At 43.2% G+C, this 66032-nt stretch overlaps 6 protein-coding genes and 2 long non-coding RNA genes across 9 annotated transcripts in view; 3 read left to right on the top strand and 5 right to left on the bottom strand.

Annotated features, from left to right (window-relative positions):
- Positions 1-6147: 6147 nt before the first annotated feature.
- On the bottom strand, positions 6148-16073 carry ak7b (adenylate kinase 7b). Its single transcript, XM_037071986.1, has 18 exons — positions 15913-16073; positions 15574-15753; positions 15389-15497; positions 14370-14464; positions 12223-12333; positions 12054-12134; positions 11769-11857; positions 11470-11560; positions 11254-11331; positions 10399-10548; positions 10128-10256; positions 9920-10025; positions 9000-9128; positions 8824-8883; positions 7805-8002; positions 7481-7701; positions 6352-6510; positions 6148-6257 (listed from the first exon to the last, which is right to left on the bottom strand). Exons 1-18 carry the CDS (start codon positions 16003-16005, stop codon positions 6219-6221), a joined length of 2118 nt encoding a protein of 705 aa, XP_036927881.1. The 5' UTR covers positions 16006-16073; the 3' UTR covers positions 6148-6218.
- Positions 16074-16213: 140 nt separating this feature from the next.
- Positions 16214-17310, top strand: LOC119004784. The gene is made up of 2 exons (XR_005070307.1): positions 16214-16413; positions 16485-17310. It is a non-coding gene; the product is annotated as an uncharacterized LOC119004784 (long non-coding RNA).
- Positions 16981-26411, bottom strand: galcb (galactosylceramidase b). Of its 2 annotated transcripts, none has more exons than XM_037071988.1 (17): positions 26212-26411; positions 26034-26102; positions 25889-25952; positions 25394-25507; positions 24972-25111; positions 24173-24211; positions 23862-23989; positions 21911-22066; positions 21134-21258; positions 20050-20177; positions 19657-19746; positions 19483-19572; positions 19215-19359; positions 18327-18507; positions 18072-18235; positions 17842-17918; positions 16981-17465 (listed from the first exon to the last, which is right to left on the bottom strand). In XM_037071988.1, exons 1-17 carry the CDS (start codon positions 26350-26352, stop codon positions 17322-17324), a joined length of 1995 nt encoding a protein of 664 aa, XP_036927883.1. In that variant the 5' UTR covers positions 26353-26411; the 3' UTR covers positions 16981-17321. The 2 variants fall into 2 exon arrangements, with proteins under 2 accessions (XP_036927883.1, XP_036927882.1); XM_037071987.1 differs by lacking the exon at positions 23862-23989 and adding an exon at positions 22468-22598.
- A 357-nt stretch (positions 26412-26768) lies between these two features.
- Positions 26769-28379, bottom strand: LOC119034241 (GTPase IMAP family member 9-like). The gene has a single exon (XM_037125077.1). The coding sequence runs from the start codon at positions 28293-28295 to the stop codon at positions 27471-27473; it is 825 nt and encodes a 274-aa protein (XP_036980972.1). The 5' UTR covers positions 28296-28379; the 3' UTR covers positions 26769-27470.
- A 348-nt stretch (positions 28380-28727) lies between these two features.
- On the bottom strand, positions 28728-33208 carry LOC119034240 (GTPase IMAP family member 9-like). The gene is made up of 2 exons (XM_037125076.1): positions 33150-33208; positions 28728-30378 (listed from the first exon to the last, which is right to left on the bottom strand). Exons 1-2 carry the CDS (start codon positions 33163-33165, stop codon positions 29429-29431), a joined length of 966 nt encoding a protein of 321 aa, XP_036980971.1. The 5' UTR covers positions 33166-33208; the 3' UTR covers positions 28728-29428.
- Positions 33209-50082: 16874 nt separating this feature from the next.
- Positions 50083-51476, top strand: LOC119004323 (myelin-oligodendrocyte glycoprotein-like). Its single transcript, XM_037071129.1, has 2 exons — positions 50083-50774; positions 50860-51476. The coding sequence occupies exons 1-2, from the start codon at positions 50444-50446 to the stop codon at positions 51024-51026; spliced, it is 498 nt and encodes a 165-aa protein (XP_036927024.1). The 5' UTR covers positions 50083-50443; the 3' UTR covers positions 51027-51476.
- A 52-nt stretch (positions 51477-51528) lies between these two features.
- Positions 51529-63428, bottom strand: LOC119004319 (NACHT, LRR and PYD domains-containing protein 3-like). The gene is made up of 9 exons (XM_037071125.1): positions 62845-63428; positions 60980-61175; positions 58922-59000; positions 58548-58776; positions 56004-57777; positions 55736-55909; positions 54723-54893; positions 54225-54271; positions 51529-54089 (listed from the first exon to the last, which is right to left on the bottom strand). Exons 2-9 carry the CDS (start codon positions 61147-61149, stop codon positions 53506-53508), a joined length of 3228 nt encoding a protein of 1075 aa, XP_036927020.1. The 5' UTR covers positions 61150-61175; positions 62845-63428; the 3' UTR covers positions 51529-53505.
- A 652-nt stretch (positions 63429-64080) lies between these two features.
- The window catches only part of LOC119004326, a 2993-nt gene continuing 1041 nt past the window's right edge, over positions 64081-66032 (top strand). The window contains exons 1-3 of the long non-coding RNA XR_005070181.1: positions 64081-64191; positions 64785-64852; positions 64971-66032. The exon at positions 64971-66032 is cut by the window's right edge and continues 1041 nt beyond it. This is a non-coding gene — a long non-coding RNA (uncharacterized LOC119004326). The remainder of the gene's footprint in view (positions 64192-64784; positions 64853-64970) is intronic.

Here is a 66032-nt window from a genome sequence, read left to right as displayed (position 1 = left end):
ATGGACTTGAAACTGATCCATTTGGTCATAATCAAAGCTTTTCTACTGATATTCTGCAGAGAGAGACAGCACCAGAACATCTGTTTGGTTTGTGTGTTAGGCTCAGTTTACATGTTGTAAGCACGTTGTCATTGGTAGCTTAACAATGTCAAGTACAACCAGACTGAAACTGTTGAGCCCCATCAACAGTCCCCAGAGAGCACAACGGTTCATTATACCCTCAATAGTGCTGGATTGAACAACACTGTGATGTTTTTTGCTATAGACTTTGGTTCCAGGAGTATTTCAGCTGCACTGAGAAATCTTTTGGATAATTTAAACATACTACAGCTTCATGTTTTCACCATCAGTTCTACCTTTTCTTCTGTTTCTGACAAATATTTTTTTGGCGCTGTTGTTGTTGCTTTGGCAACGATCAAACCCAACTGGAGCCAACAACATTCAGCCAGATTAATGGCTCAGTAAACCACAACCACGCAGGAACTTCCGCAAAGAGTTTCAGCTTTACCAGCAGCAAGGCTAGCAATGTTTGAACAGGGGGTTGTTGAAAACACACAGGTTCATCCCCTTACAAACACAAATTTGCAATCAGTCACCAAAAATAAATGTGTTGAACAATATAAAGTTCTCTTAAAATAAACTGCGTATCGTTGTAACGCCATGATAGCTTGAGTAAGAGAGCCATGCTACTGACTTTGACTGTCGACCAATCAGAGGCTGTGTTAGCAGCTTTCACAGACTTCCATGTTACGAGAGGGAAGGCCTGAGTTGCATCACTCCCCTTGATACGCTGGTCATAAAGTCAAGGTGCAGCTCCTGAAGTGCGAGGGTTCATTTCTAATGATGACTAATGAAAACTCGATCGACAAAGTTTTTTTTCTAATTGACAAATGTTTTTTGGTCGACTATCAGTTGGCAGCCCTAGAATATACATCATGTTGTATAGACAAAGATGAATGTATCTCAGCCTGCGCTGACTGGTTGCTGAAGATATTCTCCTTTGATAAAAGCCAAGAGGCTGTTGGTACTGATTAGTGGAGAGGAGGAAGCAGACTGCTTCTCTTCCTCTCTCGAGTTGGCCTGCTTGTTGGAATGACACATGCCCATTCATTACTGGGGAAATAGGGAGTGAAGAGGAGGAGGGGATCGTTTCTGCAGGGCTCTTGTGGTTGTGCCAACTTTTGAGAAACAGATGACAGGAGTGGAAGCGGGGAGCAGGCGAGTTAAGGCTCCATGTATATTCCCAATGAAATCCAAATTTGGCTCGTTCACAAAGGCTGTTGAACTGCTGCTGAATGGGGAGATGTGAGCAAATGTCAGAGCACACAGTGAGACTCCAGGTCTGTTTGTTTAACGATGAGGGAGCTCAAGAGTCTTGACAGGAAGTGACGGAGCTGGAGGACATGACATAACTGGAAACATGACACTGATGAATAACTGCAAGAGCTAATATTTCGAGAGGATGTGAAGTGATTTTGGGAAAAAAAAAGGTTCGAACACAAAAGAAATGTTTACAAAAATGTTAAGCAGTAAACTTTGACAGGGCGTCACTGCAGGCTGGGCTGTAAGGGATACAACAAGTATGTTTGTACATTTACGTTACAACAGGGCTTGAAGGTGTGTTTGTAACAGATGACATGCTTGTCTTGTGTACTGGTCAGAAGAGCAGCTGTAGAAACTGTTTCATTACTGCTGCGCAAACAACTTCAGCCCAGGAGGAAAACACATGTCGCCTCACCTGACGACGGTCTGGACACAGAGCAGGAAAAGGCTCACACAAAGATTCAGGCTACAAAACTACCTGGAGCTGAGCACACAGAGACTTCTCCCTCAGGTTTCCTGCACAGACGATAGGAACTGGAGGGATGATGGTGGATCCAGGAAAAGGCTCAGGACCAGGAGGTCCATCAGCCAACCCTTTATAGAGAAGAGACGCTGGCCTGGTGGGGAAGAACAGAGTGTCGGCCGGGACCCCTGACACAGAGACTGGCAGGACTTTTGCCGGGGTGCTTTTTTTGAAGGCCATTTCGCATGCTTAGCAGGTGCTCTAGAAAGGCGACTCTTCAAAGGGGCTGGTCTCAAAGCCAGATAGCTGAGAAACAGTCCCTGGCTGACACAGGAGAGGAAGGGTGGATGACCAACCTAAGCCTAATGGAACAGGGTTGAGGTGCAGTCTGGAAGCTGGGTTTGGACTGGTAGCTGGATCCTCTCATATGGGAATAACTTGATAATTGACTCAACTTCAGAGTCTTGACGATAGATTAGAGGCTGGAACACTGTCCCAGTCTCTGCTGGGCCGCTGACTGGTCCAGTCATTCTGTTTCATTCATTCATTAAGTTTTATTAAATAACTGATTTATTACAGGTCATCTGAAAATGTGATGAAATCTGTTAGATCATAAATAAACATACAGCAAGTCTCATTCCATCACAGAAACATGAGCGCTGTAGAAATCATCAATGACATGAAGACTGCCATAATGAACATGTTCTATACAAGTGGATAGAAACTTTTGAACATAACTGTACTTTGATTATTAACACTTCACAACTGGAACATCTCGTACTTACACTGTGGCCTCAGAGTCTGGAGATCTTGACCTGGTCTGAAGGAGTGTGTGTGTAAATGCACAGGTCCGTCCAGGTCTGTGCAGTAGCAGCAGCATATTTTCAGACGAAGGCTCTCAAACAACCATACATTCATTTTAACTTAATTACCATCTTCGTCCTGTCCGCGGGCTGCTACCAAAGAAGAGAAGCAAAGCGCTGCTGCTCCTAACCTTGACACCTGCCATGGCATCGTGCAGCCATTTTGATAAATTTACATTAAAAGAGGCGAGGTGTGTGGTGGGCGGGGGGGGTGGGGGTCTGCCTTCCACTGCCTTTAATCAATGAAAACGTTTTCGTGGGCCTCCGGAGATTGAGTGGAGCCCAAGATAAATATTGGCAGAAAAGAAAAATGTGTCGTCCTCTCCGATCGAGGGGGACATAATGATATTCAAAAGGAGACCCCCTGCCGAGATGCAAGGCAAACTGTTCCTAAGCAACAAAACACATTTTCCCTCTCCGAGTGCTCAGAACAAGGATGGTGGTGGGGTTTTCGGGGAGGTGTGTGTGTGTGTGTGTGTGTGTGTGTGTGTGTGTGTGTGTGTGCCCGTGTCCCCCGATGACTTACACCGGTAGTTGAGTGTGTGAGCCGTTCTGTCCGTCTCCCATACACTAAGTGAGTATTTATCTATTCAGCTATGAATTGTGGTTTTAAGTCTGTGTCAGTATGTGCTGTCAGTTATCAGTTCTGTATGTGTGAGACTGCATGCGACTACTTGATTCTGTGTGTGTGTGTGTGTGTGTCTGTATGTGTGTGTGTGTGTCTGGAAAAGTGTGTGTGTGTGTGTGTGTGTGTGTGTGTGTGTGTGTGTGTGTGTGTGTGTGTGTGTCATCCCTCCATGGATTAAGGGGTTTTAGGAAACAGTGACCAGCATCAGTGAGAGTGGATTCAGTCCAGATGCTGCCACACACTAGACATACATGGCTTACTGCAGATGATGGCTCGTATTAGGGACGATGGAGGAACATATATCATCTGACGGCAAATGTTAAAGGTCGTCACTGCCACGGGATTCGGTGCAGTCATACGATACCGGCAACAAGTCGGTTCATTAAAAAACATAAGACCGCCACACAATCCCATATTCAACCAAAGTTGCTCTGTAGTAATAACTGAGTTCGGGAGTAAAGCTGCTGAATTTAATTTCGCAGAATAGATGTTGGCGACGCACGTTAATGTTCTGGCAGCTGTGTCGCCTGTGAGTCCGGCGCCGTCCCCTCCTCCTCCTCATATGAAGGTCAGCTCATAAACATGTGTGTGAATGTGATTTGACAGATATGGTAGAACTGTGGATGTGTATGTAGACCGATGGCACGTACGAATGTACACCAAATCTGGGGTTTGCATAAATGTTACCTTCTCACATTTAATCTCGGGGACTGGGCTGTAAATCTTCACCTCTGTCAAACACTGGCTTTCTCTCATGTGTGTCTTTTCTCAAGGTCCAAGCCGAGGTGACGTCTTTCAGTGGCATCATCAGGGTTATTTTCCGAGACTTAACAAAGCTCCAGAGCCACAGAAGACATTCTATACAAATATATGTGGAAAACCTTGGGGGGGGGGGGCTCAGAGAGGTTATCTTCTGGGCCATGCACAGACAACAAAGCATTTCAAGCTTTGTTAAAGACATGCTGATAATGTGTGTGGCTACTTAATGTAACACGGGGCTGCAGTCTGTCCTCAGCTGCAGGAGGTCCTTTACTTTATGTTTCTATAGAACGATGTATGGAATAAGTTGTCCGCCTTGTCCTCACGACTAGAGGGACAAAGAGAAGAACCTGAAGAAACCTCATAATTTGTAAAGAAAAAACAAACAAACAAACAAAAAAAAAACATTCACAAGACCAAAAGTTTCAGTTGACTTTTGTTCTTTCGCAGCGGTCAGCATTCACTGATGGTGGATGGCTGCTGTTAATAAAAAGCAATAAAAACTCCTCATCGCAGATGGAATCATCACCTTTTCAGTGTGTGACTCACTACTGACAGCTAATAGACGATCTAAGACTGCCACCTAGTGGTGCAACAGGGGTAGTAAAACCTTGGACACTGAGGCCGCTCTGCCTTCAGATGAGACGAGTATCCGCACAAGTAGCCTAGACAGGAGCTTTGCTTAAGTGTAGCATAAAGGTCAAAGGTCGTCAGTGACTGATCTTCCACTCTCACCCCCAGCTCGTCAAAGACTGCCGATCTTGGATCGTAGGACGGTCCGGCTGCCATCCCAAAATGTGTGATGAGCTGAGAGTGAAACTCAAAAATCTTTTTTTCTTACAAACAGCACCTTTAAATCTCTCATACCTGAAAACATATGAAACACATGAAAAATACATGAATACTGTGATATTGTATTATCTACAAATTGTGCTGCTTTTTGGATACATTCAGTAATTTACTACATTTGACACATTTCAAATTATGTGCAGATATGTATGTATGTATACACAAACTGTATGCATGGACCCACACTTCACTAACAAACAGGCTCTGTGTGTTGTGTGTCCATTCGCAGCCATTTATCACACTACAACTATTTACTCGAGTACAGTTTTTGAGGACACGTACTGAATTCCCACCACTGATCACACAAACTGATCCACTGCGGATGAGGTTAATGGTTTGGCTGACCCCTGCTGGACGTACAGAGCAACACAGGCCCATTAACAGAAGTGCAGCAGTAGCCTCGGTTTGTTCCGTAAGATGAAGGCCGCGACTGTGACACGGTGCTCTCTGTCGTCAGCACACTAACTGTTTGCAGCACTGACTCACTACTAAATACGCTGTAGCAGGCAGCCGTGCACTCAGTTCTGTTTGACCGGCAGACAGGACGCAGCAGTCTCGTGCCTCGTCCTGCTGTGGCTTGTACAGGATCTCTTTCCCAGACGTCCGGCAGCAGCCGGACCTTCAGTATCGTATGCCCTCTGTCTCCAACACAGATCTGTTGTCAGCAGCAGCCTTTGTTGTGACACGCTGGTGCAGAGCTTCTTGGCTGAGAAGTCTTCTGTGTGAGAATGTTTCCCAAATAAGCGCAACTAATTTCCCCATGTGGTAATTAAGTATGTACAATGAAATAATTTGGTATTCAGTCGCAACCAATTATGTACAGTTTGGAGATGTGAGTAGCGACATGAGAGAGACACAAATTACCTTCCATTTGTAACATTTATCCTTCCTGGATATCAGAAGCCACAACAAAGCAATTATGGCCCGAGAATGCCCACTTTGGAGTTTACCAAGTTCATTACGCAAATTAACAACTTAATTAGCTTTTGGCTTCATATGCACTTTCATCCGCTTTTCTAGGGTGCTTTTAAGTAATGGCCGGCACACAAGAGCCCAAACAAAGCAGTGTGTAAATACTACCGGCGCAGGAGAATGGGCCACTTACACATCAGACCTAATCAAAATCCCAGCATGAACTGTGTTGGCTCCAACACTGTGACTACTTATACTGGGAGTCGAAACGACTCTGGGAGGTTTGCTACTAATAGAAATGCTGCCGGTAATTGACTTACATCTCTAACATACCGAAGAGCTCAGGAAAATGAGGGGAAAAAAGGATTTTATTTCAGTTTGTATCATTGGCAACCACAAAAATGACCTTCTCTTTCTCTTCTCAGTAGTTGAAGGGGTTGTTCTTTAACAAGAACTCCGCCTGGAAGGAGACAAACCAAAAGACATGATCATGATCCAAACCCAGTGACGTCTGATGGGAAGAATTATGCAATGACGGTCGCTGGGTAGATTACCAGGAAGTCCACGGGGTCCTGTGGTCTGGCTGTGCAGCATTCGATCAGACCCTGGGTCAGTGTGGGCATGACATGCTCCATCAGGTAGTTCCTCATCGGGACTGTCTGGACCTCCAACAGCTCCTCCTCCTGCTGCCTCGCCTCCTCCAAGCCCTTGGTCTGAAAAACACACACACACACACACACACACACACACACACACACCAGATCAACTCGCCTACAATATTTTACACTCTTTACACTAACCCTAACCCTACACTCATCATTCTGTTTTGGTGCAACATGGGCATGGCTTTTCATTTCTATCGGTAACAACATTGTAACCACTGCAGTAACAGCTACGACCTGCAAACACAGTGACATCACTAAAACAAGGTCAGATGGATCAAGACCAACCCGCAGACAGGTTGAGTGATTGAAGTGCCACTGGAGCTGGAGCAGGAAGCTGGTCCACAAGCTTTTATTATTATGGTATCATTTAAGAGTTCAGCTTTTCTAACAAGTGTCATCTACGGCAGAAATACAACCATGTATACATCCTCTGTGTCCTCAGAGAGACTGAAGTAGGAGGTGGTCTCTCCTCTATTCCACCACGAGGCGAGGGCGGACAACCTTTATCAGAAAATGCTCCCAGAAAATGACGTGAAAGCAGTTCAGTTTGCAGCCCGTTCCAACCTCCTGCTCCGTAGATGACGTGATGTTGGTGACTTACATGAATCCAACACTCGACAATGAAGCAGCGCCCCTTGGTAAGCAAGCTGACGTGCATGTCATGCTTCCGTCGTGTGTTGTACTGTAAGTTTAGCATGGGTCAGTCATGGCTGGTGGACTGGGTGTTTTAAAAGGGGCATAATGCCACGACACAAGGGTACACAGCTTCTGATTTGATTTCATGTTGATGCCCCCTGGCTGCAGTCGAGCTCTGTGTGGTATGAGATGTTACATCCAGCTCACACTTCTCTTTGTGTTAACTGTAGACACTGCACAGGGGGACGGCCATTAGAGAGAGTTTTATCTCTGGTGGACCTCAGTGAACACAGCAGATGTGCTTGATAGTGATTTGAAGGGGAAGCACCAACTATCCTACTCCAAACAACATCCAAATCCCAGCTTTCCTCCCAGTACGTACCCACTCCTCCCAGCGTGCAGCCCTTCGCCTGGCCTCCTCTGCTTCCCTGCTCTCCTCCTCAGCCTGCTGCATGGCCTCTCTCTTCATCCTCACCTCAGCCCTCCTCCTCTGCTCTCTCTCCATCTCCTGGATGTTGGGTCCGTAGTTCCTGGGCTGGCCCACCGTGTGGAAGATCTTCTGTATCAGCAGCAGGCAGTCAGGTTCACTGCTGCTGGTGATCTCTGGCAGGGTGGGAGGATAGGGTTAGGGTGCTGAATGCTGAACATACAAGTCAACTAATGAGCCCCTCCCACACACAGGATGTAGTCCTGCTTCAGGGGTTACCCAGGTAAAGAGGGCTGATGTCCAGCTCCTCAAAGTAGTTGATGACAGTGTTATCTTCCATGTTGCTCTCTCTGTATGTGGCCAGCCGTCGCAGGAAGTGCTCCTGATCGTAGTTGTGTTCCTGGACCTGCCTCTCAGGCAGGTTCATCACCCGATCCTTCAGGAAGGCATCTGACGCGTCCAGGCACAGCACGAACTCTGTGGCACACGAGTAAACATCACAGATACCTCAACACAGCGCAGTGAAGGCTCTGGTTTTGTACATGGTGATTTGTGGTTATTCGTTTTTCATTGTCCTGGGTACAAAAAGTCTATTACAAGCTCAAGAAGTAGCAAACAATTGATAGATATCATAGATATCAGGAAGACGAGTGGCAAAATGGCTTGATAGCATGTTGACAAAACTCTGCTAAGGCAGCCCTCACAGTACATTTGGCCCAGATTCATGTGGTCTGGTTGGTACATTTTAGTGTCTTGCTGTCATGAGCTAAACCCAAGACAAAGTGGAATTTCAGTGCATTACTTTCTCCACTTGCAGCCATTGTACTTTAATAAAGTCTTTCTCAGGAATTGTATTGAAATGACTGCAGAAGTGCAATCTGAAGATCTTTGTTAGTTGTGCAGAGTTTTAAAGTTTTCATTGAACTTCATGTCTTCGTGATTCACCAGGAAACAGGACGTTTTTGTAACTCAAACACATATTAACTAATCAGCTCTAAACTTCACATGGTGATTTGATTCACATGACATTTTCATGGTGTTGTCTATACTTGATAAAGGAGCACTCTTGGATCATAAGTGTGTTTCTCATGTGCAACATAAAGGACACAGGAAGTGACCCTGAGCTCCTTCCTGCAGTATCCAGACATGGTCAACAGGCAGTTTTAAAGTCCCTCTGCTGGCAGTAATTAAACCCCTGAACACTCTCTGTTCCTCAGAATGAAATATCTAAAGCTTGTTTCCATGAAGAAATCACTGCGTGGCTTTAACATGTCATGGAAGATAACAGTGACAGAGACCTGGAGTAATTCTCTTGCTGTATGTCAGGGTCGTTCCATCTTCTGAATCATGTTCCTCCACTGAAAGACAAAGCAAACACACAGCTGTGCATGTGTATGTCCACCTTATATTAAGCGAATGTACATGTATGTAATTCTGACCCCACTGCTGGAGGAGCCATGTTGCAGTGTCTCACCATAGAACAGCTCTTTAGCTTGTTCATATGTTTTGGGAAAGCTGTCCAGGACGAAACCCTGGTTCCTGCACGGGTTAGACATCAGCTTATCCTTCAACACCTTCACCAGCTGCTGCTCGTCCAAGATACCTAATGGACAGAAATGTTGACGTAACAGTAATGTGAATGTCATTTTGCTATGTTATTACAGACAGGTACGCAGTTATTAATAATAAAGAGTAAGATTACATGATTTCCCTGCAAGACGGGAGGAGACACAAAATCAGTTGTGTGTGTGAATAGTCAGAATGTTTCAGGTTGTGTCCAGGACGGGGCAGCAGAAGCCCAGCACGCCTTCAGCTGGTGCCGTCGCACAGGGAGGCGGACGCTCTCAGTTGATTTTAATTGGTATTATGAAGCTGCGTTTCCACCAAAGTGCTTTCAGTTCAGTTCCCTTCGACTGTAAATGCCAGATCAGCTCTGTGTTTCCACTGCAGACAGGAGTCGAGGTGGACTGAGTTTTTTTAGCCCAGACGTTATCCCGAAAGGCAGCAGCCGGTCCCTGTACAAGCTCCTTCCTCTCGCTTGGCCACGCATTCTCCACACACATGTGGTTACTTATTACGACAACAAAACAAGATTTACTTGAGAAACGGCTGCAGGTTGTGCTACATCAGAGCAGAGAGGACGGGATGACTCTGGCTGTTCTAAGGGACCTCTCGGTACCAAACCATCCACAACGTTCAAACAGTGGTAATACAGAGTGCAACAAACCAGGCTAAAGAGAACCGGACTGCTTGGTGGAAACGTGTCTAGCTTTAGCTTCCAGGACAGGGAACTTTTGACAGCTTGCTGATGTGAGGATCTAGGAGCAGCAGCTCTGTAGTGTTCAGCTGGTGCAGCAGAGTGAGTGTTAGTGGACCAGCAGGTGAAGCCCGTACCTCCATTCCTCTCCATACTGGCCTTCAGGCTGCTGAGCTGCTCCTGGGCCTCTGCTGCAGAGTCGTCGTTGTCTGCATCTGGATCGGCATTCTGCGCAGTTTTTTCCTAAAAATGGGGATTCAAGTGTAACTGTCATGTCAGACACGTACAGGAAATGTTTTGTCTCCGCTACCGCATGTGTGCTCGTGTGCCTGAGGAGAAGCTCACCAGCTGAGCGATGGTTTCAGCGATGGTGTCTATCAGTGTGATGTGATGGAGTCCGTAGTGTTCGCAGATCTGTTTGCACACTGTGCTCTTCCCCACTGCAGGAGGGCCCAGGACACACAGACGGAGGGGCTGGAGGGAACACTCTGGCATGGATTATCTAGTACACCTTGCCTTGATTTACAACTTAAAAAATTCCATATTCCATATTCCACTGATGTACTCTTTGGACAGGTACACATGATACATGTCTACTCTCTGCTGTAGCACCTACCAGCAGGCCCCTGGTCTGCCGGTACTCCTCCACCACCAGCGCCATGTTCTCCACCAGCCCAGACTCACAGGACCAGTTCACAGGGAACGGAGTCTTGAGATGGACGCCCTCCATACGAAGGTTGACCAGCAGGGAATCAATCTCCATCGCCTGCCAGGAGACGATAGCACGTCAGAGGACACGTGACTTCTTTGCGTTATATTTCGTATCACACATGCATCGGTCACTGATCCACTGTCTTTACAAACCAGTTTAAACTCCTTGTTTCTAAACAGCTTTAGATAACTAAACAGATAACTAGAGTAGCCTTCATCTCCTCGTGTTAAGTAACTGGTAGCTCGCAGAGTTCTGTTTTCAAAGTGGCTTCCCCAACATGAGATATCAGTCTTAGGTCTGTATATCCATTTAGATTAGCAAAAGACTTAAAGCAGAAAATTGGGTCTATTTCAGCTAACAAACATGGTGATGTCAAGACTCCAGGAGGCTGGACACACTCGCTGTACCCAGCTGATACACTGTCTACAGATATTACAGATGACTCAAAGCAGATATGATGTATAATTATTATCTATAGAGTTAGGATTAGAGCCAGGTTGTCTGTTTCCCCTGCCTCTCGTCTTCACACTGAGATAAGCTAACCCAGGGTTTTTATTCCCGCTTCATTCACATGCAGACGTCTCCATCCTCTCACCTCGCTCAGCGAACCAGGACACTTCTAAAGAACAATCTTCGACTTCTTGAGGCTTTGTAAAAATGTGAGCTGCGAAGAAGAGGCTTTAATTCCTATTTTGCACTAACAAAGTCAGACAGCGCTAGCCGTGATGGAGTAACCGTACTGAAACAGGTACAACATACACTCCAGTCCTGCACGAGGAAGGCTTCCTCAAATGGCTTCTTCTGGATCTCCCCTGGTCCGAGCGCCGAGGCAATGGTCTGGTGAGGAAACAGCTCATATCATTTTACCATCATGTGTTTATATGAACACATGAGAACAGCAGGAATACAAACATGTGGTAGTACACTGTGTCATTAACACCTGACACAATACAGTTCTGGTTTGGTCCAACGCACCTTCACAATGTCCTCCATGGTACTGTTGGAATCGTCCACAGCCAGCAGGTAACGAGGCTTGGGCTGGAGTTCGATCACGTTCTGAATCACACTTTAACACACAGAGCTTTCACTGCTCATAGCATGTACATGCTGAGTAAGCCAGTTCTGTATTTATATGATATTTACTAAAGTCAGATCACTGCGCATCTACAGCCTCATATCAAGCAAGCTAATGAGAGAGAAATACGTATTGTTTGTGTGTGTGTGTGTGTGTGTGTGTGTGTGTGTGTGTGTGTGTGTGTGTGTGTGTGTCCAACCTTGCCAGGTCATTGATGTGAATCATGGGAACAATGTTGTTGCCGTCTCCAAAGACAGGTATTTCTTGTTCTTGTCCCAGCCACGACGTCTAACACAGATGATTTAAACGAGTTACTCCGGAGAAACAAACACACACTCGGTTCTGTTTATGGTGATGTTCAGGCTCAGGTCACTTGTCTGTACCTGCAGCCAGGGGCTCAGCCTTCTTAGATCTCCAATTCTGACTTTTACTTTCAGTGATTAATGGAGACACTCTTTTGTTCAATCCAGGCTTGAAATCCTACCTTGAAAAAGTAGTGCAGGATCTGCTCTCCCATCCCGTACTGAAGTCCAGACGCGACCACGTACGTCAGGAAGTTCTTGTTCTGAAAGCAAGAACCATGTGTCAGGGTGAGGCGCATCAAGTCGCTAGTGTGTCCAACACGAGATGTTACTCAGGGACTAGGAACTGACAGTTTTGCCCATTTTGACCACCCTCTTCTCCAGCTCGATGTGCTGCTTGAAGTTGGGATGTGCTCGTCTTCTCCTGAACATCTCATCAGTGAAAGGAAGATCCGGATCCTCCTGTTACACAACGAAGAGACAGAGTGACTGAAGACACTCAAAGTAACTAAATAGGGTTTCAGTCGTAACAACATGGAGTACATTGATGGATAATTATGAGTTTATTCCTACTTAAAGGCAAATACTTCGACATGTTACTAAAATGTGTGAAGTTAAAAAAAGTTAATTAACTTGAAATAAAGAATAATCATGACCAACATTACTTACAGATAATTAATTATACACATAAACAGACACTTTTCTCATCAACTGACTGCTCAAAGTGCTTCATCCACCTGGGCCACATTCACCTGTTCATATACACTGAGGCTGTACTGCATCAACACACTGCTGTCTGTCCACAGCCACAACTGCACAACCTAACAATTTAGTGTGATATGTTATGGACTTCTTATATCATGTAACGACCGGAGAGAAAAACCTACATTTTAATCATCAGGAATAACGCTGCATGAACGCACAACTAGGTTCCAGACCAGGAACCTACAGCAGGGGGTCCAAATCTCAGTGTCATGGCTCCAGATTGCATTCCTTTGTGTCGTGTCTTGTGTGTTATGTTTTGATTTTCCATGCCCTCTTGTGTCCTATAAGTTCTCCTGTGTATTCCTCTTGTTGCAGTTTGTCTCCCTCTGTCTGTCAGTGTCGTCTCCTCTGTGCTCCCCCCTCGTTACCTCACCTGGCCTCCTCCCTCCTCTCTCTCCTCACCTGCTCCTCGTCTCATCGTTAGTGTCTGTGTTTTAAGTCTCTGCTCTGCCTCTTGTCTTTGTCCGTTCATTGCTTCTGTCTGTGTGATGTCCTCCCAGAGTTCCTTCTGTCTCTAGTTACCTAGTTCCCCAGCGGTATATGTATGTTTTTTTGGGGTGATTGTGAGCTCTGGTTTCCCCATGTTTGATTTGTACTTTGCCTTTTTCTTTGCACTTTGTTGAGCTGTTTTATTTTGCTACTTTGTCTTGCTGTTTCTTTGTTACTCTGTTCTTGGTCTTTGGACTTTCATGCTCCTTGCTTTTTTTTTTTTTTTTTTTGTTCTCCCTCAATCCTGCCTCTTGTCCTGTGAGTAAGTGCATTTGGGTCCACCTCCTGTCTCCTTAGCTTTCCCCTTTTAAACCCCAGCGTGACACTCGGACTACACTGAACATCTCTAATGCTGTCATATGGAAAAGGGCCTTTGTCAGCATCAGAACATGGTGAGACCAAAGGTTTCCTGGGGGGCAGTGCATGGAAGTCCAAAAATGTTCAGCTGAGCTGGATCAGTTGTATTTAAAGCACAATCAGACAGACCCAAAGTGAGCACACCACCAGATGATCCATACATTCTGATGAATCTACTGTGAGAGAGAACAGCAACTTGATCACAGATACAGACTTTTCTATATAAAGAACAGCCAGCAGTTGTCCTGACAGAGGAAGCTGTCCTGAGCTAACCTCTTCTCAGTATGGACACCTGGATCAACACCTGAGGTGGGCTGAGAAATACCAGACTCTCATGGTGATGATCAAATCCAATCTCCTGATGAAGCACCACCCAGTTCCTCAGACAAAATACTCAAAGCTTCGACACAACTACTGAAGACCACAGAGCACAGAGTAGTCCCGACTGTCCCCCACAGTCACCTGACCTCAACCACATTCAGCATTCATGGGGGCACTTGAAGACTGAGAAAGACCATCAGTTTGTGACAACAAGAAGCTTTGTGGACACCGTCAGATCATGCTGGGATGAGTCAGCAGGTTTTACACTAACTTGTGGAGTCTATGCAGCTGGTGTGCACACTGTCATTAAATCAAAATGAGGACAAACCAAAGACAAAGACGTTCTTACATTCATCAATATTTTCCATCCAAAATTCAACTTGTCACTCAAACTGTTAAGGTGATACTGTCATTTGTATTTTTTTTTACATGCAGAGGTACAGGTATGTTGACAGGTGGTCTCAGACTTTTGGAGCCTGGTGCACATTATAATTTGTGATAAGAAAAAACAGGGACCTGTGTTGCACAAAGACATAACGTGTCACGCCGTCCACGTGTCCACTCACAGGGTCGACTGACTTGCTGCAGGCCCAGGTCATCACAGTGGAGATGAGGATGAACATCTTCGGTCCAGAAAAATGGCTTATATTATCATGGAGGGCTAAACACAGAACACAGAAGGAGTCCTGATTCATTCATTACATTATTATTATTATTATTATTATTATTATTATTATTATTATTTCTCCACCGCTCAGCCAGTGTCAGCTGGATCAGCTCCAGGAGAAGCGGTTCCAGATCATTTTCTACCAGTCCAGTCCTTCACGTGTGGCCAAAAAATCCTGCTTAAATAGAAATGAAGACATCTAGATGTGCTCACTTAACGGAACACTTTCCTATGTTTTTGGAATATTTTACGTTTTACAGCACTGAAAAATGAGGTTACATAATGTGTTTGAAGGAGCCTTCAGAAGGAGGCAACCTTTAGAGGATGCAGCCCTGAACTGAGACACAGCGGCAGCTGAAAAGTTGAATATTCTTTTCAAACACAGAGAGACGAACTACAGATCACAGCAAAAGGCGTCAGATATTATACTACAGCAAGCACCTCTGAAGATGAGAGCAGTTTAGGTGTCTCAGACTTCAGTTAGAGCCACACAAATCCAAAATCAGACTCAGATGAGGTTGATGGGACTGGTGATTGGTGTTAGTTCTGAAAACAGATGTGTGGCTCTGAGAGGAGGCCGTTCCTTGTTTCTGGTTAGTAAATAGTAAACTCAGACCACAACATGAAGACATAAAAACAGGTCCACAGCCCAGAGAACATTACATAAAGTTCATTAAACTGGACCTTTGTAGATTTAACAACATTGATGGTGGGATATGCAGATTGAAAACATGCATGCAAGAATGATCTCCTTGGTATATATGTGTTAATACCTAACTGCATGAAGGAGTTACACACACTCTCAGTTTATCAGGCAGCTGTGTTGTGATGTGGCGAACACATCACTTCAAACTTGATGAAAACACAACAGACTATGGTCAGCCCGTCAGACAGCCAGCAGAAAGGACCAGTGCTCACCTGAAACCGCCCAGGAGGCCTCTTCTACCTGATCCACATGCTGGGTCACGTTGTAGATCACAACGTCACAGTCCATCAGTCTCGACAGCAGCTCATCCCTGCTCAGGTTCTAGGACACAAGCGGACCTGTCAGCAGTGACGTCAGTGACCTCCAGACAGCACAGCTACTGTCAGTGTGTGCTCACCCTGTACTGCTCCAGCACAGACACTCTGTCCTCCTCAGGTGGGTCCGAGGCGGTTCCGACCAGCTGAAAGGCTCCTTCTGCTCTCTGGTTCTGGTGTGGAACCTCTCTGTCCTCCTCATCCTCAGTCTTCGTCTGTCCCTCTGGACCAGCAGGTGGTCTGAGCTCACATTCAGACAGAAACTGCAGACAACATGTTACTAACATGAGCCTCTGATTCAACTGGTCCACGGTCCAGTCAGCAGCGTGTCTCACAGAGGCTGGCTGACCGGGTCGTTATGTTCTGGCTACAACCCGTCCAACACTCGGCTCTGACCCACATGAACCCTGACGGATCTTTACCTTGGCGATGTGCTGGGAAGCGTATGAGTCCGTGTTGTTGATGAAAACTCTTTTAGGTGTGTGTCCACCTCTCTCCATCCTCGGCTCCGCCATGTTGTCTACGCTACAGCTGATGTCGTTGTTGTTCCGTTGCCATAGAGACGCAGCGACGCGGGCGGCTTCGCGCGACGCGGTGCGGCGCGGCGCGGCAACCCTGACCGGACCGATGAGCAGGTCATGACGCACACAGACGCACCGCAGCCTCCTCCTCCTTAAATCCATAGAGCTCACGGACGGTCTTTAACATGAAACAGCAATCACACAATATGATAAGAAGATCGCATCAGCATGGCAGCTTCTGTCATCACAGTGTGAATGTGAAGTGTTGTTGAACACTTTGAGGGTCAGTAGACTGCAGCACCACACAACGACAAGGTCTAACAGAAGATAATCTACAGGAGCTTTTACCTACCATACAGTACTGTGCTTGATCAGCGTGGCCGGCTCTTCTCTACTGATCGGGTGATTTAAGTTCTAACTCACCAGTTGTCACTTGTGTTTGGAGGACTAACATTCATACTGCACTTTTCTAGTGTGCAGGCTACTCAAGGCACCAGCACATTAGATGGATGTGGATTTCTGCTGAACTTTTCCATCATCATCATCATCAGGAGGTATTTGGGGTTCAGTCGCTTGCTCAAGAACACTTCGACATGCAGCCAGGGGAGCCGAGGTGCTGAACCAGCAACCCTCTGATTTCCGGACGATCCGCTGTGCTTCCTCACCAGATTCACCTGAGTGTTCTCTGAACGCAGAGGCTGCTCTGTGGGGTGCCAACCTGTTCATCTGGACGGGTGCAGTGTCATCAGAGTGAGAAGGTTAAAGCTGGAGCGCAGGGAATCTGCACAAGCAACATCTCTACTGATGGCAAACGTACAGTAGAAGCCGAAGCAGAGCAAACCACACACAGTGTGTCCAAACATCCAAAAGTGAAATCAGTGAGTCGAACTCTCAGATTAACAGAGTTCAGTCTTGAATAAGGATAATAGATGTTAGGAGTCTGTAATTACAAGAAACGGACACTAACGGTCATCTTTATTTGATTTATCTGAAACACATCACATGTAGATTAAAGCCAAGCTGTTCTTTCAAACAACAAAAAAAGTTTAACAAATCATTTATTCCATAAAAAAAACACATATTTCAAAATCATTTACAAAATGCATCAGATAGAATCATCACGGCTGCAGTGTTTTTATTTCATCATGTGCGTCTTCTTCCCTTTAGTCTCGAGTCAGACACCTTCAATCTTCACTAAGAGAACATTTCATCACATCTGTTCTCTGCATACTGAAGTGTGAAATCAAGTCAATAAATTAATCACAATATTCACAGCATAGTGTAAATTAGTAACCCACAGTTAAAAACCATCACTCTGCCACCACAGCAAAGTTATCAAACTGGGCCAGTTCAAACGAATGCGTGCCGATGGCAGCCCAGCCGTTCTTTGGCGTCAGCACCACAGCGTTCTTCCACAGCGGGTATCCGTTCAGCTGCACGGACGCATACTGACCCTGCAGGAGAGACGAGGGGCAGGAAAAGCTCTCATGAAATACACTGATCCACTTTATCAGATACAGGATGACTCTCTGCTCTCACACTGACAGTGAGTATTGAAATGTTTCCATCACCTAATCGACTGATAGATGAAGCGGTTTGGCTCTATTCTCGAGATGATATCAGAAACTGATCCTGCTTTATTTTAATGAGGTTTTTTTTTACGTACTGCCGCTTTATTTTAATCAGAAGCAGGTATGTGTTTAGCAGCGACAGGCAGAACACAGCAGAAAGAATACAGAGATCAGCATCAGAGTGTGATTTTTTCGGCCTGCAGAATGTGTCTGCATCCGTTGGTTCAGTCCAGGATGTAAAGAATAAACCTTTACTTACTTCCACAGTGAGCGATAAGGTTTGCCACACATACGCTCTGGTACCAGACTTTCCTTCCGCCAGTACCGTCTCTCCAGCTGTCGGCCAAAGACAAGAAGAAACACACACACTGATGAGAAGTTCAGCTGAGGCAGCTGTTTCACCTCGACTTCGGCTGGTTGGTACAATGGTTTCTTTAAAATAAGCTGTTCATGAAAAAGAGTGATGAAGCAGAGGGTGAGCGTACTGACCCAGATCATTGGTAATTTTGTACGTGCCATCTGCAAACACCCAGAAGAACACTCCGTTAGCGCTGCGGACCAAATCGCCTCCTTTATCCACCCTGGCTGCTATGAACACACCACCGGTCTTTACGCTCTCCAAGAAGACGTCACAAGTGACTGTGAGGTTCTGCCTGGAACATACAGTGTTAGTGTTAAGTCAGAACTGGCAGGATCGAGGTCAGGTGGTCTTCTCACTGGGAGAGTAGTGCTGCCAACACTCACCACTGATAGTCTCCTATGACACTGATGGCCTGGGCAGCGTCAGTGGCCCATGTGATGGGCCGCTCAGTCAGAACCTGTCGGAAGGTAAAGACGTGGGGTCCGGGGTCGGTCATGTTGATGTAGTACTCAAACACCCCAGCCTGGTCAGCAAAGTTTGGAGCCTCTGAGAAGGGAGGGTTTCCTACAGGAGGGGGAGAAGACCCTTTGTGATTGGGTGTTACGATGTCGTCAGGTCAGAAACGACGAGGAAACACAAGAAACCCATGAAAAGCTTTTTGAGAAATCTCCTGGTTTAGGACCAAGACTTCTTGATATTACATATAATCCTATGGATCATTAGTTCCCAGTATGTTAATATTTAATGACTTTTCACAGTTGCATTTGTTTACCTGAATCCAACTGAACTCAGCATCAGAGCCTGGAAATATATCAGCTGGCTGCTTTTATTGACCCGTCACAGATTTGAAAACTTTTGTTTAGAGATTATAACGTAGAAAAATATGCTCTGTGCAATTTATAATCATTACATTTCCAGTGAAGTTTACGTTTTGGTGCACTGATAATTTTGGCTAAGAAATGTTTATTGTTAAACCATCAAATAATCAATATGTATGTACTGATATCAGTATTTTCAGCTACACTAAAATCACTATAGGCCCCAAAAATCAAATATTACTTGGCATTATAAATTATATTTTTTGTTGATACCATTTTATGTTTGTTTTTCTTTTCCATTCTGCCATGAAAACATCACATACTGCACTCAGTGTGTAACATACACTTGGTTGGACCTTGATCCTACAAAAGGGACCCGTCAGAACTGTATGAGATATTAAGAATCCAGTGACCAAACAGAACCAAACTGGGTCCTGTGCGTGTTGTACTTACGGACATTAAAGTCGTCCTTGTAGACTTTAGGGAAGCGGGCCGAGCGAGGCGGGTCAGGGTAACTTCCTTTCTGTCCAGTTGTAACTGTGGTCAGCGTGTAAACCTCATCCTCAGCTAGATGTAAGATGAATGATCCATCTACAAGCTGCAATCGGCAGAAACATGTCGAAAAATACAGCCGTGTTAAGATTGTTGCATGTTGCTGACGTGTCGTGCAGAAACTGTTGTGTTGTCGTGCAGTGCTGCGTTGCTGAGCTGCCTGTTTTACCTTCAGGGGGGTCAGTTTCTCAAAGAAGGAGGGTTTTTGGGTTTTGAAGTTGAACTGCGACCGCCACACTTGGAGTTCGCTGATGGAGGCCTGAGAAAATAAAATGACTTTTAATGAAAATAACATCACCCTGTAACTTTCAGCTGCATAGTGAAGAGCTCAAATGGAACGTACAAAGGATCCCTTCAGCTGGAACGTTGCACTCTGGGATGTCACGTTGAAGGGAAGCAGCGGAGGTCGTATGCACACTGAATGATTGTGAGTCTGTGAAGGAAATGGAGGGAAAAAAAAAAAAAGTCATTCAAAAGCTCTTGTAGTGTTTAACTGTTAACACTGAACCCTAAACATGTCATTCTGTTGTTTTCATCTTCTGTACAGCTACACCATCATAGCCTTCACTCCAGCCAGGTAACTTCCTGTTAATCGGTTAATGTCCTTTTTACAAGCAGACAACGGGGTCAACAGTCGGACGTGATCCATCAACTTCTCAACCTGATTGCTGACAGTTCAAATTACAGCCGCAGGAGATGAAAACTGCAAAGATCAGAATAGGGAAGCCTGACTTGCCATGGTTTCTATGACAACAGTGAGGTTTCCTCTCCCGTCAGTCAGGGCGACGTAACTTCCACCTTGTTCCAGATGTCCAACAGTCTGCAGGTAGCTCCATCCTGGCTGGGTGAACTGTGTGGTGTGGGCTTTAGGGAGAACAACACAGTACACATCTGTAACATTTATCTGCTGGGAGCGAAGAGATGAAGAAAGAGAACTTCAACAGATGCTGATTTCACAGTCAAGGAACACTTTCATTAAAAGCCACAACAATCACTGTTAAGTGTACGACGATGCAAAAAGTGTCACCCAGTCATGGACTGCGACGCCCTGGAGAATGCTGACATCAGCCACACCATCGTCACCACAGGTCTGGCCAAGCAACCGCACAAAAGCCACTCATAAAAACAACACTTCTCATTCTGCAGTAAATCACAGTGTGACAGCTGAAACACCCTCCGCTTATAGATTGTTTCCCTATAAAGCTCACTTTTCCTCTGATATTCAGTCCGACACCAGGCTTTGCTGCAAAACTTGAGGTCACTTTAGGGCACACAGGAAGCCCATCTGCCAGTTTGCAACCAGAACAGGAAGAAGCATTTTTTTTTTCCCCCGGTCACTAACTGTGGAAGAAAAACTGTCTCCATTGTGAAAGAAAAAGAAGCTGCTGATGGAGGAGGCAGAGAAGGCGACGAGGGAGAGTGACAGACACCGAGGTAAAACGAGAGAACAGGCGGACATTCACTGGATGGAGCTCCGGTGTTGTGTCAGAATATGTTCCCCCACTGATACGTGTTTCTTCCTCCGAGACTTGAGACGGTTCAAAACCAACATCATTTCTATGAGATCAGTGGGTAACACAATGTTAGTGTGTACGTATTAACACAACCGGCTGTTTCACTGTGACTGTGGGATCAGGGTTTCCAGGTGACACTGAGAATCTTATAGGTATGTTGTGCTCAGTACAGTAGCCAGGCTGCAGAATAAAGGACACACTTGATGAATACAAAATAATAGAATGTGCCCTCTACATTAGACAGATCTGTGTCAACGGCACCAACAGTAACACCACAGGAGGGAGGAAAACACTCAGCACACAGACCTGTGATCCAGATGGGGGAGTCCACCACGTAGTTGCCGCTCCAGGGCTCCTCAGCTGTCATCAGGCCGTCTCTGCCGAATGGCAGCTCTTCATAGTAGCTGGCCACAAGGTTCCAGGAGATGGTGCTGGAAGAAGAATAAACACCAGACGGAGGCTCATCCCAGGCTCTTTTCCCCCCACCTGAGTTAACAAGACTAAAACCTTGCATATGGCTGACTGAATGATCGATGTGTTTATACAGATTGACTCAGTGGTCGCATCTATGCTGTCTGGTTGTTAAAGGTTTAAGGTTCATTTAGTTTCATTCTCCAACACAGAGTTGTAGAACATAATATAAAGGAGTCAGACACTTCTGTAACTTTTCCAGATGGCAGCAGGTTAACAGACTGTTTAAACCTAAAAAAGAAAGACCCGTCCTGGACACAGACAAAGGTACCCTAGTCTTGGACACTTGTGTTGTTATTGCTTCATCCTGTAAGAAGGTGTGCAGATTCCAGTGTCTCCAGTGCCGCAGTCAGTCAGTCACTCTCTACATACCCATCTGTACAGAGTCAAAGGTCCAGGGTTTTAATCCCCAGGACGCCAGAACGAGGCAGTTCATGTCTGGAACTTGTTTGCTGACGTCAGTTACTGTCACTGCATCTGCTGCATATTCACATCATGCTACAAACACCAGCAGCATGGCCACACAGCAAACGTCTTTTCTGCTGCTCAACATCAGCACATTCAGTCAGGAATGCAAATCATTTTGAAGCTGTCTGATGCGTCGTTACTCACGCAGTCATGAGTCCATTGACGTAGTTCTGGTTGAGGATGCGGGCCCAGCAGCCTCCTCCCACCTCATCGTTGAAAGTGCTGTAGTCCTCTGATGACCACAGCTTCTTCTGCGTCTTCACGGCCTCCTTCACCGTGATGGTGCCCGGGTAGTGAGCCCTGAACATCACACGCACCACAAACAAGGTCAACATGTGTCATATTGATAAATCCTTTAAATTGTTCCATCTAAAACATTTTCAGACACTTGCAATGTGAATGTCTTAAAAACCGTCTTATCCTTTAGTCTGAATATTCTGTATCAAACTTTCACATATTGGGATCAAGTCTGTATGTCCGTCCATCCAATACACTGAGTCAGCATCAGGAAATATTGTTTTTGCTCCTCTACTAACTTAAAAACCACAAACACTTGTAAGAAAACAAGCAGATGCTCATGCACACACACACACACACACACACACAAAATAAACACCGGCATTAAGTTCATGGTTTTAGTACTGAACATGTCAATCAACCACCGGATACAGAGTGCACACATGCACAGAAAGGGATCCTACCCTATCACGTCTACAGCGCTGCTGAGCTCGGGGTCGAGCAGCACAGACAGGGTAATGGGCTGCCACAGGTTGTCACTGGCTACGATCCTGACCCGCTCCAGACCACTCTTATCCAGAGTGTAGCGCAGCAGCTGGTGCAGACGGTCACAGTCACACACCAACACAGAGAGCAGAGGAAGAAGACGATTCACAGCCCTGATAGGTGTCACTATGTGTTGCTTTACAGTATTGCTGCGACCATGTAAAACTCTTACACTTTAAAAAAAAAAAAAAAAAAAAAAAAGTTTCCGGTATTAAACAGACTATAAAGATGCCAACTAACTGATGCTTCGGTCACTTGCCAACACATGTAAAGTGTTTTACTGTCAAAACAAGAGTCAACTTCTATTTTTTAGTAGGTTAGTCACAGGAAATGCAGATCGACGGTATCACATCCATCGCTCTAATGGGGATCCTTGTATAGAGAGATACAATCACAAACAGGACACGGACAGCATGCTGAGCGAGTTCAGTACTTACCACTATCTTTCATAAAAATGCATCTACAGAGCAAAACAACGGTTATTTTCTCCATTTGATGACAGTGGATCAATTTGAAATTTGTTCAGGGTGGTATACTGGTTCTGTTTGACCACGACATGAATTTGGCAACACCATCATCACTGTTAGTGTTTTACCATCTTAAATATGAAATAACTTGATTTCCACAGTCCTACAACATGTAACCACAGCCGACAAGTAACATAGAATACTTAAGCATTTCACTTAAAAAAGCAGAGGCGCACAGTTAGACATTGATTGATTTTAACAATCAATACTGAATAATTCAAATGAAAAAAGATCCATCACAATGCTGATGCTCGGCCCAGCACACAGTGATGCTTCTCTGTGGGTTTGTCTCTATATGCAACACATGGGAATATGAATTGTTAAACATTTTTTAAAAAATAAATTAAAAAATGTATTGGTGTAACTTAAAAACCACCGAAGAAAGACATCAACATTGTTTTACATGGTGGCAGCAATATACTGAACTGTTAATAAATTCAATGAGTGACCTACTGTTAGTGATATAAGCGTCATGCTTTATAGAAAACACCATGTTCAGTAAGAGCATGTGCACAGGCAGTGCAGAAAAACAGCCACAAACACTCAGCCTTGTTCCGACGAGGCAGCTAGATCTATAGAGAAGAAGCCGAGGAAGACTCGACGAGGACGCACCTAAATGCAGTGGACACCTCACCACAGGTGCATCACATGTTTAGTCAATCAGTTGTCACAGATCAAGTTGCCCTTCAGTGAACCCACAGCACGCGCCTTTAAACTTTAATTGCACTGCCGTCGGGTCAAATTATGAGTTGAGATCTTTCATTCGTGTGACCGGCTGTACTTACCCAATCACCTCAACAGAATCGTTGAGGTACGGGTCAACGATCATAGAATCAGCGATGCTCCAATCGCCGTCTGCCGCGATGACGCCAACGTCAGCTAGGCCAACTTTATCCAGCGTGTCCCGGAGCACCTTGGCAACAAAACATGCTCTCAGAGGAACCCAGCTAGAAGTTCAAATCACTGCAAACACCGAGAGGCAAGGTGCATCTCTCGTGTGGACACAACTCAATGTTGGTGGCTGTTTCTCTGCTTTAAGTCACAGTTCAGGATAATTATTCACAATGCACAGTGAGAGAGAAGAGGTTTGGATTACCTTGATGTACTTGCTGTCAAAGTTTCGCTCATTCCAAATCTAAACAGATGGAAGAGAGTTCAGTTAAGAGGGAGAACGCACACAGGTTCAATTGTGACGGCAGCATGCATGCCTCCATCAGCAGAACACTGTTGAACTCAATGAAGTTGACCTTTGACCTTCTGAATATAAAACAGACAAATCGTTTTATCCTTGTGCAGAGTTTTGTTTCAGTTATCGTATGAACTCTCCCGTAATGGCAACAAATGGATGTGTGAGGTCACAGCGGCCTCGACCTTTGACCACCAGAATCTAATCAGCGGACATTTGTGCGCAATTGGAAGAAAATCCCTCCGGGCGTTCTTGTGATATCACATTCACATGAATGATAAATCAGTGTTCACCTTTGTTTTCACTTCGAAATGGGAGTTTGTTTTCAGCCTGACTGAGGAGACGACTGTTTGACACGAGGTTAACTCAGCTGTTAACCTGGCGAGGACGACTATCACAGATATTGGAGGAATATCAATTTAACTTTGACCTCAACAAATAACAGCAATAGAATTAACAAATTCAGCTCCTGATGTTAAACATCAACAGATCAACAGGTTTAGAATGAAGCATGTGATAAATAAGAAGCCCTTTGGACTGCATGTAATCTGTGTCACACAACCAGAGATGTGCAGATATGGTTGCATGTATTTGTACATACAGTAGGCACACGGTTGAAGGTTTCTTCAGATCTGGTATAAAGAGAAACCCAACTGTGCACAGCATGTAGCTTCAGTAGGAATAAGATCCAAAGTAAACGAGTACACACCCCAACATACTGAATGTCCAGGTCATGGTACTGCTTGGCACCGAGGATCCAGTTCACCACGTAGGCTGCAGTGATGTCTGGGAAGTCATACGGCCAGTTCTTACCACGTCCCACCCAACCCGGGAACGCCCAGGGCAAACCTACATGAACACACACACACACAACAACACACACGTAAGGCAGAAGATGCAACATGCACCACAGTGTACCAATCAGTGTGGAACAATCACACCTCACTGCTGTTTTCAGTGAGACCACATTTCCCATCAGCCCCGCTTACCGGTTCCGTTCATATTTACAGAAGTAATAGTCATATTTTTGTCTCCAATTTCTAGTCGTACACTCTCATGTGATCTCAATTTCCTCTCAACTGTTTCACTTTTATTTTGAAGGGCAGAAGAAGTTATCCCACAGGCTCTCACCTATCAGAGTGATGTTCGGGTTTCTCTTCTTGGCCTCCTTCATCAGCCACCACTCGTAGCCCCGGAAGTAGTTCTCATCGTTCTCGTAGTGCATGTGAGACGGCTCCGTTCCATCTAGAACAAAAGACAACTAAAGTTCATCCACAGTCTCTACCCACGACCAACTGAAATCACTTCTGAGCGGCATCATGAATGTTGATGATTCTGCGTCTATTCAAACCGAGCCTGACTGGTGCCGCTCACTGCTGCTACAGGTCCAACATCAGGTGGTAAAAAACAGAAACAAGACTGATATTCATGCTGTTCATATACAAGTCCTTACCTGACACTTTGCACAGGAGGCAGGTCATATTAGAGTCTGACTGTAAACTTTATCACACATCAGTGTACTCAAACACTCAACTTCAGTAACAATGGAAATGTGATCATTAGAAATGACTCCCGGCATCATGTTAAAGACAGAACCATCAAGCTGGTCCCGACAGACAGACTCACCTGTGGTCTGAGCATCTCCTCCGATCTCCACCTTCAGTATGTGCAGAGAGGCTCCAAAGTTCGGCTGCAGACGGCAGAAAATGCACAACAGTGAGCTCGGTTCTGTCCACCGGACCAGACTGACTGACTGGATCATGTATCATACCTTAAACAGGAAGTCTAATATCTGGCTGCGGTATGGCTCGGCGTAATTCACCAGTAAACGAGACGTCGCCTGTGGGAAGGATCAGACAGAATGTGACATGAGCTGAGGAACAAGAGGAGACGACCAGGGGCTCAGTCCGTATCAGACCAGGAAGTACTTTCAAAGTGACTCAACTCACCCCTCCACCGCTCAAACCTCCGATCCCGTCAAACTCTCTCCCCAGACCGTCTCTGTCGCTCAGGACGTAAGTCTGACAAGAGCTGAGGTGCACAGAAGAACCGAGACATGAGAGACTGACCAGCAGAACCCTGAGATCCATCCTGAGTCTGAGCTCACTGCACGCTGCGCGCCGCTGCTGGACGCGCGCTCACGCTCTCTACACGTCACATGACAGCCTCACGTGCTCGCAGAGGCTTTTTTTTTCCAACCCGTGATTTTATTTTTATTTCCAAACATGAAAAACCATACGCCAGTGACGTCAGAACACTTTGTTTCAAATAACAATAACCATGTTTATACTAGTTTACATTTCTCTTAATAGAAAACAGAATGTCACAATATATTATTTTAACTATAAAACACAGAAATGGCTCCACACCCTGGCTGAAAACATTACAAACTTAATGTGTGTGTGTGTCTGTGTGTGTGTGTGGACCTGCTTAGTGAAGTTAAAGGAACCAAAACTACTTTGGTGAGGTTCAGGAAACGGTCAGGGTTTGGTCTAAAAGATCTGCTTCCTTGAAACACTCAACAGTGACTTTTGTCTTCACAGGGACTCAAACCCAGATCTAGTATGTACCATTGTGATATGATAATCAATATATAATGAGCCAGTTCATAAGACATATCAGAGAATAAACAAACTGCTCAACACATCAAAATACATTTAATGAAAACACAAAGACAATCTTTATCCAAATGAGCCAACACACAAACACTTACATACACAATGCATCAACATCCAGTCAACACGACTGCTGTAATGCGACACTAACATAGATGAGCTCGAGACACAATCCTGAACATCAGCATTAACATTGACTGTTAAGTCTTCCATCAAAGAACGGGCTCATACAGGCCTACAGAGCTGAGAGGCCAACTACTAAAGTGTGTCACACAAAAGAAGCACGGATAGAGAAAAGCTAGCAGGTGAAGAGAACTGTGGAAAAGCAGTTTGTTTAGGGACATTATGAATCTCCCACACAACCTGACATGGAGGGAGCAGAGAGGGTACCAGCCCACTTAGAGCTTTGACTGACTTGACATATCTTGATCCAAAATGGATTTATGCAACCACGCACTTTATACACAGCACATAATCAACTATTTGATCACAAAACTAATGTGTCTGCCAAAAACAAAACTTTTTATATTTATCATATATTGACTGTGATGATCCTCAACAACATGCAGCTTCTGTAACACTACCTCCATCCTCTACTGCAGAAGACATTTGTCCTGTTTAACTGGCCCTCCTGTTAAGTTCATTTCTCTCTCGACCTCAGCCTTCAGGTCGCTCCTCCGCTGCTTCTCGACGGCCTTCAGCTCCTTTGAAAGCCTCTGTTTCTCTTTCTTTGAGGCCTTCTTTGCGCTCCTGAACATATGTGCGGTGTAGAACCCTCCCACATTCTCCACAGTCATTCTGTCAATCTTCTCCAGCAGCTGATCGATCTGCTCCCGGTCCTTCGCGCGGTTGTTGAAGACGTGATATCTCCCGTAGAACACCTGAATGAACTCCTCAAGCTCTTCGCTCTTTGAAATAAAGCTTTCGATGGTTTGTTTCTTGAGCATGTCTCCATGTGTGAACAACACCAGTGAGTATCTAGCTGCCTCTTCACCAAAAGTACTCTGAATAATCCTCACCGTGTCTTTCTCCTCCTTGGTGAACCTGCCCAGCTTCAGAACCACCAGGAAGGCATGCGGACCAGGAGCAGACAGAGAAATACACGTTTTGATCTTCTTCACCACTTCCTCTTGGGAGAAATTTGTGTCGAACAGCCCTGGAGTGTCAATGACGACGACCTTTCGACCTCTGACTTCTCCCTCGGCTCTCTTGCATTGAAAAGTCCAGGAAGAAGAAGACAGCTCAGACTGAAACGCCTCTCTCCCCAAGATGGTGTTTCCTGCAGCGCTCTTCCCCGCTCCTGTTTTCCCCAGCAAAATAATTCGGATTTCATCGCTCGTCTTCTGCTTCCGAGATCCTGTGGAGATAAAACATAGCAACATCTTTATTGAACTTAAATGCAGAATTGTAATAAACATGTATTTAATTGTATTTGTGATCTAGCAACCAAGAGCAAGAATGTCAAGCAGCTGAAATTAAAGGTCCTATTTGTAAGAAAAGTTGATTTTTATGTCATTCCCGACTCTTTGGTTTCCCAACTTTGTTGCATTGAGCTGCAACAGACCAACCTAGAGCCTATATGTCTATATTAGTCTATGTACTCTATTTGATGAGTTCTGAAAATCAAATTGGACAGTTGAAACTGAGTTCTGATAGATAGATAGATAGATAGATAGATAGATAGATAGATAGATAGATAGATAGATAGATAGATAGATAGATAGATAGATTAACCTGATAAACCTGTTTTGACAAAAGAGAGGGAAGAGAGAAAAAAAAACATAGTTTCTCCGATCTTTCATATACTGTATATCTACATCAGCTCAAGAAATGAGTCCACAGAATCTACATCAGTTTAACATGATTTATTTAGATGCTACACATTTATCATAATCTCTCATGGCAAGTGCACTGATGATTTTAGTTATATTGTACAAATATAATGTGGGCATAACATTGTTGAAGCTGCAGAATGATACAAGCTACAAGTTCAGGTGCACAATTGAATTCACAACTTAAATTATAATATACATTAATCTTTCTTTTAAATTATTTGTGCAAAGAAGTGACATAAGAAGTAAATAAGCAGACAATTACAAACATTATCATTTAAAGCTGCTCTAACTGTGTTTTCTGATTAAAAAAAAAAAAAAAAAATGATACAAGCTCTGTATTACAAGAGAAATCACTGTTACATAGTGTTTTGGCCGAGTATTGAATGTCTCTCCTCCAACTGCTCCTGTAGTAAAAGAGGAAATACATTCCCTTGCATCCCCGCTCACTTTATCCAATCAGAACAGAGAACGTCACAAATAGGCAGCCCTGTCTGCACAGTGATCAGACAGAGTCCAGGATCCTACAATACATACAGTGGAAGCTATCAGTTCTAGCACCCCACTGAGGGTTTATACTGCAGGCCATGTGATGATATAGAGCAGAAAAAAAGCTAAAAGAGCGGCCTCGAAAAGAAGAATGGAGCCATCGCTATAGAGAGGAGGGAGGGGAGAAGGTAAAATAACGTTTATAGCAGCTTTAACTAAATGTTCTGTCCTCACTGCACATTGCAGCGGTCTGAGACTCTCACTGACAAAGCACCGACAGCGGCTCCGACAGCTGCTCCAGCTGCCACTCCAACTACCAAACCGACTGGACCTCCAGCAACTCCAAGCAGACCTCCGACAGCAGCGCCGCAGGCTGTGGCTATAGCTATTGCTGGAGCAGCCACAAACTCATTTGACCTTTCAGCACGCGCTCTGGCCTCACGCTCGTATCTCATATACACCCGCTTCTCCTCCTTGTGGTAGATCCTGTCTGGATATCTGGCTCTCATTTGATCCAGCTCTTTCTTCCTCTGTGCCTCCAGCTCCTTCAGGAGTCGCTCTTTCTCCTTCTCTATGGATTCCTCTGCTTTCAGGAACATTTCGTTGGTGTAGTAGCTTCCACCGTTGGCCATTGTCATCTTATCAATTTTGTCCAGGAGCCCACTGGTTTGTTGCTTATCTTTGATTTCATTGTTAAAGACATGATATCGACCATAACATGTCCGAATGAGGGCCTTCAGGTCAGGACTCTCAGCAATATAGCCCTCGATGGTTTGCTTCCTCAGCTGATCTCCATGTGTGAACAGCACCATCGTGTATTTTGCTGCGTCTTCGCCAAAAGTGGTCTGAATCATCTTGACGGTGTCCTTCTCTTCCTGGGTAAATCTGCCCAGCTGAAGGACCACCAGGAAGGCATGAGGACCAGGAGCAGAGAAAGAGACGCACATCTTGATCCTCTTCAGGACTTCTTCTTGGGTGAAATTCGTGTCAAACAAGCCCGGGGTGTCAATGACAGCGACCTGTCGGCCTCCCACCTCCCCCTTGGCTTTCTGGCACTCAGACGTCTGGGAGGACGGAGACAGTTCAGACTCGAATGCTTCTCTGCCCAGGATGGTGTTTCCTGCTGCGCTCTTCCCCACTCCGGTCTTCCCGACTAGAACGATTCTCCGTTCATTTGAATCTGTGTAGGAGAGAAATACACATTCAGTCATACAGTGCTGCACTGTCAAACTGTGTGTGCACTCCAGATGGAATATCGCAACTAGCTACATGTTTGAAAATGAAAGATGAGTCATCTTTCATGAGACAATATCAAAGTGTACTTCCAGCCAACCGTCAGGCCTCAAGGCTGAGGAAACCACCTTTGTTTTGCTTGATGACAAGGCATTTTTTTATGTTATTCAACAGGTTTGGAAAGGCTCTGATCCAATAAGACAAACTATTTTCTAAACTCAGAGCATCATGTCAGTATAAAGGTAGGCAAGGTAAGTTTGCTAATATGCAGCGGCACCTGTCAATGCCATACGACAGGCAGGCATTAAGACAAGACCACACAGAAACCGAGAGCAATATAAACTGACATGCAGAAGAATCAAACAAAAAAAGAATATACAACAGAACTGTAGAATCAAAAGCACAGTGCAGCTACGGTGCAGCGCAAGACAAACCGATCAGTCACAACATTAAACCAACAACTGAACCAACTGATACCAACTCTGCTCTGACCCGTCAAAGCAAAAGGCCACTGGGGGTGTCCTGTGGTGTCCTGCACAGAGACATTTGTAGTTGTTTCCTTTGGGTCCTGTATGCTTTGGGTTGGGCATCCATGGATCAGACTTGCTGCACACCTTTGGTTATTTGTTGCGTTCCTCAAGCCGTTCCTGAGCAATTTTGTGGTGTGACAGGGTGCATTGTCCTGCTGAGGGGGTCACTGCCATAAGCGAGTGACATGAGGGGGTGTACTTGATCCATGGTGGTGTTTGGATCGGTGGTGTTTGTCAAGTGGCGTCCACATAGCGGGACACATGGTTTACCAACAGAATAGAATTGTAACAAGATGATGGATGGTTTTCACATCATGTGTTTTTTAATGTTGAGGCTGATTATTTAGACTTTGACATGATGCCAATGCAGACGTGTTGTCAAAGTGTTGCAGGAATATCTGCTGAAGTTAATATGTTCACCAGATGTTAATGAAGGTCCTCAGTCATTGAGGTCATGGTAAATCTAAGTGCTGTATCGCAGTCAACTGGACTTGTTTCGGTTTGTTGATGACGTTTCACCTCTCATCCAAGAGACTTCTTCAGTTTTAACTAACTGGAGGAGCTGCGTGATTTTAAACTCTGTTTGGGACTGTCCGTATAGACAAGTGGCCAAGTTGCATTGTGGGTAATGTAGGCACCAGGTTCTAAAAAGGAATCTGTGTGAGTCCAGTATGTCAGGACCACTGGACTGTTTTTAAGATGTGGTGACTATATTAACCATGATGCAACTGAGCCACTCAGTGACATCACTGGAGGCAGTTTATCAGATTACATGCTGCTTCCTCAGGAGCAGTAGCCCAAAACCTGTACTCACACTCCTCATCATGAAACCCACTTTATTCTAACTCACCACAAACACAACTCACCAAAACAGTCTTGGTTTGTCTTTCCACAATCACTACCAGTCTGTCTGATATAAATCCAGTATTTACTAAGATGAATATGAACATATTCTATCTCTGCACACTGTTTTACCTCTGCACACCTCCATTGCTCTCAGATACCGTGAGGCTGCTAAGCAAGGTTGAGCTCAATGATCCGTTGCCGACGCGGACCAGTTGCACACCCATTCAACTGCTAGAGCCATTTAGCTGTATGGCGAACTGAACTAACTTGCTAAAAGCAGCTAGTCACTACATCCAAAGATAGCTACACCAAAGAGCACAATAAGCAGCAGTTAGCGGTTATACTGTCCTTTGTATTGAAGCTACTTTTATGTGTTTGTATCTAGGGAACATTAAAACGTTAAAGTTCCTTCACAAACCATGCTTTAATGACAGAAGAACATTTCATCATCTAACAAAGTACAACTGAAGCACTCAAGTAGCCTTCCTGGAACAATAACATGTGGGGGTGTTGCTTAGCCTTTATTTGTATAGTGTACTGGAAATATTTGAGATACAGCACTGATTCAATCCAGCACAAGATTATATAATGAAATATCAGTTGTAGTTCCCTAAGCTACAAAAAACATTTGTGATTTCTGGGCTAAAAAATTGTCATATTTCTTTTTTTTTTGCGCAACAAATTATGTTTTTAAAAAAGTGATGGTCACAAAATCACAAAATTATATAACACTATATCAGTCATATTCTCCCAGCAAAGCTTCACATCATGTTCATGATGAACCACATGGCCTCAGAGACAGCCACAGAGAGGGGGCAGCAGCAGGTCCCTCATTATCTCCAAATAATCTAACTGAGAATATGTGACATGGTAAGCTCATACACTTAATATTACTTGTTAAAATGTGGTATTAACAGTTCATTAGTGACTACCCTCATAGTCACTGTGAACTGATTCATGTCAACAGCTGTTGGCTCAGTTATTTGTAAAGAAATGTCAAAAAGCTGTGTAGAAGACATGAATCGAGACAAGAAGGAGCCCAAGAGAACAGAGACTGTTGTTATCAGTCCATCTGTGGAACAAACTGACAGACAGTTAATAGCTTGATTCCCAAAAGTGTTACTTGGATTAGCAGGCCTCACTGTCATGTCATTCAATAATAATAATAATAATAATAATAATAATAATCAGTTATCCTGACATATGGCAGCAGATACTTCTGTAATGTCATATTTTAACCTGTGTTTCTTTTAAGTTTCTCCTTTATCAGTGAACATGAGTGCAAAGTTGCTTAAATTTCATTGTTACAAAGTGAAACTGGATAATTACCCAGGACTCTTACCTTTATAGTATGCCATGTTTGTGCTGAAAAACCATCTAGAAGCAGAAGGATCCTGCTGTGTGTCCTGTCATGCTATGAATTGTTCTTCCTGGCACTTGTCCTTTGTTGGTTTGAGCTGGGCGGTCCCCGTCTATCTGACTGACTGGAATTTGTAAACACAAGGAAGTGCAGTCTGTTTTTAAAGTGTTCACTCTGAAGTCACAGAGCAAGTAGAGCACCCTTTCTGAATAAATATTGGAAGTTTATATAAATTAGCTCATATCCTCCTCACACATATGAATCATTATATCATACAGCCACAATTACTTGATGTAAAATGACAACCAAATGGAACCATCCAAAACATCCAATTTTGAGAGAAAAGCAAAATACTAGTATTTCTACACAACAAAACCGGTTTAACACCCGGTCTGATGCCTGAGAACAACTGGTGGTTTAAAAGCAAACTAGTGCGTGCTAGTCCTACTTGCAAGAGACTAGTATCACCAGGGGACCTCAAAAACAGATTTAAAATACAACATGACCCTGAACCAAAGAGGCTGTTCACACTTGGTACCAATGTGTGTGCAGAGTGATCCCATCACAAGTGAACTGCTCTGAGTACAGGTATGAACACTCCCAGGAGCATGCTTTTAGCATGTGTCCAGGACTAACACCTTGCCAGCCGATTTCCTCTCTGACAGTTGAAGAAGGAGGAAAAGTGTGTAGGGTTTCTTATCGCAAACACTTCCAACGTTAGCAGCAGATGTTTGTGAACACACTGTCTGTTTCAGCTGATCTAACACATGAAGACTGAGACTTTACGTTAAAGCATTAAATCAGAACATGCAGTTGTTTGTCTCCTTGTAAAAAGTGTCAGTATAGTATAGGCTACTTTTTTGTCCCCGTGGATAAAGTCCCCAGGCTCCCTTAACGGACTCTCAGTTTGGTGAGTTGTTGAGTTAGGAGAAGTGTTAGGTTAGTTAGGTTTAGTGTGTCGCTGGTGGTTTATGTCATATACCACTTTCACATACATTCTATCATTCAATCCGACACCTTTGGGCTGAACTGGGATGCTGACTGTGAGCCCGACCTCATCAACCAGCCTCAGTGTTACTTAGTGTGAGCTCACTGATGCACTGCTTGCTGAGTGGGACCCTAACCCCAGTCCATCAGCCAGGATCTACATGTGAACACTGACACCAGAGGAGCAGAGACAGTTACACCACCACAATAACTCCTCTTTTCCTGTAGTTACATATATGACGTGAGTATAATGACGTGACCAGAAACAGTCTCCTCTTCAAGTATTCTGCAGGTAGCTAGACTGTATTTACCAACTATGCGTGTCACAAACTCAGACTCTGACAGGATTTTTCAGCATGTTGTGTTTGCTTCAGGTGTCTGATGTATTCTTTGGAATGGTTTCGTAAAAAAAAAAAAAAAAAGATGCTGCCAAACTGGTCCAACTTGACTGAACACCTTCTGGATGACTGGACAAAAAGTGGCATCAAACGTTTGTTCTTCCTTCCCACCACATCTTTCTGGCTCTCGACTCTTGTTTTAACAACATTTCATTAAAACCTGTAACTCTGTCAACAGCAACAAAAATGATGTTCTCTTGTTCTCAGCAAGTAATGTCACACTTCTGTTAAAGCATTCCTGTGAATGACTACAGCCCTTGTTAACAGTGAATAATTGGCAGTGGCCAAACCACAATAAAGATATGAGAAGTATGAACTGTATGTGAAGATACATATTTTTTTTCTGTGTTGATCTCATGGAACTGACACCAGCAGCTGCAGATAGTTGTTCAAAGTAGATCATGTTGTTGATAACATGCTGAAGATAAAGCACATTCATGCCACATTCCAATGTCACGAGAGATTTTGGTTTTTCTTGTTGAAAATGACGAACTTCCAACCTTGAAGCAGTCTGAGCTCACCTACCTGCCCCGTCAATCATGTGAATGACTGGATGGGAACGTTGTGCTTCCTTAGTTTGGACTGATATGCTGCTCATCAGACCTCAGATGGACTTTTGCAGTGCTGTTATATTTACCTGTATGTTTTTATATTATGGGTTTTATTTATGTGCATGATTTATGATTTAGTTTTCGTGCATGCTTTTAGATCATTCAGTCTGAGCGTTATCTAACTTGAAAGAGCTAAAAGCACAAAAGAACAGTGTTATGACGCTGGGGGTCGTAATTTGTATATTTGGTCTTGTATGTATTTGTTTGTGTTTTTCTCCCTCCCTGTCAAGAGGAGGTGCTGTGTTCTGTGTCCCAAAAAGGTGCAGGTGGAGGCTGCTGACTGGGTTAAATCCTGGAGGCCGCTGATTGGGTGAAATCCTGTAGGCTGCTGATTGGGTGAAATCCTGGAGGCTGCTGACTGGTGGAATCCATCTGACTGAGACATTCAAATATGGAGCCTGCAGCAGACCTCACATCTCACCTCACACCTCACTCTCTCTCACTCAGATCACTGGAATGATTTAGTGACTATTGCAAACTTGCTGCTCATTGTTGCAGAGATTTTGTATCTCTTTTTGTACATATTGTAAATATTGTAAATATTGTTAAAATACTTTATTCAGTCCAGGTTAGTAGGGCTGAGTAGCCTTTTTCTTCGTACACCTTTTTCTCCTGTTTTTGGTTAAGGTATATTCTTGGGAGTAGGAAAAGAGAGCGATCACTGTGTTATGCTCTGGTATACCCTAGGTTCGGGGCATAACAAACAGACACCATAGAAACAGAGACTGAGGAGCTGGAGACAGTGAGTGGTCAGCGTAAGAAACACAACTGTTTGTACTGTAGGTGTTAAAGAGGATTTATTCACCACTGATTGTGTGGTTATTGAATAGAAGTAAATTTAAGACGTTCTTCAGTAAAAGATGTGCAAATAGTGTTATAGTAATACATGCTTATACTTGATTTTTTGTAATCATACTGTCTTCAATCTTAGATGTGCAAGTTATTGGCCCATCTAGAGGTAGCAGTTAAGTCTAAAGTGACAGCCTTGTAATAGATTATACCTTATGGCATATATAACATTGATTTTTTGTTAAATATAACATGCTCCTCCTTGCTGATGATGCTGCACAACTGATGTTGATGTAATGAACTATTAAGGCAGTAGCCTGTATGAGTCACCAGGTGGCAATGTTGCAGTCTCTTAATAATCTAGCAGTTATTGTTAATACCTTTGTCATATGTCATAGTTTGGAGTTATGGGGTCCAGGGGAGGTGTAGAGAGGCCATGGGAGAGTCAGTATCCACCCAATGCTGTGGGTTATAAACTCAAGGGCTAAAACATGATCTCCTTTGTTAAATCCATTGAAAAAATTACTGGTTTATCTGGATTATGCTAGACCTCATTTAGGGAGTATATTTTGTGTAACCAGTTGATATCAGTGAGAGTTAACAAAATATTTAACACCTCTCAGTGTAACTGAGTTCAGCAGTACAACAAACATCCTCCAAAAGGCTGTTGAAACAGCAGCCGTCTGAAACAGCTTCAACAAAACACAACATTAGAACCTTTTTTTATAACCTTTATGTGTGACAGTTGTATTAGACTGCATTAGATTGAACTAGGTGGACATGATGAAGTAAGATCAAATGTAACTGTGGGGTCCATGTGACTGCAAGTGGTAGAAAAAGGTAAAAAATGAACATCTTTTCTTTGCCTTGTGTGTAATGTATATAAAAGAAACGAAATGAAAAGAAACAGGTACCGGCAGCACCGTCATTTTTAATTTAAAAGTTATGGCAAATACACATTTTAAAATGCCTAAATTTATCAATGCCAGATTTTGAAAACAAATACATGTAAAACTAACTTTATTTTTGAGTGTCCTGAGAAAGACTAGTCCCAGACAGTCACAAGGGGAAATCAACAATATTAAACATCTTACGAATTTAAAGATATTCAAACATAACAAAAATATATTTAAAAAAAAAGAAAATTATAGCTGCTGTGCAGCAATGGGTCGGGTCCGGGCAATTTTTGGCAAATTTAGGCAATTCTGAGCAACAAACAGGAGATTAGGAAGACAAGACAGTTAACAACAATGTTCATTTTGGACCACTTGAGGCTTGAACTCACAACTTCTAGAACCAAAGACTGTCATCTATCGTTCTCAGCTAATTAGCAAGTGGCAATGCCACTCTTACATTGACTCCAGTTGTTCCCATGAGAGCAGAATTCAAAATGTTCTCAAAAATTCAGTTTTTGAGATAAAGTTCTGATATTTGCCAAACTTCATCAACCATGACTTCAAAATATTCTCATTTTTTTTCAGGAAGATTGAAAATGTATTTAGCAAGAATTTGATAGTATATGTTTACAGTACTCTTTACAGTCAAACATGTTGCACTGTAGGCTTAATTTTTGATAAATCAAAAATCCAAGAAACAAGTTTTGTGGAGGACGGTCTGAAGATGCTCTCTAGCAAGTTTGGTGACAATTGAGCAAAAATTGTGGAAGGAGTTTTACAGGTTTTGAAGAAAACCTGCTTAGCTGCCCAGACCCTTAAAAAAGTGCTGGACTATGGACGTGTGTCAGCCGGTATCCATCTCTTCTATTCGATCCAGACGTATCTGTAATAAAGAGAGAGAGAGAGACAAGGAGGAGAGAAAGTAAAAAGGGTTTGAGTTGAACTGCTCCTCTATTCTCTGTACACCTGCACTCATAAAAAAGACTGTACTGATGTTGTGATGTCACTGACTTAAAGCTGTCATGCTTTAATATAGAGACAGGTAAGAAATAAAAGACACAGGCAAAATAAAGGAATTGAAAAATACTTGTTTGGTCAGGTACATACCAGGCTACAGACGCCTTTGCTGTCTGATGATCCAGAGCCTCAGAGCCTCAGTCATCCTTCGTCCAAGGGTCTTGTTCACCCGGGTTACCAGAACACCAGCTTCATTGCTCCCTAGAACCTCAGATGCATAGCTCCCCATAGCCTCAGCCACCTGGTCCACCAGAGGCTCAGCCACCTGGTCCACCAGAGCCTCAGCCATCCAGCACACCAGATGCAGAGCTGCCTTGTGTATTAGTGACCCTAATACATAGAGAGCCTGTTGAAGATGTCCTCTGGCATCACCGTTGGCCCCGTTCACTCTGACATACAGACGGTAGGGAAACAGTTAAGAGGGCTGAAGAATGATTACCCATGGTAGTTTAGACTAACATGATGGACGAGGAAATGATCTTCCAAAATAAAACACTGTGATAAAATGATGATGTAATGTTAATGAATGGGAAAGAAAGTGTTGATAACCTGCAGACTGTTACCACTGAGATTATTACAGACACACTGTATCTGTCATGGACCTTCATCAAGCATCAAAGTTAGGATGATAAAATGAGTGAGAAATCCAAATCTACTGGGTGTATCGACCGATCCGAAAATTACACCACCAGGATGAGAGAAAATAAATTATTGTTAAATATACCTTAAAAATCGCCAATGTTTTCACCCAATTTGTTTTAATGATAAAGGGTTGAGAAATATTAGACAAAGTGTTGTATCCAAAATGTGAATATCTTTACAAATCATACATCTGGTAATCTGTTTAATATTTCTAAATCAAAAATGATTCAGAAATATTGAGTGGATACTGTATATAACAAAATATCCAGACATATGTCAAATGAAACCTTTCAAGGAAATAGTTTGGCCAAATGTAAAAATAGCTACTAGGAGCAATTCATTAAAAAAAAGAAAGACAATTAAAATAGTATGATACCATGATGGTTTTCAAAAATATAAAGATGAATATAAATGTAAAATATCAGTTTTATTATCATTATTATTTTTTAAATATCAAACAAGCAAAATTATTCTAAAAGGATTCTGTTGCAGTTTATGACAGACAGCCAAAAACATACTACTCTGTGTGTGTGTCTGTGTGTGTGTTTGTGTGCGTGCATGCGTGCATGCGTGCGTGCAGGGTGGCCTGGTTACATGACTGACTCCTGGCCTGAAAAAGTCTCCCAGTCTGCCCCTGGTCTACACTGTGAAGTACAAACTAACACTGAAATTACCTGGGGACAGGTGGGGCCAGGACAGGTGGGGCCTGGACAGGTGGGGCCGGGACAGGTGGAGCCGGGACAGGTGGGGCCGGGACAGGTGGAGCCGGGACAGGTGGAGCTGGGACAGGTGGAGCCGGGACAGGCGGGGCCAGGACAGGTGGAGCTGGGACAGACGGGGCCGGGACAGGTGGGGCCAGGACAGGTGGAGCTGGGACAGGTGGGGCCGGGACAGGTGGGGCCAGGACAGGTGGAGCTGGGACAGGTGGGGCCTCATCTTCAGGCTGGTGGTTCCTAACCTGGGGAACAAAAAAAAAAAACAGTTCAGATTGAACAGTAATCATCCAGTTAGAAGGCTTTAACAGAGTTTAATGGACTTTTCTCGGTTATCAGGCGTCACTAACTGAAAAGATTGGGCTTCACTGCTCTGGGTGACTGTAAAATAAATAACAGGGAAATCTTCAGGTACAGTGAATTTTCATCTCAGTGTGTGAGTACTTACAGAAGGTAGAGGATGGGCTGCTTCCTTAGCAGTGGGATTATTGTCAGTCTGGATCTAGAAAGGAGAGCAAGGAGAACACAATAAATAGGACAAATAAAGGACAGCACTCTCATCAACTTCTTACCACACATTGTATTCCGTCTGAACCCTGGCAAAATCACAGTTGAACTACACAGGTGTGTTAATTAAAAGTTATCCAAAGCTGCTCAAGAGATTTACCCCAAATAGGGGAAGCAGAAGACCACACAGGGTTTCATACGTTCATATGTGCTATCTTCCTTAGGCTAACACAGGGAGCTAGCATGTGGCTGACTTAACGAAGACTAAAAGTCAAACTCTGCTGTCATCGATCGTGGTCAGGTACAAAAGACCTGACAAATTTGTATCTCCTGGTAAGTCAAAGGACCTTAAGTTTTCAGGTGTTAGTGTTTTTTTCTTTCTCTCTGCCACGTAGTGACCCGGTGATGGTTCCTCCCATTCAGGAAACGACGTAAGTATATAACGCCACCTTGGAGATTATGTAAAAAAACATAGGTAAAATCACCAAGGGTAAAATCACCAAACTCTTAGCTATTCTAAGCTTCTATAGCTTCTAAAATCGTAAATAATGCTGATTAAAGCAAAAACTTAAACATATAACTAATATATTGCCTTATTAAAATCTTAAATGATTTAGCTTAGAGAGAGAGCCTGTTGCCATAGTTAATGTCTGTTTGTCTCTGGACAGTACATTTAACCTCTTCCACTTTTGAAGCAAAAAGGGTTAAAATTCCATGCTCAAATTAATAATGGCTTATAAAGCACACTATCAGTGAACACCTGGTTCAAATTTGAAAAAGACAGCACAAAGTATTACCATTCTGCAGTGTTTTTTTCATGATAAGATCCAGGCGGAGATTATCATTATCATGTGTCCATTAGAAAATGGACACATGATAACCAAATGGTACATTGAGACACCAAATTTGATTACACAAATTTGAAATGTTGAACCGTTCAATTATTTTTGGGTATTTCTAGCTTTTACCAATGTGTATAACTGTGCAATTACCAAACAATGCTTCGGAGGCACCGTGTCATCCTCATATTCCTCCTCATCAAGGCTGAGTAAAATAATAATACTAACACTGGCTAACGTTATAGTCAACAACAGTAAAATATCTTCTGTAATACAACCAAAGAGATTTCATCATAAAATACACCACGCAACTTTCAAATATACAGGACATTCTAATAAAACATATGATACGATGATGAACTCCCTTAGCAAAAAGTAGTTTATTCAGTGTACTACAAGTATACTTATTTTATACTAAAACAGAGACAGTATACTTGAAGTGTACTTTTTATATACTATATTTTTATATACTTAAGAAAAGTATATTGAAGTATACTTGGCTTATACTTAAAAATTTAAAGAATAGTCTAAGACTAAGTATGTTAATACTTAGACTTATACTTTAATACAAAAGCTTATACTTGTACTTTAGTATACTGTAACACCCCTTGTGGACTGTGGCGCAAAGACTCTTGGGTATTCTGTTGTTGGTGTAATTGTGGTTCGTGAATGTGGTTGTGAATAAGATGATGTGTAAGACAGTTACGGGCTAAATCACATGCTTGTTCTGTGGTAAAATTGTGTCGAGTTAACAAAGATGATAAAAATGTTGGCACTGTCAGTGAAGGGGTGTTTTCCGGGAGAAACTTCCCGTCTGTTAAGTTATTAGCATGTGTGTTGATAAATGGTGAGTGTCTGACTAGAGCTTGCCAAATTATAAATAGTAGAACTTAGTATGTCTTGATTTAAGCACAGAATAAGGTCAAGTCATTGGCTTGTGCTCACTTTTACTTTTGCACAGTACACATATCTTTCACTACACACAACTGCTTTAAGGTATTATTCCTGTTATAAGCTTACATGATAATAAACTAAAATGTGGACTTGAAGTATATATTTAGTACACTAGTAGTATATAGATGAGTGTACTTGTTGTATACTTGAGGGTTGCGGGCAGCTCATCGCAGGGCCCTCACTGATGAGCAGTGTGGTGTTCAGTGTCTTGCTCAATGGCACTTCGACATGCAGCTCAGCCTTGCCCGGACCCGGGAATTGAACCCCTTTCATCCACATGAAATACCCATATCACTGTGCTTCATTCATTCATTGTGGATTTCAAAATGGACTCTGAACTGAACTCACTGTTCCAGAATTCCCCATTCTTCACACCTAGGTGTGAAATTCAGGTTTGATCTACTATTGGTCAGGGTGACGGACCCCCCGCTGATCAGATAGTCAAAACCCCAGAGCATTCATTGTTCTCCCTCTCTTACTCAACGCCCTCTACTCCTTCAACTTTGGACCTTCAAGGGCTCCTCTCCACCTCCCCCCACGGGGCTGCCTGCCTTCAAGATCCCTTCCTCTGGGCCCAACAAGCTGTGGAGAGCTGCAAGCTGCATTGGCAGCAGGCCCAAACAACTTCTCACTGCAGCATCATGAGGTCTTGCCTCCCTGAGCATCTGAGGAACACCAAGCAGGTTAGCACCGAGCAGCTATCCTTACAAAGGAAAGGAGCGACCAGTTTCCTCCTTTGCCGACTTTCATCAAACCTTGAACAAGAACAATCATCAGCCAGTCAGACCCAAAGCCAGTGTCATGTTTAAAGCAGCAATGGGAGAGGGAGAGGAGGCAGCCGCAGCAAGAGCAGACACAGAGCGGCCAGAGAAACTGAGCAAATGTAGTGAGCCGTTTGTGTAAAACCACAGAAAAACTGCAGAAAAAGTGTGGGTGTTGAACCATCTCAGAACCTTATCAAGCTCATACATAATTTGGGTCACACATGAATTGACAGGGTTGGTCGGAAAACAGAACCAAACAAAGTTTTTTGTTAGGCCTAGGCCAGCACTTCGGGAATACTCCTGCTTCTCCCTTTGGCCAGTTCGGGCCTGACACACACACACACACACACACACACACGCATACACACTACAAGACAAGACACACTACATGACTATTCCTAATACAGACTATATTTGAACATCTTTATAGACACTAATTTAGTGAGCGACAAACAGCGACTGCGAGACAGTTAGCTGCCATGTGGCCTATCGAAGCTAACAACGGAACTAAACCATGTAAGTTAGGCCTAGGCCGGCACTTCGGGAATACTCCTGCTTCTCCCTTTGGCCAGTTCGGGCCTGACACACACACACACACACACACACACACGCATACACACTACAAGACAAGACACACTACATGACTATTCCTAATACAGACTATATTTGAACATCTTTATAGACACTAATTTAGTGAGCGACAAACAGCGACTGCGAGACAGTTAGCTGCCATGTGGCCTATCGAAGCTAACAACGGAACTAAACCATGTAAGTTAGGCCTAGGCCAGCACTTCGGGAATACTCCTGCTTCTCCCTTTGGCCAGTTCGGGCCTGACACACACACACACACACACACACTACAAGAAAAGACACACTACATGACTATTCCTAATACAGACTATATTTGAACATCTTTATAGACACTAATTTAGTGAGCGACAAACAGCAACCGCGAGACAGTTAGCTGCCATGTGGCTAATCGAAGCTAACAACGGAACTAAACCATGTAAGTTAGGCCTAGGCCGGCGCTTCGGGAATACTCCTGCTTCTCCCTTTGGCCAGTTCGGGCCTGACACACACACACACACACACACACACACACACACACACGCATACACACTACAAGAAAAGACACACTACATGACTATTCCTAATACAGACTATATTTGAACATCTTTATAGACACTAATTTAGTGAGCGACAAACAGCGACCGCGAGACAGTTAGCTCCCATGTGGCTAATCGAAGCTAACAACGGAACTAAACCATGTAAGTTAGGCCTAGGCCGGCGCTTCGGGAATACTCCTGCTTCTCCCTATGGCCAGTCCGGCCCTGACACACACACACACACACACACACACACATATATATCTGCATACACACTACAAGACAAGACACACTACAAGACTATTCCTAATACAGACTATATTTGAACATCTTTATAGACACTAATTTAGTGAGCGACAAACAGCGACCGCGAGACAGTTAGCTGCCATGTGGCCAATCGAAGCTAACAACGGAACTAAACCATGTAAGCTCTGCTTGGTCATCAACACACATCTACACTGAGACACCACTTACCATTTTACTCGAATGCAACGTTTGTCTCGGTGATTCCAAGGCCTTCGAGATCTCAAGATGGATACGATACTTTTGAAGCTTTACACAAAATGGTCGTGCGGCGTGCAGCGTGCTTATTTATAGCGTGCAGCGTGCTTGCGTGCTTACGTATGGCGTACAGCGTGCTTGCGTGCTTACGTATGGCGTGCCTGTGCACTCTGTTCCTCGTATATTGGCCAGTAGGTGTCAGTCTAAAGTCATGCAAGCTCAGATACTTTGAACTTCCATGAATTTGAATACACATTTCACTGTAAAATGAGATTAGCTTTTTTTATCCTGAGGATATTCACTTGTTAAGGGGAAAAAGGCACCTTCTAATAAATAACAAACACAATTTCAGCTTACCTGGGATGTTTCAAAGTGATTGGAATTACATGACTGTGTAAAAGGATGTCCATGATGTTTTGTTAGTTGCTCCCACAGAAAGGTTACTGGTTAAGCAAGATCCAAATTGTCCTGGGATGGGAACACCCTGAGCTGCTTCCCACCCCACCGCTGGTCTGAATCCCTTACAATCATTCCAGAGGGATTGTGAAAAATCAGCCCAAAACAAAGAAAGACAGCCAGACTTAAACAGCAGGAGTGCTGCACAGTCAAGGCCTGACTGCAGTCCCATCCACATTTGTAGTCCAAACTGTTCTATCATCTGTAGAAAAATTAAAAGAAAATATGTCAGTGTGACAGCGAACGATAAAGTTAACCTGCTTTTAAGCTGAATTGACCCAATCGACTGTTTGAGCTGTTCAAGGACACTATCTGTAAACCTATTTCTCAAGTACAATTAATATTGATAAATATGCAAGAAATAGCCAATAAGCCAGTTTTATAATGTAACATCAAAATAACTGGAAGACAACTGCCAATAAAGAACTCAAGGGTAAAATCACTGAACTCACAGCTATTCTAAGCTTCTCTAGCTACTAAAATCACAAATAACACTCATTAAAGCAAAAACTTAAACATATGATTAATATATAGCCTCCTTAAATGATATACCTCAGAGATAAATCCTGTTGCCATACTCAGTGTTGGAGAGAGCAGACTGGACTGCTTCTTTCAGCAGGTGTGGGATAGGGAAATGCAAATGAATCTCACTCCCTGCATCCACCAGCGGTTGAACCAGTCTATCCCTCCTATTAGGCTAATGAATATAGCTCTGTACTAAACTTGGTCTGCTGTCTGTGGGCAACAAGATAAACATGCAGAAGAGTAAGCAAGCTTAAACATTTTAACTTGGAAACTTGCCACTAGTGCTGCGGTTCTCAGAGTGTGGGGGGCGCCCCACTGGTGGGGAATTCAGACATGACAGGTGGGGCCTGACAAACAGGAGGAAATTTCACTGAAAACTCCATATTTCTTATGGTAGGAGCGAAAGCTTTCTCTAACAAGCCACAGCTGATGAGCTGTTTAAGATCATGGACAGTTATCTCAAAGAACACGGCCTCAAATGGGAAAACTGTGTGGGCTTTTGCTTTGATGGCGCACAGACCATGGCAGGGTCAAGAAGAGGGTTAGAGGAGGAGTGCATATATGAGGCTGCAAGCAAGTTCAGGGATGAACAATTTCTATTGAAGCTGGCCTACCTCAGCGATGTGTTTGGAAAGCTGAATGAATTAAATCTTCAGCTCCAAGTCAAAGACAAGCACCTTCCTCACCTGGCAGACAAAATCACTGCATTCTCACAAAAGCTCGAGGTATGGGACAGGCGCCTTGATCAACAAAATATAGATGTCTTTGAGAACCTGAGTGAAGTTGCTGAAACCACTGATTCTGGAGCCACCACAGTGATCCCATGTATTAAGCAGCACATCTCTTCCCTGAGAGGACTGTTTCAAAAATACTTCCCAATCAACAGTGCTCAGTATGACTGAGTTATGGATCCATTCAATGCAGTGTGTGTGTGTGTGTGTGTGTGTGTGTGTGTGTGTGTGTGTGTATGTATCAGGTGTGGGCAATCACCTGAGCAGGTAAAAGGATGCAGTGGCAGCGGCCTGTTAGAGCACCAGGGCTTTGTTGTTTTAATTTGGGTTTGAGTTCCTGGTAATCCCGCTTTCGTATCTTTTTGTTTTCTTTCTCTTAGTAGGCTGTAGTTTTGATTAGGCAGCTTTAGTTGGGAGGATTCCCCAGATGCGACGGTCATGGCTGGTCTGGGGTCTCTTCTCTCTTTTTTTTTTTAGTTTGGCCAGGAACTCTTACCCTTTTCTTTTGTTAAATAAAAACATTTACAATTGACTGTGTTGAGTCGGCGTCCTTTATATGTTACTGGCCTCTTTTTGTTCAAGTCTTTGTCAAACAGTGGACATCAGGAACAGAAGCAGATCCACTGATCCGACTCCTCTGATGGCTGATCGATGTGTTCGATCCTTGTGTGAAGGAGAGGTATCGCAGGTCCTTCCTGCTGCTGTCAGACTTTACAGCCAGCGCCGCTCCCAGTAGACCTCATATGTGCACTATACCAGAAAAAACTTGACACATAACCCTACCAACTATCCTTTTTTTTCTTCTTTTTTTTCCCACTACCTGGACAATTTCCTTACTTATACTTATTTTTTATTAACGCCACACCACTAATTATTACACTGTTCAGTGTAAAATATAATGTATATACAATGTATGTTTCTATTTCTTACCTTTTCATCATATTTTTTATTTTTTACTATTATTGTTTATTGCAGTATTGCTGTTCTTTGGCTGCTGTGACAGAGAAATTTCCGCACTTGTTGGAAAAATAAAGGAATTCTAATTCTGACAGAATTCAGTTTTCAATTTTTTTTGTTTGTTTAGATCCTTTGAACTCTGACAGTAAAACATAAATACAGCCTCAGATGTACAGACAGCATGTCTCCACTCTGTGTGACAGCAGCATGTTGATGGAGCTATAGCTGTGAGAATGATGGATTCATGACGCAGCAACACTTCCTCATTGGGTTTTTCAAGGATATGAAGCATGTACACTGCTGAAACAAGCCTCTGTGAGAGAGAGTCAAAACAAGATGATGTTCAGTTTAAGCAGAGCACAAATATAAAGAACACTTTGTAGACAAAATTCAAGCATTCTGTTGCAGTTTGTGGCAGAAATGTTAAAACCTGAGCGCTGAAATTCTGAGGGCAGAAATTTATCTTCGCTTGGTGTGTTTTTCCCTCTCTGTGTTTTTCCATTCATTACCCCACCTGTCCATTTCCCTCCTCACTCACCTCACCTGTTCCTGATCCCCTTGTCCTCCCTCATGTGTTTGTCAGCTTGTTCCATGATGTTCCCCATTACTCCGTCAGTCTGTCTTGTTCCTAGTTACCCTCTCTTCTTATGTTGTTCCTCCAGTGTCTCCTTGTAGCTCCTGTTTGGTATGTTTCTGCTTTTGGTTTTTTACTTCTCTTTTTGATTTGAACTTTTCTTTTTCTTTGCACATGAGCAGCAGCCAGCCGTGTGTGTGTGTGTGTGTGTGTGTGTGTGTGTGTCAAATCATCAAAAGAACATAAACAATTATTGATAAACAGCATTATAAATTATAGAACATAAATAATAAACAACTATTACACTATTATCGGTCACACACACAAAACTTTCCTGATTCATCTAGCTACACTGTAGACGTCTGGCTAATAAGAATACCCCCAATTTGACATTTGAAATTGTTTTGTTCATATCAGTGTCTGTCCTTTTTGTAAATGTCAAGAACAGCTGATAATTCTGTTCCTTCATCACCCATACTCATGATGCATTGCATGTTGCTGAACCTGAAACTGTGTGCTCAAGGCATATGCCCTTTGTGCCCTTTGTTGACAGTACAGTCAGTTGCCTATGTACACATCCAGCAGACAGCATAATGAGAACTCATCTGATGAATATAAGTTCAGTTTTTATTCTTCCCATAGATGTGATCACCATTACCTCTGGGGGGAAATGTCTGGGAAATGAGTGTTGACACTAAAACAGTAAAGCTGATGTGTCTGATGAATAGATGACATATTGTGCAGTAGGACAACTGAGTGTTGACAAACAGTACAGCTGGCATGTCTGATGAAATACGTAACCAAGTTTCCAAAGATAAAAAGTTTCAGCTTGCTTACTCCTCTGTATGCTACTAGTGTAACCTGTAGTTAGAGTAAAACTGAATATAACCTTAAATCAAATTTGCCTGATATTTGAATACAGACTCTCCTGCAGGCTCTCTACATGACTACTTCAGTGTGTCATGCAAAGGAGGCACTCACCAGCAAAGGATGCAGTCATCAGACAAGGTTAGTCTTCAACAAATGTACAGCAGTAAAGAAGAACAGGGGAGATGAGGTCATACTAAAGCATGAACTGTAGCTCTGTTTATCAAACAATTCATTAATTCTTTTATTAAGCTATTTTGCTGAAGTGCAGCGATGCCACCAGGGACTTTGAGCCCCATGAAACAATATCACACTGGGCCACATCAGCACAGGCCACACAAACCCTGTGCATCCTCTGTAAGTAACCACATCTCCAGGACCCAGTTGACCCATTTACATTTAAAACTGTCTTGTCATTTGTAGTCCAATACTGACAGTATGATGTTTACTGCCAGGGAGCTGTGCAAATCAGAATTCCTTTATTAGTCCCACAAATGGGGAAATCTGTGCATCACAGCAGCCAAAGGACAGTTCAAATAATGATAAACAATAATAATAGTAAACAATATAAAAAAGGTTAAGAAGAAGAGCTGGAGCAGAAATAGAAATAGGATCTAATAGACCTCCTACTTCTGATAGACATGATGGCCAGTGAGAGATGAGAACATGGCCGGCATGGACCAATGGGCAGCTGAGGGAGGGATCAAAGGGCTGGGGCCTCATGTATCAATGTTGCCTACGCACAAAATAGGTGGCGTACGTCATTTTCCACGCCAACGTTCAGATGTATGAAAAGTGAAATGACTGTGGAAATGTGCGGTGCCTCACGCCAGCTTCATGGCTGGCATACACATGTTTCCACAGCTATTGCTCCTTTGGCAACACTTAGAGGTGATGCTGGAAAACTGTTAATTATGTGAAAACAATTAGTCCTCACGGTAATGATCACATCAGAGACACATTAATGGACAATTGACACACACACGTTTGCAGTCATATGGATGGATATAAAAGCATGCACAAACTGATGAAAAAATGGCATTAACAATGGCAGCCTTGGCCTTGTTAGAAAACATCACAAATGGTAATATCAGATGTGAGAGGGTGTTAAGAGAATGACAAGATCTGTTGGCAAATGACAACAACTGGCTCATGAGTCGTTTTAGGTTGCCGAGGCCAGTGTTGCTGGAGCTGTGCACTGAGCTGCGGCCGGCCCTAGAGTGAAACACAGCAAGGAGCCAGGGTTTGTCCGTGCCCACACAACTGCTGACCGCTCTGGGGTTTCTGGAGACAGGAGCCTTCCAGAGGGAGCTGGCCGACCGGTCAGGAGTGTGCTGGTCCACTCTGAACCGAGCCATGCCAGCTGTGTGGGACGGGATCATAAGAATGTCATCCAGGTACATCAAATTCCCATACAGTGATGTTGAACAGGCCAACATTAAAGCGCAATTTGCAGCAAGAGCCAGTTTCCTAATGTAATCGGAGCTATTGGTTGCACACATGTTGCTGTAAAAGCGCCATCACAGATGAATTTGTTTTTGTCAACATTTGCATTCAATCAATGTTCACATAATATGTGATGCGCAAATGCAGCTCACCAACATCGTGGCAAGGTGGCCTGGTTCAACGCATGACTCGTTCATTATTACCAATAGCATGGTTGGTAACAGGCTGGAGGCTGGCACGGTGCGCGATGGGTGGCTTCTCGGTGAGTAAATAATTTATCCGTTTAATTGTGCCCTGAAGCAGCAGAGCAGCAGAGCTATCTAACTCAGTATCTCAGTATTTGTGTCAATGAATGCGTGCGTAAAGTTGGAAATGTCACACTGCAGTAGCCACGGCGATCTTCTGCAGTCATTAATATAAGTATGATCAGACTTGTCAATACTTGTAATGGAGTATATATCTATATATATATATATATATATATATATATATATATATATATATATATATATATATATATATATATATATATATATATATATATATATATATATATATATATATATATATATATACACCTGCACGGTAAGATCACCTTCCTCCCTCTGATCTGAGCAGCACCTTGTAATAATGATGCTTTGCTGACGGCAGCGTCACATTTACATACATGTAAATGTCGGCCTTCATTCGCACAGTCATGATTTACATTTCTGCTTCTGCTGCTCCGTTATGAACAACATGTGAGAGCAGCTGACATGGACATCAGTGACAAACGGACTCAATATTGATGCTCCATGCCAAATAATGAGATCACAACAGCCTAATAATGTTCATTTAAACTGACATATTACTCTAAATCTGCCTTTAAGTCGCTCTGTTTGTTAGACTGGCGACTGAAGGTCCCTTCACCAAAAGATCTCTGTCCAAACTCTTGGTGAAACTTGGCAGCCCTGAATCTTCACATCCAGAAGAAGAAGAAGAAGTCGATCAAAGAAAATGCTAAATGTGAAAGTGACAAAGAGAATCAACAAACAGCTGCCCTTCATAACAACGCCGAACCTGCTCAAACGCGCTACAGTGATGTGGGTCAGCTATGTGCCTTCATTCAGGATAGTCCACAAGTATAAGAACAGATGTGACCAGCCCAAAGAACAGGATGAGGAATACAAAAATCGAACAGAGGTGAAGAAAGACCTGCTGAAGACTGGAGACCTCAGTCTGACCCTGAAACACCCCAATGAAGAGACAGACACAGGAACATACTGGTTTGGAGTCATCAAGGAGGGAAAGATCCTGAGAGAGAAAATAGTGAAGCTCAACGTCAAAGGTCAGTATGAATATACAGAACAGTGGTCTGTGTGTGTGTTTCTGGTTGGCTGCCTGTCTCTAACTGCCCTCTGTCTCCTCTGCAGGGAGAATTCAGATCACTGATCAAACAGTGGACATCAGGAACAGAAGCAGATCCACTGATCCGACTCCTCTGATGGCTGATCGATGTGTTCGATCCTTGTGTGAAGGAGAGGTATCGCAGGTCCTTCCTGCTGCTGTCAGACTTTACAGCCAGCGCTGCTCCCAGTAGACCTCATATGTGCACTATACCAGAAAAAAATTGACACATAACCCTACCAGCTATCCTTTTTTTTTTCTTTTTTTCCCACTACCTGGACAATTTCCTTACTTATACTTATTTTTTATTAACGCCACACCACTAATTATTACACTGTTCAGTGTAAAATATAATGTATATACAATGTATGTTTCTATTTCTTACCTTTTCATCATTTTTTATTTTTTTACAATTATTGCTGTTGCAAGTATTGCTGTTCTTTGGCTGCTGTGACATAGAAATTTCCGCACTTGTTGGAAAAATAAAGGAATTCTGATTCTGACATGTTGTTTAGATCCTTTGAACTCTGACAGTAAAGCGTAAATACAGCCTCAGATGTACAGACAGCATGTCTCCACTCTGTGTGACAGCAGCATGATGATGGATCTATAGCTGTGAGAATGATGGATTCATGAGGCAGCAACACTTTGATTACAGCGCCCCCAGGTGGCACAGCATGTTGCATGATGTTCAGTTTAAGCAGAGCACAAATATAAAGAACACTTTTTAGAGAAAATGGAACAATATGGAAATACAAAGAAAAAAAATGTACAAGGCGACATTTTCCTTGTTGCCAAGAGTATAATGATGGTGTTCCATATGAATTGCAATTCCGAGCCCCCTCAGTAGGGCTAGACTCAGATTTCCATTAGTAAAGTGCAGAATGAGATGGCCTGAGCAATGTGGCCATCTATGGCAGGGTTCACAGATAGGGTCCGGTACTGTTGTTATATTATAGGACTTAAATATGTAGTCTAATATGAGAGCCCAGAAGTGTAGACAGGGGCATTGCTGCAGCTGGTGGGCAAGTGTACCTGTGTCCTGTTTACACGTATCGCACAGGAGGGAAATGTCAGGATACAGTGATCAGTGCGATGTGATTTTAGCTGGTGCCCCCTTGCATAGCAGTCAATTTCACAATCAATGTTCATGCACGCACACAGAAAGTGCATGTACCATATGTATTCAAGATTGTATTAAGTCAAAAATGTCACACCAAATAAGTGATGTATAAAAAATCCACTATAAGTAAAAGGTATTGCACAAATATTATTGTCTGCTTATAATCTTTTCACCGATCATCCTTCATTGATTTACTTTTTCAGTCCTTTTTTTTCTTATCCTGTGATTTTGCCTGTTTTATCTTTTATAATTTTACTGTTTGTGTTTCTACATGTTCTGTTCTGCCTTGTTTTAACCTCAAACTTTCTCATGTTCGTCTCTGCTCTTCACTTTTTATTCTGTCACATTGTCGTCCTGAGTTTCCTGCTTGATTGTCAGAGCACCTTTGTAAACTCTGTGTTTTAATGAAGTTTATTACAGTAAAAATCATATGTTTGTGTGAAGCCTCAGCTTTAAGTATTTCTCAACACTTTCCAAGTCTCTCTGGCTCTTTAGTCAGTATCATTCTGCTGGAATTGTACTACGTTAGCACCCTCTGCTGGTGAAAAGAAACCACAGCTGTTGCATATACAGTGAGTTCATGTCACACTTTCCTCCGAAATCACCGCAACAAAGAGCACCATTGTGCATCTAGTTTGTGTATATGTCATGTACACCATATACGAATTGTACAAAGATATAACTTCGTCTCGCTCTTCTTACGCCATCTTTCTTGAATGCCGAGGCAGCTGGTGACGTAAAGAGGTCAGCCGGATGTGTTTCTGTTCCCACTGGATGAAATGGGTACAGCGCCACCTATTGTACCGGGGTATGACATTCTCTGGCCCAATAAAACGATTTTCTCACCGGCATGTGTTCTCGGATAATTGCAGTTGTCTGATTGAGTAGCATAGTCGAACTATGGCTGTAATCCGACTAAGATGTGCATGTAAACACACTGACTGTTCAGTCTGTATGTATCTCAGTCTGTTACATTTCACTGCACATATTTAACTGTTTGTCGTCATGGAATCAAATGACGTAAACATTCAGTGGTGTTTCTGAGGCGGCACAATCACTGACATATTTCAAATCAGCAGGAAGTCTTTTATTAGTGCTGCCACCGCGCTGTTTTATTTCAACATTTTATATCATCCACATTGCTCTTTATTTATTGTATTATTTAGAAATTTCTGCTGTTATTGGCCTCAACTCTGACATGTTTGTCACGTTCCAACCTAATAAAGCCCTTTTTAACTGTGAAAACTGCTATATGAGTAAAGCTTATTATTATCATTATTATTATTATCATTGTTACACATGCAGTGGATGTGACGTCATCAGATACGTGTCCTTCTTTTCTTAACGCTTCTAACTCCAGGCTTGAACCCACAACCTCAGAACCTCACAGAAATTCTTCAGAATCTTTTCAATCAGTTTGAATCATTTTGTACAAAGTTCACTGATGAATTTATTACAAGTAGCTGAAAGTTTGATGTGACTGTGATCCTGTACAGCCTCAACTGTTCAGCACTGACAATGTTTCTGTGACAGGAGGAGACTCTGCAGACTAAACACTACACAGATACACTGAGGACCCAGGCCAGAACCCAAATCCAAGATAAAGACGTTCAGTGAATGAGGTGTTGAAGGTGTGGAGGTGGATCAGTGAGTCAGAGGAGATTCTGTAGAAGGACAGAGTGCCAGCAGGACAGTCCACATACACTGCTACTCTACCAGAAAAGGAGAAGGAGGAGGAAGAAGAGGAAGAGGATGAGGAGGAGGAAGAGGACGAGGAGGTGGCAGCGGCGATGAATGTTTGTCTGTTTTTGTGACAGGTATAGTAACGACCATTAAAGCACCTCAGACTCCAGGACTGATCATTCATTCCAAACTCACAGTCTCTACTGTCACCTCTCCTTTTGATTCTTCTGTAACTCACTGATATAGAAACATCTTCTCTCCACTCGACCTCCCAGTAACAGCGACCAGTCAGACCAGTTCTGCACAGCAGCTGAGGACACCAGTACTCAAACCTCTCTGCATGATCAGGATATGACTGATCCTCTTCCACACATGTCATCTTCCTGTTGTTGTCAGACAATTTGATCTTTCTGTTGACTGTGTTTGTGTCGACTGTGAGCTCACAGGAATCTGATGGAGAGAAAAAGACGCAACACAGCTGCAGTTATTAACATATCAGTGTGACGATGACATCACAGATGTGATGTGACTGATGTCACAATGCTTTGAATGTTTTTTCTTGAGTCAAAGTAAAAACACACTCACACTTCCTCAGACCTGGCGTCAACCATCGGAGTCCAGCAGGCTCCACCCTGAAAAGAGGAGGGGGGTCAGAGCAGTATATCCTCTCTCAGGATGCAAACATGGACATGACATGACTCTCATACACAGAAACACAACATGTCCATCAAGCCTGTTTCTCCCTGTTCTCCCTGAACCTTTTCAGGGCTTTTCTGAATCTCACCTGCACAGTCTGCCTTTTGTTCTTGTTGTGTTTCTGCTGCTTTGTTACAATTACAATTTATTTATACAATTTATACATAAAAAAATTGAAAACCAAGTGATCTTTATCTCGTCTTCAAATCTTCCCCTCTTCACTCGTAACTCTTGGCTTCAAGCTAGGCTGCCTATTCTCCTGAACTGAACCACTGAACCTGAACTGAACTGAAGCAAACAAAGCATACCTCCTGCCACTGAACCATCTACAATCGAGATACAGAATCTCATACTGACTGTCTGTGACTGAAGCAGTACTCTTCATACCTGAGAGTGTCCAGTCTCCAGCCTGGATCCTCCAGAGCAGACAGCAGCTTCACTCTTGAGTCTCCTGGATGATTGTAGCTCAGGTCCAGCTCTCTCAGATGGGAGGGGTTGGAGTTCAGAGCTGAGGCCAGATACGTACAGCCTTCCTCTGTGATCAGACAGCCTGACAGACTGTAAAGACACAACACATATTACACCTGAGGGTCCTGATAATTTAGTGCATATTTGTGTTTAAAGGTATAACATTTATTGCATTATCATTTTCACTAATTCAATAATCAGCATTAAACACAGGGTAACTTAAGCTGATGGAAATGCCATTATCTGTGCAAATATTTGGTCATGAACCAACATGTTGTACAGATTAAAATGACCTGAGGATGCAGCTAGAAGCAAAGGCAGATGATCACCATAGTAATTACAGTGAATCCTGGCGGAAGCATAGAGGTGTAAACAAAATTTCAGGCCAATCCATCCAATGGTTGCTGAGAATAGTAAATTGGGATCCAAGTGGAGGACAGACTGATAGATCCACATTTTATATAAAATACATTCATGCTCCAATTAGGATGAAATGTAATTATTTTGGTGATCCTCTGACTTTTCTTCTTATATTGTGGTAAAAGGTTAAGTGGGGACGTTTTTGTAATGCAGTATGCAGTATGTATTGTTTTAAGCACATAAAATGATTTCTGGGAAATACCAGTATATATAATCTCTTGCTCCATTGCTTTTCAGTTCTAAGCATGTTGTCACGTGACAATAAATCATGACTTATTCAAGAATAAGCAGACATCCAATTATCAAAGTCATATGATATCAAACATAGGTTAGGCTCTCCTTCCTCATTTCTTCTGCTGTGCAGTATCTGGAGCTGAATTAATGAAAGGTACATGATAGCAAAACAATCTGCAATTCAAAAACTCATATAATAGAAGCAATTTAAAGTTTATGGATGTCTACATTAAACAAATATATAAATTCTTTCACAACAAACAGTGATATGAGCTGACCTAAAACTTTCCAGGTTGCAGTGTGGACTCTTCAGTCCAGCTGACAGCCGTTTCACTCCTGAATCCTGCAGGTTGTTGTTACTTAGATCCAGTTCTCTCAGACTAGAGGACGGGGAGCTGATAACTGACGACAGTGCTTCACAGGTTCTATCTGAGAGGTCACAGCCACTCAGTCTGGATGAAGAATAATGAGCAGAACAAGAAAATTATTTCTATTTGGTTCAATAACAGCACATTTACTTCACTTTGAAATAATATCCACACTTACAGGGCTTTCTTGGAGGCTTTGACTACTGGCAGCAGCCTCAGAAGAGCCTCCTCTGAAGCAGAGTATTTCTTTAGGTCAAAGACATCAAGATCTTCTTCTGATGTCAGTAAGATGAAGACCAGAGCTGACCACTGAGCAGGGGACAGTTCATCTGTGGAGAGACTTCCTGAACTGAGGTACTGTTGGATCTCCTTCACTAGAGAACGATCATTCAGTTCATTCAGACAATGGAACAGATTGATGCTTCTCTCTGCAGGCAGAGTCTTTTCAAACTTCTCCTTAATGTAACAGATTGTGTCCTTACTAGTCTCTGAGCAACTTCCTGTCTGTGTCATCAGACCTTTTAAGAGAATCTGACTGTTCTGCAGTGAAAGACCCAGGAGGAAGCGGAGGAACAAGTCCAGGTGTCCATTCGGACTCTGTAAGGCCTTGTCCACAGCACTCTGGTAGAGATGTGTCTGAGCAGATTGATTGTCTATTGTTTGTTCCTCTACCAGCAGATTGACACATGAGTTGATGAATGTCAGGTGGACATGAAGAGCAGCCAGAAACTCCTGGACACTTAGATGGACGAAGCAGAACACCTTGTCCTGGTAAAGTCCCCTCTCCTCTTTAAAGATCTGTGTGAACACTCCTGAATACACTGAGGCTGCTCTGATATCGATGCCACACTCTGTCAGATCTGATTCATAGAAGATCAGGTTGCTGCTCTGCAGGTGCTCAAAAGCCAGTTTTCCCAGAGACTCAATCATCTTCCTGCTCTCTGGAGTCCAGTGTGGATCTGTCTCAGCTCCTCCATCATACTTGATGTTCTTCACTTTGGACTGAACCACCAGGAAGTGGATGTACATCTCAGTCAGGGTCTTGGGCAGCTTTCCTCTCTCTTTGGTCTTCAACACATCCTCCAGAACTGTAGCAGTGATCCAGCAGAAGACTGGGATGTGGCACATGATATGGAGGCTTCGTGAGGTCTTGATGTGGGACATGATTCTGCTGGCCTGCTCCTCATTTCTGAATCTCTTCCTAAAATACTCCTCCTTCTGTAGGTCTGTGAACCCTCTGACCTCTGTCATCATGTCAACACACTCAGGAGGGATCTGATTGGCTGCTGCAGGTCGTGTGGTTATCCAGAGGCGAGCAGAGGGAAGCAGTTTCCCCCTGATGAGGTTTGTCACCAGCACATCCACTGAGGCGGACTCTGTAACATCAGTCAGGACCTCAGTGTTGTGGAAGTCCAGAGGAAGTCGACACTCATCCAGACCGTCAAAGATGAACACAAGCTGGAACTCTTCAAAGTTGCAGATTTCTTTGGTTTCAGTGAAGAAATGATGAACAAGTTCCGCCAAGCTGAACTTTTTCTCTTTCAGCACATTCAGCTCTCGGAAAGTGAATGGAAATGTGAACTGTATGTCCTGGTTGGCTTTGTCTTCAGCCCAGTCCAGAGTGAACTTCTGTGTTAAGACTGTCTTCCCGATGCCAGCCACTCCCTTTGTCATCACTGTCCTAATTCGTCCTTCTCTTCCAGGTGAGGCTTTAAAGATGTCTTCTTGTTTGATTTTTGTTTCTGGTCTGTCTAGTTTCCTGGATGCTGTTTCAATCTGTCTGATCTCATGTTCATCATTGACCTCTGCAGTCCCTCCCTCTGTGATGTAGAGCTCTGTGTAGATCTGATTCAGAAGGGTTGAGTTTCCTGCTTTAGCGATTCCCTCAAACACACACTGGAACTTCGTCCTCAGGTTAGATTTCAGATTAAGTCGGCACATTCCAAGAGATTCTGAAAGAACAAGAAGTGACATCAATAAACATACTCATATTAAAGAAAGAGCAAATAAATAGGGGTTATTGTCTGCAATAACAATTTGATCCTTCAAGATTTGTCTTCTTCTTGAGTTTGAAAAATGTCTTTCTACGTACTGCTTTGCAACAAAAAGCCACTTGAGTAAATAAATGTCCATAATAAAGCTGAATTTCAAAATTATAAACAGTAAGGGGAAGAAGTATAACTATTTTCTACCTAATGCATTTTTTCCATATTCCAAATATTCTTTGCAGAATCTCTAACTGCAATCTTATATTTACATTTCTATTGACTGGACCAATTGTGGAATCAAAAAGGTTTTTGAAAAATAGACTTAGTTGAATGGACTGAACTTGATTTGTGTGATGGCTTGTCTGTGTTAGTGATGGTGGTGAGCGGTTTGCCAGCTGTTATTTCCCTTTAGAACACAACTTTATTTATTAACAAGGCATATATTGTGAACTATTATCAAGAATGTGCTGTGGAAAACTCATTCCCTTGCAAGGTTCACATTCATGACTTCTCCAGTTTCACTCAGCTGGAGTCTTATCTTATTGATAAAAAAACAGACATGAACATGAAAACAGTACATGTCACAGTTACCCTGATTGTGGACATGCGCTCTCAACTTTTAGAAATGCTACACTAGGACACAGTCTTTTGACCTGTCTTTACTACACCAGTAACAGCTATGAAATATGAGTCTTTCATTGATCCATCATATTAAATCTGAAAAATAATCTTACTGCTTTGCAGACAGTCAGCCAACTCCTCCTGCTTCATTCTCCTCAGGAAGTGAAGTGTGATCTTCAGAAATGCCTCTCTGCTGCTCCTCCTCTGCTCTTCATCCTCACCATCCAACACCTCCTCGTCCTCCCTCTGACTCTCAAAGCATTCTGAGCAATCTGAACTCAGAACCCTCTGGACCTTCTTCAGTTCGTTCCTCACAAAAGTGACAATGTTCTCCTCCAGCAGCTGGAACAGAATATTATGTGAATGAGACAATTTAAACCAAACATCAGATCCATGTTAGATAGATTCACCACTGTTTTATAAAGTGCAGCGTGGTGATTAGGGTGAACGAATCAATTGAAAAAGTAGTTGTTGTTCATGTACACACCATAAATATGGAGTCCAGGTGTGTTTGATGGTGCTGGACAGACTGACCTCTGGGAACCTCTGAGCTCTCCCGGTTGAGTCTGTGGAGGAATCAGGAAGAATCAGTCAAATTATGTCTGCCTTCTCAGAGACAAATACAAGCTGAAGGTAATTCAAGTTAAAGCTGTAGTCTGTAACTATTGTTTGGTTATATTTGCTAAAAATTGTCATTATGATCTGAAAGAAAATCCACTGTCTGTGGCTCCACCCAGTGGCTGTAATTTGATTTGCAAGAATCCACTGCTCCCATCTTGACACAATCATTCTGAGCCAAGGGGAGTTTCTGAGAAGTGTAAGTCATTCTCATGCATACGCTGCTGGCAGCCCCCCTCCCTCATGCAGCGCGTACTCTGCTGTGCCCCTGCCCCATGTAGGTGCAGTGCCTGCTCTTAACTGGTCAGACACATTCACAAACTGTACAAAACTGTGGAGAACAGACAAGAACAACAGAGCCAGAGCCCACATCAAAGAGAAGAAATGAGAACACTGGCAAATAAAAGCAGTGTCAAAAGAAAGAACCGTACCAAGCCACAGAGAACACCAGGATAAATATCAGAGCATCATTTCAGAGGTGGAGGGAGCTGCAGGATTTGTAAGGACTCAATGGTATGCTATGGTGGCGGTGGGTACAGTAATACTTACAATAGCACATAGCACATATTGCCGTACGATGTTGCAGTCGAGCTACATAGCTTGCTGCTAATGCTGACTCCGGTGTTTAGCTTTGTTTTTATGGCTACTGGTTAGCAAAGTGTATTTAAAGTGACCGGGCAGTTATAACGTTAGTTTGTGTTCAGGACGCTCTGAAGTGGTTGAATTGGTTTAGTGCAAATTGGTGAGGAGTCAAAATAAACTTGTATTCAAATCAGATTCCAACAGTGGGGAATGGAAAAAAAAAATATATATTATTTTGTTATTTGTTCATGAACCTGATACATAACCTGAAAAAAAACAAACACTGGTTTGTTTTTGGTAGTTTTGGTTTTATGTTAAGGTCAGAAACAGGACATGAAAATAGGGTGATTATTGTCACAACAGCCACACTGGTACCTATGGTAGCATACTGCATTCACTTTTTTTTTGCACCAGACACCAGTGGAGGTCTGCCTGGGCATCAGCAGGGGGAGGATGACACAGGACCAGGATCAGGATTCAGCCAGGTTGCCAACTGAGAACCTTACTCATGTTAATAAGGTTCAAAGGCACTCAAAGACACTAACTAACTTCACTGGTGTGACTCCATAAGTCTAAATTTAACTCACTTGTCCACGAGTCATGACATTCTTCATTCTGTCGGTCATGCTTCTGTTCATTATTTTAGCAGGGTAAAGTTAGGCTAACCTTTCTTAGCATTAGTACAGGCCAGCAGGTGAGAGGGGAGGGGGACAGTCGTGCTCAGTGAAATGCATCTCTGGCCTGGAAGTAAATAAATAACGTAATGATAAGGTCCTTGTCCTGTACTCTCCTGCAACAATCGTCATGTCTCTCTTATTGTTGATAATTTCACTTTACCATAGCATTTACCTCATGACTGAGCACATTGAGACTTTTCTTTTTAACACTGGATTAACTTTCGTTACGTTGAGAGCTCCCCCTGCTACCAACAGTAAAGGCATTGATCACCTCTGGACTGTTTGTGACAACTACACACTAAAAGAGAAATAATGCAACAGATCACATGTTTTGATAACATTAAGCAAGAAAAGATTTTTGTGGTCAGTGTTTGGTTCACAATGACTTCATGGTTCATAATCACTTCATGGTCATTCCTCTTCCTCTCCTCAGCAGCAGGAGTCAGATTTCAGCAGGAGGTGAGTCACTGCTGTTTGTCCACAGGAGGAACACTGTCCTGTCATAGTTGTTCAGGGACGGACATGAAGAAATGTGAACTTGTCCTTTAATTCTAATCCTGCTCTAACCACCATCATCACTCTGAGATCATGAAGATCATCAGGACAACCGGTCAGACTGGATTTAATGAGGACAAACATCAACAGAGAGCAACATGACAACAACTTACTGTCTGTCTGGTGAATGTTCTTGTTTAAATTCAATGAAACGATCTATTGACTGGTCGCTCTTGAAGGACACACAGCTGGGCTCAGGTCCAGGTCCAGCATCAGGTCCAGGTCCAGGTCCAGTGGTTTTAGAGGGAGGGCCTCCATCCTCTCTGTCCTCACACTGATTCATGCTGCTCAACTCATGCACACTTTCATCTGGAGAGGAAACACAAATCATTCATCTGCACATCAACTGAAATCAGCCTTTACATCAAGTGTCCTGTCAGAACATCAGCTGCTCCTCCTCTGATTGGCTGTTAAGTTCACTGCCAGACAAGGATTATGTTCATTTGCTTCACACTGTTTCAGAAGAAAGTGTTCAAATGTTGCATTACTCCATCATTTATTTAGTTATTGACTGACTTTTCACTGGCTGTAATACCGCATTTACTGCTTTTATTTGTACTGTGTTATCTTTAAGGGTATCTCCCTGTGTGTGACACCTATTGAGCCTCTTTTTCATACACTTCTGGGAATCTTCAAGTCATAGCCCGTGATGGTTTGATTGACTGCAGACTAGATGATGCCATCTTGTACTCTGTGTCGGGACCAAATATTCATTTCAGCTCCTCGGCTCGATACAAACATTATTTCACATCAAAGGTCCGTAAAATCTGAGTGGATGTTTTATATTCCCAAGACGAGCAACTGTCGCCTCATAAGGGCGCCGTCACCCATCTGTCTGTCAGGATTTTCGTTCATGTTCACAACAAAATGTAGAGAAGTTAAAAGTTCAACTTCTCTGAGGGCTGAGATTTAACTCAGTACAAGTATGAAGTGGCACATACGCTCAAGCACAGTACAAGTACTTTTACGTTGTACTTCAGCACAGTACAAGGATAATTGTACGTTCTTACTTTCAAAGAAAGTCAAATCCTTCCAAAATTAGATGGCTTGTCTGGATGAAGCTTCCACAAAACATTTAAAAAAAAAACTAATTCAGGGGAATGTGTTTGATTATTGATCACATCTCAGGTCGAAGTGACATAAGAAGAGACTGCTGGTGGAGTGCCTCCACACCAGGAAGTCAGTCACAGTTGGTGCTGAGGGCTCAGTCAATATGATGACATCACTTGTCACATGTCACTTTCATGTATTTGGACTGAATTTCCAGGATAACACGCATCTGATCATTATGAACAAGAACGTGAACACCAACACATTGTAAGTCACATCAGCACAGTCAACAGCAGCAGGGAGAGGAGGAGGGACAGGAAGTGTCCGGACTTCCTTGAGAAATTGCTCTATTGAGTGAGTTGTTGAGTTAAGACAACTTTTATAAACTGTGTGAAAGGCTTTCGATGACGCTTTCTTAATCATTTGGGCCTTCTTGTAAATTCGGCATTATGTTACAGGCGAACAGCTGCTCTCCGGCCGAGTAGAGCAGAAGAGGTGAGTAGGCCTAAGTGTTTTTTTAAGGTTTATTAGAGAGACTAATACTCAAACAGGAGCCCAAACACGTATCAGGTATGTTTTGCACACGGTAAACCTGAACAAAGAGGTGTGGACAGCTACGTCTTCGCTTCCCGTTTTCAACATCTGTTGTTGTCGCTATGGCGACCACAGAAGCATTCGGCTGACGGTCCGTTGCTGAAAAAAACAGGAGAGACCAGCACCAACACACAGCTGGTCTTGCTGTTGAGCAGTCACTAGCAAGACCAGCATTGTGTTGTATGTTGGCGCTGGTCTCTGCTGTTTTTTTTTTTTTTTTTCAGCAGGGTCGCCAGTTAACATTCCTGTTTTCATCCGAAACACTGTTTCCAGTGTAACAATGAAAAGTAGAGCGTGTGTTAGCAAGTCGAATACATGAGATTCGTTACATTACCTTCAGCTGGAGGCTCAGACGGAGAAAACTGCGTGCGCCACAACTGTCAGAAACGGAAACTAAACTGAGGAAGAAACACCCAGAAGAGGCGTGTGATGACTGAGAGTCATCCAGCTGGACCGAGGGGGCCGCAGCACGACCGACAACGAGGCTAAAACACATGCCGAATTTACAAGAAGGCCCAAATATTGAAGGATCAGACACACAGCGCGCCCCACGGAGTTTATAAAGTGTCTCCTAACTCAAAAACTCACAAAATGGAGAGATTTTACAAGGGAGTCTGGGGCTTGTCTCTCCCTCTTCGCCCCCTTGCGGTTGATGTGACTTTTAATACGCTGATGTTCGTGTTTGTCTTCTGCAGTCATACAAAACGTTCTGGACGTTAAATGTGGACGGGAAAATTTGAAAGGTTTCTGGAGGTTCACATCACCAATCAGCAGACTACATGTCAGTTCATGTATTCTGACTCCGTTGAGAATAGTATGAAAAAATAATTAATAATTTGCACGTTCACCTGGACGCACTGATCATCACGGTGGAAGACAGACTTTTTGTTTCATGATTAGAAACACATGAAATCAGAGAACACACGCAAACCTCTTGTTAGATTTATCACTTCATCTTTATTTTTTTGGATTTTGTTGCTGTTTGTGGGTGACCTTATGCTCGCTGGTCGATCCAATATCAAGGATTTTTGTGGTTGTCACAACTTTTGAGGTCCGATTCCTCCTGCACAGTCTGCTTTTTGTTCTTGCTGTGTTTCTGCTGCTTTGCTTTACTGTGCATCAAATCTACTGTGTACTTGGCAGGTTTGTTGCTGAGGACTCAAAAAAGTGCAGTGTTCATTTTGAATTCCATATTAGAATTTTTAGGGCTGCGACAGCTAATCCATTGAAATTATTATAAAAACAGTTGGCAACCAGTTTCAACATGGATTAGTTGGTTTATGTTACGATGCAGGCCCTATGGCACGGCGCATGCTGCTCCACTTCATAGTCAAAGACGTAGAGTGTAAGATATGTCAGGAAAACACATTCAATGCAGCGGTTCTGGTCTCCTATGGTGGGGAGCAGTAAGCCAGCCGATGGCTCAGGACAGGTGGTGAAACAGGAAACTACTCGGAGTTGTGCTGTCTCCTTTCTGAATCGGCTCTGTTATGCATTTGCAACATAGAGGAGGCCACAGAGGCAACAGACACTACAAACGTTACAGAAGAGAAAAGTGTTCGAGCCAAGTCATCAAAAGAGTGGCAGCACTTTCTATTAACGTCTTCAAGAAAACAGCCACAAGATGTGCAGAGCTGATCTCACATGGCAGGGTAGCACCACATCACAGTTTCACCCATTGGTGGGTAAATAGCTGAAGTTCGGTCAGAGACACTGGAGTACATAAGAGGAGTTTTTAGAATATTTCATGTCATAGTAAGAGATCGTCTGAAATGAAGTCTGTATTTCTTCACATAGAAACTTAAGCATATCTGTTCTGTTAAAATGTATATTGCATCTCGTTTTATTCTCAGTGCAGCTCTGCACAGAGCTGCAGCTCCGCACAGATCACATTTCATGTTAATCAATGGAGCAGATGATTGATCACAGTCTGTAAATTGTTTCACAGTGAAGCACAAATACACTGTCAGTGATGATCTAGAATGCAGTTACTCAAGTGTTGCATTGATAAAGATTCATGTCAGAACCAATTTAAGTTCAAAGTCAAGCACTTTGGCAAAAACACAGATTCTCCAGTACAGGGAAAGAGTTTCCATGACATTCAGTGATTAAATTCATTTATGTGTCACATAAATCTTCTGAATTTTAGTTCAGAAATTTTCTAATCCAAGATCTGACACGGAGCGTCTGTTGTTATTATTAATATCATAACACAGCAGTGTCATGGTTGAAATTGGATGTAATGTTAATGTTTTGATAATTCTCTGTAATCAGTGTGAGATGTGAAGTAGTTTGGATGAGGATCATCAAGAAGCAAGACCAGAGGCCAAGAAATCAGACAGGTACATTTGAAACAGACTGAAAAAAGAGGTGTAACTGTAGTTTTTGTAGACTCTCCTGGTCACTGATCTTCATCTGTTTTTATTATCTTCCTCTCTTCACTTGCAACTCTTGGCTAAGTGCCATGCTCAGTTTTCTCCTGAACTGAACTGAACAACTGGAATAAACAAAGCAGACCTCTCGCCACTGAATCATCTACAATCAAGATACAGAGTCTCGCACTGACTGACTGTGGCTGCAGCAGGACTCTTCATACCTCAGAGTGTCCAGTCTCCAGCCTGGATCCTCCAGTAGAGCAGACAGTTGCTTGACTCCTGAGTCTCTTGGATGATTGTAGATCAGGTCCAGCTCTCTCAGATGGGAGGGGTTGGAGTCCAGAGCTGAGGCCAGAGAAGCACAGCCTTCTTCTGTGATCAGACAGCCTGACAGCCTGCAGACACACAAACAACACACATCTGACAGCAGTAAATGTTTATTATCTCACTGAATGATAAGTCACAGGGCAGTAAGACTGTTTTATCTTGGTTGTGCTTTTTATTTGTTTTCATATTTTATTGGGCTTTATATTGCATGCTTTTACTTGTGTTGTGCTTTTAATTATTTATTGTGTTGAAGTTTTAGTGTATGTGTGTGGTTTTAATTTACTACTGCCTGTGAACACACCATGTTATTGTTGATCAGCTGCACCTGGGAGGTTCTGCCTTTTCCCCTATTTAACAGCCACTAACTGAGAGCCAGAAGAGAGAGAGGGAAGAGGGACACATGAGAGAGACGCCAAAAAATGCCAGGACGGTGCAAAGACCCGCCAACTTGTTGGCAGGTCTGGTTGACCGAAGTAAGAGGCCTGGTAGATGGACTAAGGTCGGAAGACGCTGAGTGGACTGGAGAAAGGCACTGACGTCAAACGCGATCAAGCACACCAGCAAGGCGCTGGGTCTTCACTGGGTCTTCACGAGGAGACCAGACCTGGTCTGAGGGCTCTAAGTGGGCTGGTGATGGCAAGACAGCACGAGCACCGGGCGCACATAAGGAAACCCAGAGCATTACTGCTTGACATACTCGCAGCAGCAGAGCATAGTGCTCTGCCTGGTGGGCACATATTCCCTATGGGTCATAGTAACGCTCTGGTGTGTGTTTGAGCTGGTTAAGCTGTAGTCTGTGAGGTGTGTGGACCCCCCGTAT

This window comes from Acanthopagrus latus, chromosome 16, assembly GCF_904848185.1.
Source record: "Acanthopagrus latus isolate v.2019 chromosome 16, fAcaLat1.1, whole genome shotgun sequence".
Lineage (NCBI taxonomy): Eukaryota > Metazoa > Chordata > Actinopteri > Spariformes > Sparidae > Acanthopagrus > Acanthopagrus latus.
Note: the sequence above shows the minus strand (reverse complement) of the source record. Positions and strands in the feature narration are given on the sequence as shown.

Excerpts from the sequence above, each read along its gene's own strand:
- LOC119004319 (XM_037071125.1), bottom strand. The coding sequence starts at position 61,149 with ATGAATCAGTGTGAGGACAGAGAGGATGGAGGCCCTCCCTCTAAAACC. Across the intron at positions 58,777-58,921 it reads ACCTGGACTCCATATTTATG|CTGCTGGAGGAGAACATTGT; the intron begins GTGTGTACATGA and ends ATTCTGTTCCAG. Across the intron at positions 54,090-54,224 it reads GACGCCAGGTCTGAGGAAGT|ATTCCTGTGAGCTCACAGTC; the intron begins GTGAGTGTGTTT and ends TCTCTCCATCAG.
- LOC119034241 (XM_037125077.1), bottom strand. The coding sequence starts at position 28,295 with ATGTTTATTACAATTCTGCATTTAAGTTCAATAAAGATGTTGCTATGT.
- galcb (XM_037071987.1), bottom strand. The coding sequence starts at position 26,352 with ATGGATCTCAGGGTTCTGCTGGTCAGTCTCTCATGTCTCGGTTCTTCT. Across the intron at positions 22,067-22,467 it reads AGCGCTGTAGACGTGATAGG|GGCTCACTACCCGGGCACCA; the intron begins GTAGGATCCCTT and ends TGTGATGTTCAG. Across the intron at positions 17,466-17,841 it reads CCTTATCGCTCACTGTGGAA|GGTCAGTATGCGTCCGTGCA; the intron begins GTAAGTAAAGGT and ends TCTCTCCTGCAG.
- ak7b (XM_037071986.1), bottom strand. The coding sequence starts at position 16,005 with ATGGCGGAGCCGAGGATGGAGAGAGGTGGACACACACCTAAAAGAGTT. Across the intron at positions 11,332-11,469 it reads CCATGGAGGACATTGTGAAG|ACCATTGCCTCGGCGCTCGG; the intron begins GTGCGTTGGACC and ends TTTCCTCACCAG. Across the intron at positions 6,258-6,351 it reads AGGACCCCGTGGACTTCCTG|GCGGAGTTCTTGTTAAAGAA; the intron begins GTAATCTACCCA and ends GTCTCCTTCCAG.
- LOC119004323 (XM_037071129.1), top strand. The coding sequence starts at position 50,444 with ATGCTAAATGTGAAAGTGACAAAGAGAATCAACAAACAGCTGCCCTTC. Across the intron at positions 50,775-50,859 it reads AGTGAAGCTCAACGTCAAAG|GGAGAATTCAGATCACTGAT; the intron begins GTCAGTATGAAT and ends TCTCCTCTGCAG.